We start from the raw sequence: 72,089 nt of genomic DNA, 5'->3' as shown, positions 1-72,089 counted from the left end.
GATCCTTCAACCCACTGCTTCAGGTCTAGGGTGGAATGTTGCCTAAGCAGGTCTCCCATACTCAGCGTCACAGGGGTGGTCACTAGCGTGGTAAGGAGGTCATTAACTGCTCGTCTTTCTCCTATTCTGGATTGTCCTGGCCAATGGCTGTGACTGATTTGCTGGCCTGTAGCGTCAAGGCTTTGCCTAAGCGATACCGCTTGCGGCACAGTTGCATCTCTTGCTTTTGATCGAGGGGGTGAGACTGGCATGCTTATGCTGGAGAGATCTTTGATCTCTACCTCTAGAATGGGCTCAACATCTTTTAGGTGCTCTTGGGCCTCTTTTACCCATTCCTTCACTTTCTCGATAGCCTCTAGTTGGCGCTTTGGATGCGGGTACTCCCCTACCCTAGCACTTCCCTTTTCAGCCGTCTTAGGAGCTGAGGTTTTTGCCTTCGCATCAATGATCTTCTTTCCAGCAGGCAGAGTAGTGGCACTCTCGGTTTTTAGCATGATCTTAGCTTCAGGTTTCTTCTTTCTCTGTCTACGGCTCTTCTTCCCAATCAAGGCTGCATCGAGGTTACTCGGACGTGACAACGATATGCCGACTTGCTTCGTCTATGCTCGGGTCATGACACACAATGGGATAGATGTGGCCTCCCCATCAAGGTTCTCGATGTCGAACAGTCCCAATGGGACAGATGGCATGTTGGCTAAACTTAATGATGGTTTTTGCTTGGGATAATCAATGAAGAGGTGAGTGATTCCACACTCTGGGCACCTTAGGTCTGCCTTGTTTCTATTTGGTTGCTCCCTTTCAAGACAACGTGATGAGGCGTGCCCTGGATGACTGCAAGTCCAACATATGATTGGATCATGCGTCTGCCCTCCTAGGCCTCTTCCTAACACCATCACTAGTACTGGTCGATAGTCCATAAGGACTGCATTGGCCTCTTCGTCATACGAGACGTATGGATATACATAAGTCTCTTTCTCATTTGGCTCCTCCACGTAGTGGACTGGAGTATCACTTGGTGGATGAGTCATATAGGGACCACGCGGTCTAGGTATGCATGTAGGGTTTATGTCCATTCTAGGAACAACTGGTTTGATGTTGTTAGGCGTAGGAAGGGCCAATGGGGCCCCCCTTCTGAAGAATTGTTGGGGTCTACTCACTAGACATGACTGGCCGTAGGGTTGTGAGTACGGGAGTCTTCTCGGGTGGTAATCTGCAATGCGCAACGTCATGACCAAATCTACTGTAATTAGCACACAGTCGTGACCTAGGGTCTTGATAGTCGGCCGGCAAGTGGTTTTCGCAACAGTACACGCATTGGATGTGTGGGCGCATTGGTCGTCTCAACATATTCTGCAGTTTGGCTATCTCCATTTTTACCTCAATCAAGTCTTGGTTTGTCTCAGTGGCTTTCCCTTTGTCCTGGGCTGTTGGGCTTGATCATTCACTAGAGGAGGCTGACACTCTCTTTGAACTCTGCAAGTTGGTCTCTTCTGAATTTGAGCTCCTGGAGCTCCGCTCTTTCAGCTGCTCGTCTACTCGAATGGTCTCTTAAAATACCCTAGCTATCGAGTCTCCTGCAAGCTCGAGTTGCCTACTAAGGCCTTATACAGCTCCTCACTCCGTATTCCATTGATAAATATGGTGGACACCGCTCTTTCGGTAGGTCGTTTGCCCATGGGGATTCTCTTGAAGAGGCTCCTCACGTGGGTGACATAGTCGCGGATATCCTCTTTCTCTTTCTGCTTCACATTCATCAATCTCACTAGCATATTGTCAAAGTATCCATGCTCGGAGAATCTCTTGATGAAGAGATTTTTGAGGCCATTAAAGTCTGCTCATTCTTCGGTGAGGCCATTGGCCTCGCAGACTTGCTCAAATTGCTCTACAAAGCTGTATGGCTCATCATGATGTTGGTACTTGTCGAGTTGCTTTGCAACAATTGGGATTTTAGACTGGCCCTTAGAGCCTTGGTTTGCTTCTAATCCTGCTAGTAATGATGTCGCTAGTGCTGCAGCACTCTGCTCCGCTGCTATATTGTCAAGTAGTCGCTTCATGAGAAGCTCACTCAATGTCAAGTCTCCTTCTAGGGCTCTCTCATGATCGGTCTAATTCCCACCTGCCAGGTTCAGTACCGACTATACCTCGTGCAATTCTGTGTTCTGCTTTAGGCTATTAGCCCACTGGTCTTGGTTGTATTTCACTATGCCTTGCAGTGCCTTGTGGGCTAGCTTTCGTTCCTCTTTCAAGTTTGTTATGATAGCTTTTGCCATTTTGCCGTGGTGCTCATACCAAGTGTGCGCATCGTAGCTGCTTACCAGCTGAATTGCCTCTGGAAAAACTCCTAAGTCGAGTTCCTCGTTCGGCCTACGGTCTGAGCTTTCCTTTGACATGATCACGTTCTCGTGCTCCACCAAGCTGTCAATTAGGTTGAGCAAGTTGGTTAGTCCATTTCTCTAGTGTCGCTTGCTTGGTCCTACTCTGTGCTTTGGTTGTCTGTCTATGTCTTGAGATCTTCTCCTACTGGTGGGTTCCTTGAGGTGTTTATTTGAGCGAGTTCCTTGAATTATTGCATCCAATCTTCAATTTACCTCTACTCAATATGTGTGTGTTCTTTCCTGTGTACTTGTGCTCAATCAAGCTTTAAGCTGTCCTTAAGTATGCTTCAAGTGTGGAAATTCAAGGTGAGTGTGGAAAACAAGTATCTAAGCGGCTTACGCACTCTCTCGCTTTCTTTTAGGCCTAATAGGCTTGTGGACCCGCATCTAGCTGTCTTGTCAGTTTTTAGGGTTTCTCACTGCGTTGTCTTGCCCGTTTTAGGGTTGTTCAAGGTCTTTGGCTCAACTGGCTATCGTTAGAACTCTGCGTCTAGCAATAGCCTACTCGGGCTGCTAAGTGATAGTGTCCTACGAATTTTCCTATTCCCTGCGCCAGAATTGAGTTCCACGCCTCCGGGGTATTGATGAAGGTTTACGCTACCGGAGAATTCGAAAAAATCTTGAATTGGCCCAACTCGTCCAAGTTGCAGAGGCTAAGTGTGTCACTCAGACGGGCCGAGGACCGAATGGAATTGTGAGCCAAGGAGATTCACTCAAACAGGACAAGGGCGCCGAATGGTAACTAGTCTGAGTGGGGTTGGGCTGAGTGACTGAATAGTAACTAGTCTAAATGGGCCGAGGGCCGAGTGGCTGAGTCAAGTGGGCCGAGTGTCAAGTGGTTTGAGAGATTCACTTGGACGGGTTGAGTGAAAGGCGTTCGGGTGTAGTTGGGCCAAGTGGGGCGAATGGGAAAGGGCCAAGTGGGTCAAATTGCAAGTTGTGGGCCGAGGGCCGATTCTAGGACTCAATGCAAAATCGCCATTACTCGGACGGGCCGAGCCGTGTGCGATGACGGCCGCGTCGGGGATGATTTCATTGAATCTAACGATCCGCACAACCACCAAGCATGCCGCCTTTCAGATTACAACAAATATATAGCATGGAGGTCCTAATGTACCTGAATCATGCGAAGAACTCCCGAATGGCAAGATAGAATCGAATCAATGCTGGAAAGACACTCTCGCTCTCTCTCACTCTCTCTCAATGTCAGGGTATGAAATGAGCTATTCCTTGACATCTTGGCTCTTAAATCCCTTCCGGGTAAGGTTTTGATGTCCCCAATCACTCACTTGCCGATATTAACATCCCAAGCATTCTTTTTTTTCATTTTTGCATGACTTATGCCCTGTTTTTCCCTGTTTTACAACAGCAAATCCTATGCTTTTCCTATCCAGTTTTCTAATCCTAACTTACTCTAAATGCAACAACAGTCAAAGGAAAAAATCTGAAATGAATTCTCCATCTTTTCCAATCATCAAACCAGCAATATAACCCAAAATACTTACTTTTTTTAAAGATAAAAAAACCCAACTTCCTACTTACCTTAAGCTTCAGTTCGGGGATGAATCCCTTACTTCGATGCTCGATATGAGGTGCGCAAGTGCTTAAGCTTGAATTCATTGGTCCTGGCAATTGAACCAAAATGTGGGAGATTTTGCTCAACTGCCAAGACCCTTGGACCACTTATTGCTTTAAGCGTTCCAAGCGAGCTCTCATGGCTATCTCTCACCTAGCCAATGCACCATCGATCCTCTCGGGGTGTAGTGAGATTACCTTGATGTCGAAATGAGTTGCCTCCTCCCTCACACAAGCCGGTAGCTCCACAATCCTAGATGCTAGCTCAAGCATCCTCAAGCCTCCTCCATCTCCAAGCTACATCCACCATAGCCGTGTGCAAGAGAAGAGAAGAGAAGAGAAGAGAAGAGAAGAGAGAAGAGGAGATGGTGAAGAGCTTCACCCTCTTAATCACTCACTCCCTCATACTCTCACACTCCCTCCCTCAAGAGCACACACAAGCAAGATGAAAAGAAGAAAAGAAGAAGAGAGGACTCTTGTTAGCCACACACCAAAGAATGAGCTTCCATTCACTTTTTGAACTTTATATATACAAACCCTAAAACCCCATGGGTGCCCATCCCTTTTTACATGACCGGCCATTGTGGCAAGGTCCCTTTTTCTAATTCCCTCTTCTTGCTTCATGCCCTAAGCCTATACCCATCTATTCTTTTACAAGTGGCACAGGAGGGAGCTTGGTGCTCTTTTACAAGAGTTTTTAGAGTTTTTGAGGTGCATTTCCTTTAAAATTGCTCTTTTTGCCTCAGTTTAGCTTTAGAGCCCGCCTCTATGCCTTTGCTCTTTTTCCATTCTTTTTTCACTTTTTCCTTCTTTTTTTCGCCATTTTGATTTGAGGTTAACAATATATAAGCATTCATTGTGTATGGTTGTTGCTCACATAATATTATAGCAAATAGCTCTCCAAATTCCAAGCTAAACAAGATCTAATTGATCCAAAAGACTTCCTCATCAATACATCATTTGAGCATCACAAGCTTGTCCCATAAGCATAAGAAGATTATTAAAAAAATCAAATACTTGCTATCCCAAATAGTGAACAATAATCTACCCTATACTACAAAGCAATGGTGGGTGATTCAAAACTCCTCAAATGATGCTCAAGATAGAGGCAAAGGAAGCTAGAAAGACCTCCAAATATTGAGAAGTGGGTAGTAGGAGTTGAATGGAACAATGGATAAGGTAGGATAGGTAGAAAACATCCCTACTGCCATGGAAGCTAAGAATAAAGCTCTCTTCCTAGGCTAAAATGAAGGTTGATGAAGCTCCTCAAATGCCCACTCTGATACTAGTTGAAAGATGAAAGGGTTGAGAAAGAGTGAGAGCACATGGAAGTAATCAAGAGCTATGGAGGAGAGAGAGAGAGAGAGAGAGAGAGAGAGAGAGAGAGAGAGAGAGAGAATATGTGGGAATTCCAATAGTCATAATGTATAACCTACTTTCCCTTACTCTATTGTCATAGAAAGAATAAAGAATAAGTTGACATTGAGACAGGTGGCCACCACCTACAGTGTACATGTGTGTGGGCAATAAGTACAAGATAAATGCATATATCTCAACATAGCATTCCCATAGGAATGAGAACCATATTGGTAATTTCAATGGGGTAAATCTTTATCTTTCAAGGCCACCCATCCTCTAGTAAGCTCAGTCCTCTTATGTAGAAATTACTCAAGTAACAATGGCATTATAGGTACTCACAATAATCAGCTCTATAACGGATATCCTACCTATAATGAACATGAGCTATGCCAAGGATTGTCATTAAACAATGATACTTTTTAGGGACTTATAATGGAAGTAATGTGTCAAATAGTAGCCTTAGAGTACCCATTTACCCATCATTTAATGCATTAGGGTAACAAGGTAATTTTAGAATAGCAAACAACTCTAATGTGAAAAACAAGCGAGCTAAAAACATATTAAAGAATCTTCTAGCCCAAGGTGCACAAAAGGTTATCCCCATAGAACTTTTTAAAGAGTGCAAGAAGAAAGGGTTGTGCTTTAAATGTAGGGAAAAATATTCAACTAATCATATTTCAAAATGTATCTACAAGAATACAAAGGCAAATAATTATAACATGATTGTTTTTTATGATTTGGAGAAAGATGTTGAAGATCCAAATGTGATGCAGGTTGAAAATGAGGATTATGATCAAGAATAGTTCTTTGAGCCTTTGGATGGCTCTACTTTTGACCTAGCTGGGCATGTAACTTGATTATTTTGAAAATTGTAGCCATCGATCAGGCATTGGGTTGTGATTGGCTTATGCATTTGGGAAAGATTACTATGCATATTTCACATCTTTATATGGAGTTTGTCAATCAAGCATAGCTCCTTCATCTCCAAGGAATTCAAAATAAATTATATTTTTAGCTTATCACAACTAAGTAGTTTAAAAAAGAGTTTAAAAAGCACTCTCAAATATTTTTTTCACGCCTAAATAAAGAGATATCATATTAGTCCAAATAATCGATAAAATAATTCAATATTAAATGCTCTTCTTAAGAAGTACAAAAACCTATTTATTCCAAGTGCATGTAGTCTTACCTCTTAATAGAGAAATTGATCACTCTATAGACTTGGATCCTCACTCAAAATTGGTGAATAAGCCACTCTACAGGCTATCCAAATGTGGATATGCGAGAAAGATGCCAAGAAGATTAAAGAATGATTAGAGATGGGATTTATTGAGACTGGTTCTTCACCTTATGCATCCCTGGTCTTGTTGGTCATCAACAAAAAGGATGGTTCCTTTAGGATATGCATTGATTATAGTAGGGACCTCAACAAGATCATAGTAAAGAACATGTATCCCATCCCTAGACTAGATGATTTGTTGGATGAGCTTAAGAGGGAAAAGTATTTTATAAAGATAGATTTCATATCAAGCGACCACCAGATTTGCATGACAAAGGATAATAAAGTAATAATAACATTCATAACACTAATCAAGGGTTCTACCATTTTCTGGTTAGGCCATATGGGTTAGCTAATATCCCAACCACTTTTTAGAGCCTCATGAATAAGATATTGCAACCATTTCTCTAAATTTTATATCGGTATTCTTTGATGATATCCTAATTTATAGAAAATCATTGGAGAATCATCTACTACACATGAGGAAGTTATTTGATGTATTGAGATACCACAAGCTCTTTCTGAGGAGACAAATGTTCCTAAAAATGCCACTTCTGTTGGTGGATTTCTTGGTATATTTTTATTTTATCGTAGATTCATTAAACATTAAAGTATTGCACCTCCTTTAAGTGATTGACTCAAGAAAGAACTTTCTTTTGGGATGCCATTTCTGATCTAAGCTTCAATTAGTTGAAGGATTTGCTTACGTCTACTCATATTTTGGTTTGTCAAACTTCTTTAAGGATTTTAATATCTAGTGTGATGGTAGTGGAAGGGGCATATGTGTGGAATTATTACAGATCATGGAGTTATTACATTTGAAAGTTGCAAACTTATAGAAAAAAAGATGGTAATGAATGTTTATAACCAAGAAATGTTGGCTTGATGTTGGTGCTACTGGCCTGGTGAAGAACACATAAATGAAGTTGAGGGAATGGTGTACAATTTCCCAATTGAACTTTGAAGGGATGAGAATGAGCTGCTAGGAAGGAAGAGCAAAAGATTGAGTGGCAATAGTGGAGCTGCCATCCGGACTAGTGAGTGTTAGGAGGATTCTTCCTCCCACTATCACTTTTCTCCTTGAGATTTGAGGAGGGCGAGTTTGGCAAAGAGGCTACTAGTGGAAGTGGACTTCTTGTAGGTGAGTTGGGGGAGGGATTTCCTGGGGTTGGCAACTATGTTGTGGTATTGACTTGGCAACGTCTTGATCGGGGTCTGATTCACTTTTTTGAGGACTTGGTCTTTTAATCTCTTCACTGTCACATCCTAGTGAGGGTTAGGATTGGATCTTGTGAGGCACCAACCTCATGTTGAGATTGAGCAACATCCATAACACAAGAGGAGTTTGCAAGGCAAGTGGTGGAAGTTTTTGGGTTGGGTCAATGAATAACAAGCATGGGAAGAGCAAAGAAAAATGATGGCCGCACATTACCTTCATTGTTTTAGTTCTGGCCTCCTCCAGTCATTTTCCCTCTACAAAGAGGTGGTCATGGAACATGCACCCATGCAATAGAAAGAGTAGAAGAAGAGAAGAATAGAGAAGCTGCATTTTTAGATACACTAAACCCCTTGGCTTGCAAATATAGGGCCTCCACAAAACTTTAAGGCATCATGCTTGGACTTGTGGGGGTCGAGGAGATTGGTTAGGTGATATTCTTTATGAAGAAGTGGTTTGAATAGACCTTCGATGTTTGAGGTGGAAAGTATTGGGGGGTCAGGGTTGCCATTACTAGAGAGGCACAACTTCTCTTGGACCTACTTGATTGACAATGTACTTGTGACCTTGGATGTAGATGTTGGAGCTTGAGATGAGTTGCTCCAAAATAGGCTATGTTTTGGGATGAACTGAAGTGCTCGCCCATGGGCGGTTGATGAAGTGGCTAAGCTCTAGGGAGTCTATCTAGGGCTATAAAGTAGTGATAGTCTCTGGGTTGGTTGAGAGGGAAGACTTTCTCAATTGTGAGTTGAAAGTTAGCCATGGTAGTGAGGACAAAGAAGGTGAATACACAGTGAAAATAGAAGAGGTGAAAGATGATTGACCAAGCAAAGTGGTGAATACAAGTATAAGATGACAAATAAGGGTGATGAGAGAAAGAAACTTCCTTAAAAGGCCATTGAGTTAGTGAAAATGTATTGTGGCCAATGCATGCTCGCTAAGTCAATAGAAGAGGCCATAAAACCACATGATTAAGAAGATATTTTCGAGATACCATGCCACCATTGGGGGGTAGGGTGACATCACATGAGTGAGTTTCATAAATCAACACCACATCACTTTGATTCATGATTTTTGGATCCAACTCAATCTGAAGGCGGCCAACTAGTGGTGTGAAATCTTCAGAATTTGATAGTGAAGGAGTAGTGAAGATAGTAAGAGAATCTAGGTCAATGGGGAATGGAAACTCGAAGCCGTGAGCATGATAATGGCATAGTCAAGACCCATTGATAGGCTTTGGTAAGTCAATCAAGTGGAAAGAGTTAGTACCCAAATCATGAAACACCCAAAAGGGACCGCTCCATTAGAATTTCAACTTGCCCAAAAGCTTGCCCATCCAAGTCTTGAAGACTAGGATCAGTTGGTCCTTCTATAAGAGTTTTTTCTTGAAAACCCATTCCATTTGATGCTTTTTCTGGACTTGGACTTGGACTTCAGATAAGATGTAAGCATTGCAATTGTTCTAGCTCTGCTAGGTCCTCCATACAAAAGGGAAGAGATTCCTCTAGGATGAGGTGAACTTATATTGTGATCTGTAGACTAGGGACTATATACTCTAGAGGTGTGGTGTCCGCACCTAGAAACGATAAGAGATTCATTATGATAACCTTTTCGGGGTTCGAGCTTAAGAGCACACTTATCCATATGGGCATTCAATAGTATAGATTTGGAAAAGAATATAAGGTTAATTACTTGGGATATCTCTTCAATCCTAGATAGCTCATTAAACGGGTTCGCGCTTCATGGTTGTGCTTACACACTAGGCTATTTCCTTTTGAAAGCTTTGTGGAATCTATTTGTGTTCAAACCGTCGCCCAAAAGGGTTTACTGCATAAGGCCCTTTCTTGAGAAGACGCTGGCTTTTGCAAAAAACGAAAGCCTAACAAATGTCAAATGCAAAGCTCTGCACCTCATTAAAATCATATTAGCATATTCTCCTAAAGAAAATAAAACAAACCCCATTAAAGAATATTCCATGTTGTAGCCAGCTACTGGTTCAACCTCTGCTTTTGACGAATCAAATGGGGCTCGATTGATTTCTACTAGACAGGGAATAAAAAACATAATCGATACAGGAAACAAGAGAATACGAAACCATATCTGCTCTTACGCCGTAACAATCTTACTTAAATTACAAAAATGTACACAAATTAGTACAATAATGATAATAGGACCAATAAATACTTCATAAGAATCCATTTAAGCAGCAGATCATAATGCTCCACAAATTAGTACAATAATAATAATAGGACCAATAGATACTTCACAAATTAGTACAATAATGATAATAGGACCAATAGATACTTCATAAGAATCCATTTAAGCAGTAGATCATAATACTCCTAGAGAAGCATATTTGGGATAAAGACTTAAACTATTCCACCAATCCGTCGGTGTACATTGAGTTCTCTCTGAACCATACAAGCACGTCATTGTGCATACCACTCTTTACCCCAACAACTTGCTTTAGATTGGTAACAAGGTTTCTTGAAAGGATGGACTAAGCTTTATAGATGCAAGTGCCACTATCTAGCCATAACTTTCGCGAAGCAGATCAATTGCTTCGCGGCTATTTGTTTTTTGTGGAAATCTTGTGATATGTCCTACCTCAAATAATAAATTCACTAGACAATAATCCACTCCATTTTGCATCAAATGAAATGTGAGAGACCTATAGGCTTAGAACTTGCGCATCGCATTGGGTATAATTCGTTGAAATTAAGCAAACATCTGGACTCTTTTTTTGCTGCTATAAAAAAACAAAATAGGCTTTTGTTGGTTGTTACTTTTTTTAAAAAATATTGTTAAATATAAAAGATACCATGAGTCTTTCAATTTTTAGCAAGAAAAATTTCTAAGTCGAATGCCAATTTGTAAGGTGCCATTCCAGTTGCCACCTTGAAGGAAGTGTGGTAGGCCCACAGTGCTACCAAAAGTTTGGTGTCCCAATCTTTTCAATTTTGATCTTCCAATTTGGTTAAAATTTTACAAAATACTTTTTTATGGATTCTGCTAAACCATTGGCTTGTGGATAATATGGTGACAACTTCTTGTGCACAATGAGGAAAAATGAAAATTTCTTGATTACCTTATTAATAAAATGCATACCTCAATCATTGGCCAATTCTATGGGGGTACCATATCGGGTGAAGATATCTCTAAATAAGCATTTGGCAATAGATTTGGCAATGTCCGAGGGAGTCCATGCTTCCACCCATTTCATAAAGTAGTCAATTTGACATCAAGGTATACTTGTTTTTTGTGTATGTTGCCACACCAATGAGAATGAATCAACAAAGTCTAGAACCCATTTTTGAAAGGGCTCCAAGGGTAAGATTAGTTGAAGTGGCAAGTGGTCTCTGGTGTTGAGTTGACCTAACATTTGGCAAGAATCACATTGCTGGACCCACCTATGCGTATCACCATGTATGGTTAGCCACCATAATCCAGCTTGCTAGATTTTTCATTAGTAGCAAAATGGCTACCTTTGTGGGGTTAATGACAATGCTATATGTGGAAACAATATGACCAAGAAAAACCCCTCCTTGAGTAGTAAATACACACTTGAAAGAATTCAAACTCAAACTTATCTCTTGGCATCTTGTTAGACATAATTGGATGTGCATTAGGTGGAGCATTACTTTCCCAAACACACTGATGCCATCTAAAAAAACTCTCATGAAATCAGTCATATAGGGGCCAAATATCTCCTACATGTCCCTTCAAAAAGAAGTTAGAGTATTCTTTAGAACAAATCACATCACTATACACACAAAGATACCCCATGCTATAATGAAAGAAGTTTTGGATTGATCCTCTAGAGAGCAAGTCAAATGTAGTTGTAACCACAAAATCTGTCCAGAAAATAATACATCTCATGACCAGCCAGTAAATCTAGAATATTGTCTAGGTAAGGAATAGGGAATGGATCCAAAATGGAGGTGGCATTAAGCTTCATATAGTCAACACAAATCCTCAACTTGTTCTTCTTCGTGGTGTGAAAATGACAATTGGTGAGATCTAGTCGGCTTGATCTATTAGGGCTGTGAAGCCAACTCACAATAGTCAGTACAATTCTTCTTTGACTTGTTTGGCTTTATGCATATTCATTTGATATCTCTGCATTTTAATTGGAATAGTGTTCGGCTTCAAGGGAATCAAGTGTTGGTAGAATCACGGATCCAATCCTTTCATTTTTTAATAATTCCAAGTGAACACATCCTTAATCCTTTTAGTAATCTGATCAGTTGCTCCCAAAATCCTAGCTCAAGGTGACCACTGATTTCCACCGGTTTGGTCCCCTCCCGGACCAATAAATATTGTAGCTAATTCATCCTCTTTAACTCTCATGACTTACTGCATCTAAGCTTCAAAATCAATTTCTTGTATCAATATCTCTATTATTTTATCTTCTACAATATCTTCATCTTCTATTTTGGATTTTGGGTTCTACATTTTGAAAATCTTCAGAGTCCGGTTCTCCTTCTCCTTCTCCAGGGGTTTATATGGCAAACTATGTGGCTGCACATATTGTTCAGTGATCTGTAAAACATCAAGTAGGCACCATGGCTATAAATCCACATTGGCCTTTGGAAACTCCTCTTCCTCATCATCACTCAATCCTTCCACCATGTTGACAGTTTATGCCACGACCAGTCTATATTGCGTGAGGGAGGGGAAACATTTTGCAAGAAAACAATAACTTCATGTTTCTTCAATTTGTCTTGATCCCAATTGTGAGACACTCATGACAGGGCCTTCCCAACAACAAGCCGTAATCCTCACCTACATGCTCCATATTGAAAAAAATCAAAGAAACCAATAAGAGAATGGTAGCAATTTCCAAAAGCACAAAGCGCATAATGCCAAGCGGTCTCATCCTCTATTGATTTGCCATTCTTACCAAAAATGGGGTTGGTTCCCAATCCATCAATTTGAAGGTGATAATGTTGGCACTGGATCCGCTCTATCGAGCAAGATGTTTTGGATGATTCTATCATTATACCAAACAGGGAGTACCGAAATTGTCAGTTCAGATGATAGACCCTGGTGATACTGACTCTTGCTAGACCCTCAAGATTGTCTCCTTCAAAGCAGTCACACAGTCATAATAGCCTCTACTTGGGGCTCTAGTAACACTGGTCAATCTGGTTGGATAAGCTTCAATAGGTGGTCCTTGAAAGCTAGTACAAGATTTAAAAGATCTCCTAATTAAATAGTGATATTGATTGGTTCCCATTCATTTGATTTTGTAAATAACTCCAAAATAGCCACAACTTTGGGCTTGTCCCCTTCCATTTTTGTAAGATCAAAATCAAAATTATATCTCTTACTACCTCCAGGATTAGCTTTTGGAGTCTTACCATGCTTCTTTCTAGGATGATCTTCTAGATTTTTGCCTACTCCTTATTAGGATGAACTTTCAGTGTATTACTCTTGTGTTGACCAAGGTAAACCTCTAGATGCTTATCTTTCTCGATTCCAGGATGAATATCTAGATGCTTGTTCAATGCTATTCTAGGAGGGACTTCTCGATTTTCAAACTACGGATTAATCCTTGCAGTGTGTGGGGTTCGTGCCTTTGGGGATAAGACTTTAGTAACATGATGTCAAGATTGTGGGAGAGAAGGAAGGAGTCTCACTTGTAGCTTTCTCACTTACACAATGGGGGAATACACACAAAGGTGGAGGCTGAAAACAGTTTTCCTCTTCTTAGTTGTGTAAGCCAAAAATAACTCTCGTACATAGAAATAGAAGAACCCTATATATGGGTCTCAAACCAAACTCAACTAACTAAGATGGCATACTAACTGAGCCACGAACTACAGTAAATAAGGATAGCTGTCATCTAGCTATTATTCATGGGCGGTGTACCAATCGCATCTACAGCTAACAAGTCGGTGACATAAATGCACAACAGTCACCCTGGCATATCACGAGTGGAGCTCGATATCTCAACACTCCCCCTCAAGCTCAATCCCAATTCCTGCACATCAAGCAGGTCTCTGAACTTGCGTAGCTTCTCTGCGCCCAATGCCTTCGTAAATAAGTCAGCTACCTGATCCTCTGTGCTGACATAAACTAGATCAATAAGACCTAGTAAAACCCTCTCTCGCACATAGTGATAATGCACCTCAATGTGCTTTGTTCTAGCATGATAGACTGGGTTATTTGCCAACTGTATACTACTCATGTTGTCACAATAAATGACAACTGGCCCATCTATAGGCTGATGCATATCATAAAGTAGCTTATGCAACCAAGCTACCTCACATGCAGCCATTGCTGCACCCCTGTACTCAGCCTCTGTGCTCGACAAGGCAACTGTAGGCTGTTTCTTGCTGCTCCAAGTGACTGCAGCACTTCCAAAAGAGAACACATATCCACTGGTAGATCATCTATCAGAAATACTACCATCCCAATCAGCATCAGTGTATCCATGCAACTGTATCTGAACCCCAGTCTCATAAAATAGTCCATACTGCAATGTGGACTTCACATACCTGAGTATGCATCTAGCCGCATCCAAATGCGGTTTCCTTGGAGCCTGCATAAACTGACTTACCAATCCAACAGCATAGCTCAAATCTGGCCTGGTAATAGTCATATAAATCAAAATTCCTACTATGCATCTGTACATAGTAGGATCTTCGAGAAGCTCACCTCCATCTACGCTCAACTTCACATTCTGCTCCAAAGGAACTAAAATAGGCTTACAGCATGTCATCCCATATTTGGACAGCATGTCCAATCCATACTGCCTCTGCAAGAGCCATATCCCACTTGGTGATCTAATCACCTCAATGCCCAAGAAATAACGCAGCTCTCCCAAATCCTTCACCTCAAACTTCTGCTTCAATAGCATTTTCACATTAAGGATATCTTCATCACTAACACCTGTGATAATCAAATCATCAACATAAATGACAAGCAACATAATACCTTTCTATGTTTTTCTCACATAAAGTGAGAAATCTGCCTTGGAAATCTGAAAGCCAATAGTGACAAGATATTGTCATATCTTGTCAAACCATGCTCTAGGTGCTTGCTTCAAGCCATACAAGGCTTTCTTCAACCTACAAACAAACTCAGAATGAACATCATACACATAACCTGGTGGCTGCTCCATATAAACCTCTTCTTGCAAATCACCATGCAAGAAGGCATTCTTTACATCCATCTGATGTAAAGACCATCCCTTTGATGCAACCATAGCAATGACTGCTCTTACGGTTGCCATCCTTGCAACCGAACTGAATGTTTCTTCATAATCAATGCCATATGTTTGTGCATACCCCTTGACTCCTAATCTTGCCTTGTATCTGTTCACAGAACCATCTGCATTATGCTTCACCTTATAAACCCACTTATAACCAATTGCATTCTTATCTCTAGGCAAAGGTACCAATTTCCATGTAGCATTTGCTTCCAAAGTATCCATTTCTTCATCCATGGCTTTCTCCCATTTTTTGTTTCCCATGGCTTGCTCAAAAGAAGTGGGTTCTGGTTCCTGTATCACTTTGACTTTATAGGCATAGTGAATGGCTGTAAATCCATCATATTTTAGCCTATCCACAGGATACCTAGCTATGGTAGACCTGTGCAAAGTAGGCTCACTTCCAGATGTTCTCAAAACATCCCTGGTCTTCCTTACTCCAGGTGTAACAATAAAAGGAATACCCAACTCATCATCAATGCTCTGTTCTGAGCCACTGGATTCACCATCCACATAAGAGTGACCTGCATTCACATCAAACATGGGCTGATCTACCTTCTCTTTTCCTTTTCATGATACCTACATACCACTATCTGCATTGCTTTGAGAAGATTCTCCTGATCTCAATCTGCCTGTCCATGGCGAAGAATGTGAACCACTACTAGAGGACACTCTAGGTCCACTAATATCTTGTGACTGCTGCTGTGAATTCTGTGCAGCATTACCATTTTGTGCATCTACATTATCAATCACATTTACCGGTTTATACCAGTTACTCATCTCATCAAAAACAACATCTCTACTCACTGTAAACTTACGAGTAGAAGGGTTATAGCATCTATACCCTTTCTGCCTGCAGAGAGTAACCAATAAAGATGCACTTCTCAGCTTTTGGATCCAACTTGGATCTCAACTCATCTAGCACATGAACATAGGCAATGCAACAAAAAATTTTCAAATGAGAAATATGTGGTTTCCTACCAATATACCTCTTCTCTGGAGTCATGCCATGTATTGATGCAGTGGGAGTCCTGTTCATTATGTAGACTGTTATAGCAATGCCTCAGCCCAGTAAAAATCTGGCAAGTCTTTTTCATTGAGCATGGCACGAGATACCTCTCCAATATGTCTGTTTTTTCTTTCTGCAATTCCATTTTGCTGTGGGGTATGACTACATGAATATTGATGCTTTATGCCATGCTCCTGCAAGAACCTTGCAAACTCATTTGAGAGGTACTCTCCCCCTCCATCTGACCTTAGGTATTTTATTTGCAGTCATGTTTCTTTTTCAACCATAGCTTTAAGAGTTTTGAAATGCCCAAACACTTCACTTTTCTTTTTCATAAAATACACCCAAACTTTTCTGCTATAGTCATCAATAAAAGTGACAAAATAATGACAGCCTCCAATAGATGCAGCTTTAGTAGTCCACACATTAGAGTGGATTAATTCCAATGGCTTCTTACTCTCTTGAACATGTCTAGGAAATGGTTTCCTTGCCTGTTTTCCAAATTGACAGGCTTCACATACCTTATGCATTTCTGCAACCTTGAATTTAGGCAATCCTGCAATAATATTTTGGGTCTGCATTGATTTAAGTCGCTGTACATTAACATGACCAATGCGTTTATGCCAGATATCAATATCTACAACTACCCCGATCCCATGTGCAAACATTGATGCACTCAATTCAGGCATGTCTGCATCCAACGTAAACATTCTGTCCTTCTTCTTTCCTTTTGCTATCAAGTGACCTTTATTTTTCATATCCTCAACAAAGCATCCATGAGGATTAAATCTGGCCTGCAAGCCCTGCTCAACCCTTTGATTATTAACAGAAACCAGATTCTTGGTGATATTCGGGACATGAAAAACATCTGACATGTATTTCTTTTTCCCATTTTGCATAGATAAAGAAATTTTTCCAATCCGCATAGTAGGATGTGCAGTATCATCACCAGTCTCCACAAATCCTAGTTTTTCCATTTTCCTTGCATCCTGCATCCATTCTGCATGACCTATCATGTGGTTTGACGTACCTGAGTCAACATACCACACTTCGTTGCTTTCTTCTACACTTGTCACAGAATTGTTCATGTGTTGCACCATAAACAAATGCTCATTTCTGTCATCACCCTGTCTACTAGAAGATGCATAATTCCCTTGTTGCAATTTTCCATTCATGATGTCATTCTGCTTTTTATAGCAGTCTTTAGCCATATGACCCATTTTACCACAGTAGTAGCATTCAACATTGTTGTTTGCATTTTGGCCTCTTTGCCATCCACCACGACCTCTTTGGCTCCCCCTGCCTCTAGAGTTACCACGTTCTCCTCCATAGGACTGGTTTTCTTGAGTTTGCTGCATATTCTGATTTCTACCACGGCCTCCAGATCGGCCTCCTCTACCTCTGCCTCTACCTCTTCCAGCATTTGAGTAGAAGACAATTTCTTTTGAAGTTCCTCCTGAAGAAGATGCACCACCATTTCTCTGCTCCTCAGAAATTAGAAGAGCAATCAACTCCTCAAAATCAGGAAATCTTTCACGGACGAAAATGGATGTTCGAAATTGTGCATAATCCTTTCCTAGACCATTCAAGGTCACGGAAACTAAATCATCATCTTCCACTGGCGACCCAATGGAAGCAAGTGCATCTACAATCTTCTTCACCTTCATGTGGTAGTCATTGATGCTCATACTTTCTCTTTGCACATTGTGCAACTCTTGCTTGAGCTGCATTTTCCTGGCTTGCGTATTTGTGCTATACATTTTTGAAAAAGTATCCCATGCCTCCTTTGGCGTACTTGTATCCTGAATATGCACAATCATAGAGTCTGAAATACTGATAGACAGCCAGTACATAACTTTTCTGGCACTCTCATGCCATCCTTTAAATGCTTGCATTTGCTGTTGATTGGGAACATCAGGAAGAATTGGTTCTTCTTCATTTCCTGCAACAAATTCCCAATATCCTTTTCCCATAAGGAAATTTGTCATTCTAAACTTCCATGCTTGGAAGTTGTTCTTCTCAAGCTTTTCAGTGACAATCTGTGAAAGAGAATCAGACGTCATTACAGAACACTACAAAAAATTCTGTCACTGTAAAAAACACAGCTTTAGCCTAACAAGGGAAAATCTGCAAAACTGACGAAAGTGGTATTTGACCATACAGTCACTTCCTAGTGACGATTTTGCATCAACAGGCAACAAGGATGATTCTGTAACTCCCAATGTCTCTGCGCACAGGCATATGATGCAATTTCTACAGTAACTTTTCACCGACCTGTAGAACAGTGGTCGCACAGCATAAAATAGGGCCTTTTCTTGAGTGCATGCAGAAAACTTCTGCCTCCAAAACAGGCCCCGAAATGGCCTCAAATCTGAGACAATGCACTCTTGCACTTTCCGGCTGTGCTACCTGCAGAGACTTGCTCCCAAAACAGAAAAATGAAAGCAACACTGGCCCTCTTACCAGAACACTGGAAACTTGGTTTGCTTTCTTGAGCTCCTTACCACGAACAAGGCTCTGATACCATGTCAAGATTGTGGGAGAGAAGGAAGGAGCCTCACTTATAGCTTTCTCACTTACGCAATGGGGAAATACACACAAAGGTGGAGGCTGAAAGCAGTTTTCCTCTTCTTAGTTGTGTAAGCCAAAAAGAACTCTCGTACATAGAAATAGAAGAACCCTATATATGGGTCTCAAACCAAACTCAACTAACTAAGGTGGCATACTAACTGAGCCACGAACTAGAGTAGATAAGGATAGCTATCATCTAGCTATTATTCATGGGCGGTGTACCAACCGCATCTGCAGCTAACAAGTCGGTGGCGATATCTCAACACATGATTGGGTTGCGAATCCTTCTTTCCAACTTGCTTGGTGTTATCTTGCTTCAAGGTTAGTACTTCCTAGACATTCTCTTGCTGCAACTAAGAATTCACTGTCTTCTAGCCCATGGCCATTCTTTAAGTTTGTTGATTCCATCCTAAACTTGGGTGTGGACTTATCTTCACATCTAGTTTCATTCCTTGAATTGGTGAGTTTTGTGCATCCTGCTACCAACTAAATTGTAGATAGTTTATCACAATGCAACTTCCATTCACTCCTCTCAAGGTTTTATCATCTCGACCATCATTTTGCTACACAGGATTCTTCACCACCATGAATTTCCAGACCATCTTTCGGGTTGAAAGTCTGGGACCAAAACTTGGTGATAGATATTTCATTGCGATTGATTCATCGCTTGTTGTCCATCTAGCCACTTGATGGTAGACTCTCTCTTGCTTTGCCCACAAAGTGCCTGTGGGTTTCAATGTTACTTCCTTGTAAGTTTTTTTGAACTAGGTTACCATGTTGATATCCAGCTCCATTAGCTCCTTGGTTTCCACTGTGTTGGCTCCAGGTATTGATGCCAAACATTGCCCTTTCCTTCTCTGGGCATCATATGCTTGGGGTTCGGGACACTCCAATCTTTCGTGCCCTTCCTACATATAGAAGAAACAATGTTTAGAAAATGGCTGAAAATTTCCTTGGATTCTTCCTCCCGTACCATGTCTGTCACACAGCCATCATCAGGTTGTTGATACTCCGGATTAATGTAAGCTATTGTGGGTGTCTGAGCCTAATTGGCTAGCATGGTATTTCATTGGCCTAATTGGGATGCTCTAGCACCTTGCCATCCTCCATGGCAAGCCATGTGATATCTACCATTGTATGGCAGTAGTCCATGTCGTGAGTGGCCATATTACAAATGCTACACCACCACTGATTCAAACTGCATTCAACTTGTACATGGACCGGATTATTACATTTTGTACACCATAGATTCTTGACCTCGTTTTTACGAGTGCCCTCTGAGGGTTTCTTGCCCTTTTCCTTCTTCTTGGACTTGATTTGCTTTTTTCCCTCCTCATCCTCAAAGTCATCTTCCTCACTGCTAGTTTTGACCTCCAAATCCGAATTATAGTCTGAATCATTGGTGTCGTCATCTTAGTTCTTTTGGGTTGACTTTGAGGATGTTTTTCCTTTTTCAAATTTTTCTTTTTATAGGAATTGTTTCAATCTAAGAGCTTTCCTATAAAAAAAGGATCTATACTATTGCCAAACAAGTCATCACATGCAAAAGCTTTTTGGATTAGCTTATTGAAGCCTTAGAAACAAAGGGTTTTTAACATTTCATCCTAGGGTTGGGTACTTTAGTCAATTCTACCTTTTAGGACTATGAACTTGGAGGCTTAGAGGGTTAGTATAAAAGAGGCACAATGTGCCACCATGGATTCCTTGATGTTTGGATTAATACTAGCTGATCATTTTCCTGTCACATTTCTTGTTTTTAGGCATTAGAGGCTAGTTTAGTTTAGCTAGATCAAGCCTTTCATTACACTACAAAATGGGACATTCACACTAGAATAAGATCATGCAATAGAGGAGATAGTCACTCGATAAAAAATGTAGCATATAATGGTCTATCTAACATGAAGCATAGCTATGAAAGGGGAGAAAAAAGTCACCCTACTCAAAATTTTCAAAAACATAAGGGTTTGTAGCACCAATTGATGAAGTCCAACAGGTAGAAAGGTGGACAAATGCTCCTATTTGTAGATTATAGCTCCCACCAAGGTGAATGATACCATATGAGAGTGTGTAGTGGAAAGAAAAGAAAATATGGAGTGAGAGAGAGAAGAGAGAGAGAAGGAATATGCAAAGAATGAAGGAATAATTGGCTTACAACAGAATGATACCAAGAAAGATCTTTGTCAATCCCAGTAGGCAAATCTAAGCATTAGTTTGGATGCCATATAGAGGCAAGAGACAGAGATGTTGATGTTGATAGAGGCCAGCTAAGATGATGATCACAATGGAATGAGCTGCAGGGGAGTTATGGGATGGCTATTTATAAGCATAAGAGACAAAATCTACCCAATGTGATCTACAAACATTGTGTAGGATATAAAATGAGCCTTTAGTGCGCAATTTGCATAGGACTTTTACAATTACATTATGGATTCAAATGTGTAGTACTCTGCCAATGATGCCACTAAGCACCTTATTTTGCAACATAGTTTGTTAGCTTCGCTTCTTCAGTTTACCCCTAATGATAATGCTATCACATGTGCCAATAAGTTCTCTTACTCTATTGCATTGATTGTTACTAATGGTAGGACATTAACACTTTCAAACGCTTTGTATGTGCCAAAGAGTAAAAAGGATTTGCTCTTAATTTGTACACTTCCCAAGATTGGCTTGATTGTTACTAATGGTAGGACTTTCACACTTTCAAACACTTTGTATGTGCCAAAGAGTAAAAAGAATTTGCTCTTAATTTGTACACTTCCCAAGATTGGCTTGATTGTCATGTTTCTGGATGACAAATGTACTATTCATGATCTTTCACATGGTAATATAAATGTTGCATCTCATTCACTATGGGTTGTAGACCTCTCAACAATTATGAAAATTGTGTGGAAGATATAGTATGTGTAATTGCAAATATGCAGGTTCTCTTTTAAAAGATGGTTCAAGGAGAGTTTCTTGCAAGCTTCAATTTGTACATATTGATGTTTGTGGTCTAATACAAACATTATCTATTAACAATTTATCTTTACTTATGACTTCTATTGATGATTACTCTAAGCATGCATATGTGTATCCTGTAGAAGCTAAGTCCAAATTGTTCTTGTGCTCAAAGAGTTCGTACATATGGCTAAAAATCTGTCATGATCCAGAGTGGATACTCTCATTCTCAAGGGGAGTATGTGCCTAAATTTTAATGCATTTTGATTTATCATAGCATAGAACACCAATGTACACCTTAACAAAATAGTCTAAACAAGACAAAGACGTTTCACAGAGATGGCATGATGTATGATTAGCATTCAAGCATTGCTAGATGGTGTCTAGCTTGATGTTATTATATACAAATCTTATGCATTAAACAAGTGTCCTACCAAAGCAATGGAGCTTGCCACTCCATATGAGGCTTGGAATGATTGTTGCTCAATTGTGTGCTTTTGCTTGCAATTTATGCATTAATACATCTGCAACATTGCAAAAAGTTGGATAACAAAGTTGTAAGTTCTTTTTTTTTGTTACAAATATAAAAGTAAAGCTTACTTATATCATCCATAAACTAAGTGTATTCAATCAATTATGATGTCATCTTTGTGGAAGATGTTTTGCATCCCTTACTTTGGAGTGTCAAGGAGATTGATGAATGATGACATTATATATACATCTTTTGTTATGTCTTTTCAATGGAGGGCAGTAAAACATATCACCAAATGAGATAGGGTTTTTGTTTATGTAGGTTTAATGAGTACCAAATCAACCCATTCCTAATGCAAATGTGAATGCTATGCTTATTTATGAGTAGAGATTGAGAATTCCAAGGCTATGCCAAAATGGCTAGTGCAAACATTACATGACAATAAATGGAATACACCTTTGTCTAGTTGTACTCATTTTGTCTCTCATGGCATATGTTATACATTAAAATGTTACACATTGGTTGTTTCTAGGATGTGTGAGGAGAATCAATTTGTTTCTTTTGAAGAAGCATAAAATTCAAAAAGTAGGATGGTTACTATGCAATCTAAGTATGCCACTATTGTCAAGAATGGGATTTTTCTTGGTGTGAGTTTCCTCCTAGAGAAAGGCCATGAATACTAAGGGGTTTACAAGTTAAAACATAAGTCAAATGATAGCGTTGATTGCTATGACAAGGGGTTAACAAAAGAGCATTGACTATGATGAGACCTTCGCTCCCACTTGTCTCATTGTGACAATTTGGATCAATTTTGCATTAAAAGATCATAATGGTTAGAATGTACATTAGTTGGATATTAAAACTACATTTTTGAATGGTTATTTTCATGTGAAGTTAAATATCCTACATTCTCATGTTTTTTTCAAAAAGAGAAGAAAAACAAAGCGCGTGCAATTCAGCTACGAGTGAGTACATTTGGCTAAGATGCCTTTGGCTGACTCGAGTGTTGCATAGTCATTTGCCACTACCATCTCCACTAATAGCCAGAATGCATTAGCAATTGCACAAAACCAAAGATCCATGCTTGTACAAAGCACATTGAGGTGCATTATCATTATGTTAGGGAAGGACTCTTGAGGCAAACTTAGTCTTGTAAATTTCTTCTACTTTGATACTTCTCGATACAATTTGTATTGTGTACTCTCAAATTCCTCCAAGTTGTGTGTATGCATTCTTATGACTCTAAATCCAACAACACATGTATGCTATGCGTGCATACATGCACAATCTATTTTAAGTGGAAACATTTTAATCATCATATACTTGATAAAAATCATCTCTTTTTGTAAGAATTAATCTAGTTTGTGGCACCCTCCTATGTGCTACATATTGTCGACACATCTCTACTCCCCTTGCCACCTAATACCCTTCAACCCTTGCCTACCACCTTCTCACTGCTCCCTTCTCCCTATGCTACCTTATTGTTACTTGCACACTACTCCTCACCAACCCAATTATCCACAACTCATCTGCTTCCACATACCCAATAGCCACATGTTGTTGCATGTCTACGTTCCATGCCACTTAATGTTGTTTGCTAAGCCACACTTTTTTCTAGTGCTAGAAATTAATAACTAACAATCCTACCTCTAATTCCTCTTAATTTTTTACATCCAATCCTTACTCTACTCCCTCCCTCCATAGCCGCATTCTACTAGACTCTACTACACCCCCAACGTGTCTAAGATTGAGAAGATGCAACTTGGGGAGCAGACGCACATCCACTATGCTAGCTAGAAGACTAACCATGCCGACTCCACATCTTTGTAGATTCCTCATGAGTGAGCCCCTCCCTCCCCCCTACAATGTGAGCCTTTGTAGCATCTGGGCCAACGTTGGGTAGCGCTTTTTCTCATCAATGATATTCAACTGCATGTTGCAAGTAGAGTCAAAGATGCTCCTCAAACATATTCTCCATCACGCAAAGAGTAGCTAATTAGCACTAGACAACATCTAGAAATGGCAACTCTTGATATGGGAGGACAAGGCCTTTGATGAGAGTGACTAGATCTAGGAAAGTTGAACTAGCATGCCTCATGGGTTCCCCAAAAGCCACTGAGCTTTGCCTCCACAACATAGAATGGCAAACGGATATTGATGCAAGATAACATGGGCTTTGCACCATCACACACTAACGATTGGGCAAAACATAGCATCACAAACCCCTTTAGGACCTTGTGATACCCATGGAATAACTAGTGGCCAAGGGTCTCCTAGTTTTTATGGCTAATCATATGGGATTCTTACCTTTACAAGGCAATCAAGAATGCCGCCTAGTTTATGAGGAAATTAGGAACATCACCTCCTTCACAAGGTGTTTCCCATAGTAGATCAAGATGCCATGCATGCAATGTGGGTTTGGAGGCTCCACCCAATTGGCAGGTTCTAGAGCCTACTACTTCGGAATCAAAGATGTGGGATATTATTAACAAACTCACAAGGTAACATACCAAGGCCAAGTGTCTATGGCCAAGCCATCATCCACTCCCTCATAAGTCGCTAGGAGCAACTTCAAAGCGACTCCATGACCATAAAAGCTACAGTAATAGTCTTAGGTGTAATGAAGGAGACCTAGGAGAGAGAAGGAGAGAAGGGAGAGACTACAGAGAGGAGAGAGAAAGAGGAAGAAGATGAGAGAAGAAGAGAGAGAAAGACTAGTAGAGGAGAGAGAAGGAGAAGGGAAGCCATGAAAGCTGGAAGAAAGGGTAAAAGAGACTTGATTATTGATAAACAGATGCCCTAATTGGGTCTCTCAACACCTTATATAACCCGTCAGTATAACTAGGTATTCCCATGCTAACCCGTGTCGCCCTACCTGTCTATCCCCACTCTTTTACATTCCATCCCGACCCCGAAGGCTTTTTCCCCCAAAAACAAAAAAGAGGACTTATTGATGTGGCTCACAAGGGAAGGGGGGTCGCAGAGTACTACTCTGTTCAGCATTACAAAGGAGATTATCGATATAGGGAAGTACAACCTCATGTGGAATTGGAGCATACATATGTGTGTATGATGCATACAACATGTGTAAGTTGATAGCGTATGAGTTTGGCCACCAATTCTTGACAATTAGAGGTTGACAAACAGTGGACAACATGCTGTCCAGAACAAGCCTGCTGGAGAAAACTGATCATAACTTCCTATGGGTAGCCCCAATTGAGGCGTGAGACATGTCAAAACGAAGCTCATGAAGTGTAATTTCAGCTCATATAGGTGACACTTGATTGCCATTAATATAGGGTAAAAACTGTTCTAGAATAGTGTGTTGTCTACAAGTTAGTTTGCAGTGCAAACTAGGGCAAAGTTAGCTAATCTTTAGTCAAAATTGCACCCTTGAAGTAGAGGGAGGGTTGCACAAGTGAAATGATGATTGAGATAGGGTTTTTTTGAACCCATTCCTTCCCCGGGATCAAATGGATAACCTACATGATAAGCATCAAGAGCATATGGGTCATCCATACAAGCATGGGTCACTGTACTACCACCGGGGTCAAAAGGATAATTGTGATCCAATGCAACCGTTGTATTATAGAAGTAATTCATGGTGTTATCTTCAAGCACTGATGGTGGCACGAGATCCTTACTGACCCATATGTTAGCATGTATTGACTTGTCCATAAACTCATTGGGAACCACTGTGCCATGTAGAACTAGAGCAGATGAGGTAGCAATCACTACTGCATTCACTGCATCAACCCCTAGGCAATGCATGTTCATGAGCCCCACATTCGTGGCCACTACTGGGCATTCAAAGTTAAGGGCCTTGGGCTGATGGGCCACCTGCTTATGAAGCTGCAGCAGTGAGATGCTCTCATCATGGCATCGTTCATGAGAAGCATCATGTTGCTCATAAGGATGCACATGCTGCTCATAGTAATGATCAAGTGGCTGATGAACATACTCGTATACATTTGCATGATGTTGCCCATATATATAAGGTTGTCTAGATGGTTGTCCATATATGTGACTAGAATGTAGTTCATAACAACATATATAGTCATCATATGCATGTTGCTGCTCAAAAAATGCATAATCATCATATACGTGCTGACCATAAGTAGGCACATGATGCCACCTTTGCACATCCAAACCATGATGGTGGTCATGGTACCCATATGTCCATGAGAATGCCCATATTGTTGCTCATAATCATGCTGATCTATCCTTTTAATTGTAGCCATTTGAGCAACTTGAAGTAAGGGTGGCAAGTTTGTCATTGATTGCGATGGTTTGCATGGTGGTGACTGAGATGGTTGAGATCACTTGGTCCAACTTAGACATGGCTGATTGTGTTGCTCAATTAGTTGGTTGTGGCTCGCAGCTCAGAGAGCTTCTCATCATTGTAGAGTAGCATGCAATGCATTCATTTGGGGATGCCAAGAGTGAGAAAGGGAATTGGAACTAGGAGCCATGACTAACTTTATCTCACTACTGATCACCACCTCATGGACCTCTCAGATACTCATAACAATGTGCTGCAATGCATGTGTGTTCTTGCTTCTTATTCGTACCTTTGATGCATGAAAGCCTGCTGAATTAATCCCTCAAGTACTCCATGACAGCTTGCTGCAATGTATGCAAATTCTTTTTCCACAATTCTTACTAGGTGTAGAGAATGAAAATACTAGCACAGCAAGTCCAACACTCGTAGTTCAACATTCAAGTGCTCCAATAGGAGTGGTTCACCCTAGGTTTTCAGCCTGGGTGTAGTATCTCCAGTACACTATGCAAACAATAACCCAATTCCGCAAGATTCACTTGCTAATAAAACAACTCCTCCAGCTGTCACAGCCATAGTTGGTGCCATAAATGTAGATTCTACTACTCACTGTTGTCCTATCAACACTGCACATGCTTTTTATAGTCCTGCACAGCCCAGTTGCAATAGAGTAGGACATGAGATCAGATCTTTGTCTGTTGTTGCTTCAGAACCAAGAGACAAGGCATAAGTAGAAAATCTCTTAGAGAGAGAAGAGATCAAAGATCAAATCTCACATCGCGCGCAATAATCCCCCAAACATGACTTTAGAACTTAGATACTAGGGATACCCTCAAGATGAACTCCAATCAGAGCTTGCCTTCCAATTTAGCACCCGTCTATTCCTCCACAAATCGAGATAAAAGGTCCCTAAAGACTTCAATGCACATACAAGCCCATAAGCTACCAGCATACTTTGTTCAACTAGGAGCAATTGGAAAGAAGCAAGTTGTTGTGAGAGGTTTGATTCCTCTTGAAAAGCATGTTTTTGTAGATTATTCAAAGCTGAGACCTATTTGTCTAACGATGAATTTGCACCAAAAGAACTTCAATACATTTCTTCACTTTCCGTCCTCCTACAAGATCAAGCCCCATTGTTGTAAATGCAAGAACAACAGCTGATGTTGGTCTCCACCTGCCCATCCATGTGAATCAAATGGCCCGTCCCTCACTGCCCTAGCAGAAGAGAGTGATGGAGGCTCTGGCAGTAAGGGAAAAATTCACGATGATGGACAATCAGGCTCCTTTTCCTAGGCAAGAGCTTCTCAGCTTCCCATTCCCACTAGTAGCAAGCTAGTAAACACGTCTGTTTGTACCGTTCATATCTTTGCTAATTGGAGCTCGTGCCTTCACATTTCTCCCTACTGATGGGAAGCAAAACATGCTGGATGGTAATCTGCTAATGACAATTGCTAGAAGGGTGCCCATGTGCTTCATAGGGGGCTCATCCTCTTGATCCAAGCCTGTTGTTGGTTCTTGATTCCAAGATTATGACAATGCCAACGCCAATGAACAGAGCTTGCACCTTGATCATGTTCATAGTTTTGTATGGGCATGCATGGCTTGGCAGAGCCTTGGTGTTGGATCAATATTTAGACTCAATCCACCAGCCTGGGACGTCTTCATTGGCGCTTCCTCGGTGGCAGGGCCCCAAACTCAAAACATTCCTCCTACACCACGTTTACACTCGAGCAGTGGCGTACAAGGTGTGCAATCGGCTGCACTTGTGCTTCCACCTCTTGCCTCACCCTGTGCAAGAACTACATGGGGCTAAATATGTTGGGTAGCTTTTCAATTAGCCCATCTGTAAATGCCAGAAACGCTCAACTCAACAGTATGAACCAAGGGCGAACCAAGGGCTAACTGTCGAATGAAATATAAGCGTGCATGCACAAGGGTCTCATGCAATAGACTCAAATTCAGGCCACACAGGATCTCCCTCTTTGCATTAGAACTTGAGTGTTGGTGTCGAGCCACTTGCATTTACTGGGACAGGTTCAATGGTGTTACCTGCATCGCCACTTTCCTATTCATCCAGTAGTTTATCTGGCACAACAAGCATGGTCTCATAATCATTAACGCATCAAGGGTCTGCCAACAAACCGGATCGACAAGACCCTTAGCAATTACAGCAACAAGCAAAAGTATGCCTCCTTCAAAGAGCCGAGTCGTAGAATGGCCTCTAGTGGCTACCTATAGAAAACAACAAACCCTTGCCAAACCTGCCTCTCTTTTCACCATGGGACACTCACAAAAAGTCGTTATATTTGCTTGGAACAAGCACGAATCTCCCTGAAGATGTCTCCCACATAATAGAACTAATCCACCTCAAGAGGGTGCTTGAATGATAGAGCAAAGCAAAAGGGAGCTTTCCCTCAAGATGTTGAAGATGGTTTGGAGCAAGGAATGAGAGATATAATCAAAAGAGAGACCATGGTAGCCTGAAGCAAGCTTGAGGGAAGAAGAGGAAGAAGGCCTTTCTTGAAAAATAACAGTAGTTTTACTCTTCTCTAACTCCACCAAGAATCCCTAAAATTTTACCTCAAAATTTATGATGAGCTACTAAATTTGACTTGTGCCTCCAACTTGACCATAGCTCTATGAGATCCCCAAGAAAGGCTGCCAGCACCATGTGATACTCCATCACTACTTATTACAGCTCTTGTCTCTGCTGTTGTACCTATGTGACTAGTTTTTTTTTTTTTTTTTTTGTAAAATATAACTGCATGAGGAAAGAGAAAGAAGGGACCAAATACCTAAGCTTTGATACCAACTATAATGAAGGAGCCCAAGGAGAGAGGAGAAAAGGAAGAGACTGCAAAGAGAGCGAGAGGAAAAAGATGAGAGAAGAGAAAGAGAAACTAGCAGAGGAGAGAGAAAGATGGGAAAAGAGAGAGAAGGGAAGCCATGAAAGCTACAAAAGGTAAAAGAGACTTAATCATTGATAAGCTGATGCCCTAATTGGGTCTCTCAACACCTTATATATACCATCAATATAATTGGGTATTCCCATACTAACCTATGTCCTACCCGTCTATCCCCACTCTTTTACATTAGGGTTGCCATAACACGTTCTTCTCCTTACAAGATCATAATCCCCAATGGTGTTACACTCCATGGCTTCTTTTTCCCATTCTTCACAGACCCCTTAAAGAGGGCTTGTACATGCATACAGCTCCTGCTAGAATGATGAGCCTTTGTACTTGTCTCTTCTTGTGAGTAATATAACTAGCCACACCTTTTCTAGGCATAAACAAAAGCTTGTGGCAAGGCAAACAAATTGCATTACAATCATGTGTTTTGAGATTTTGAATTTAATCTCATATATGGAAAGAAAGGGCATGCAAGGAAAAGGATTTGCAAAGCAACATAGAAAAGGAGCTACAATTGAGATTTCTGCCACTCAAGGGCTCACCTACTCATGTCCATCCATTAAAATCTTGGACAACGTGTGCAAGCCTAGATGACCAAGGCAATCTGAAATATGCTACCAAGGTTGTTCAACAAGAATTGAATGACTCAGAATCTAGCCGTACTGAAAATCACACCAAACAGTTGCCATCTTCCAAAGAAAGAAAGCTACACAAAAGAGACCATATTAGTGGCATTGAAATTGTGGTGCTCTGGTCCCATGCATGAAAGATGAAAATATTCAAGATGCAATATTGTGTGGCATGTTAATGTGCTGCTCTGAAACAAGTCTGGTGCAGATTCGAACGCATTGATGCCCTTTTAAGATGCAAGGGACGTGATATTATAGTTAGTATTTGAGCCAGTGATGTAAGAGGAGAGGAGCAGAAAGATCATCAAAATGGATTATATTTGCTTATGTACACATTGCACAACATCCATGGACTCCTGGATTCAATGGAGTGGACAAATTAGATTTGTAGCATCTTGCTGATGATCTCCTGTGCTTCTTGGATGGAGTTTTCATCTAGGACTTCTGTTCCATCACTTTCAGAATCAACAGGATCATTTAGGTGGTCCTCATCTGACATCAATTCAGTCGCATCATCATCATCCTCGTCTTCATTTACTTCAGTTCTATGTCCTTCTATGCCCTTTAACTTATTCAATTCATCTGCATATATCCATTTTAACCTTTCAGCTTCATGCACCAGTTCCTTAGGTGTCATCTTATGCTCGCCCCTTTGTAGTTCCTGCACTGCCCGAGGGATGAAATCCCAAGTCTCTAAAATATTCTTCGTGCTCTGATAAGAAACAGAACTAATTATTCAGGTAATTAAAGAACACAGAAATCCAGTCAGTTATAATCATGAAGCAGAGAAACAGAAGAAAACCTCTGAAAAGAAACACAAAAGATGGCACAAAAAAGTTTTATTTTCAATCACTAATTATAATTCACACATAGTTCCATGTTGAGACTCTTTTGCAATAAAGTGTCCCAGTAAAAACCCTCCAGCAGACAATGCTTTGCAAGCAGTAAGAATAATCACTATAGGACACAAAATGCACACCAGAAAACCAGCAATTTAACATCCCAAGCATGCCCCAAAATGCAAAAACTCAATTCCTCTGCACCAGGAGTGAAATCGATACAGCATTTTAGTTACAGGCAGCAAATGAGGATTGTCAAATTGTAGATTGAAAAGAAAAAAGATGAACCTTCACGTATCTTTCTACCTGGTGCTTTTGCAGACACTCCAGTGCATCATCTAAACACAGTTGAATGCCTTGAATGGCAACCATTTTTAGCTCCCCTGCTTCAGGCTGCACATGCCCACCTAGAATTCGTGAGAAGCAACTTTTCTGAAAAAACTAGGGCAGCATTAACTTGTGAAACATATGGAACAGACTCTCCAGGGTAAGTACTTGCCTGGTTTTCTTGTTGCTGAAGCCAGTCAATGCAGGCAGTTACATCTCTATGAACCCATTCTTTTATCTGTGAGAAACTTCCTAGTGTCATCTGATATGTCTTATCTGTACCCTGCACTGAATATGCCCAAATGTTACAAAGTAGACAACAAAAAAACTGTGTATAGCAGTGCTATCAATCATTTTAAAGCAATAAGGATTGGGAGGCTGAGATTCATCAAAAAGGGCTACCGGCCATGGAGATATTTTTCAAAGCTTCTGGTGCCTTAATTAATTGGCACAAATCCTACAGATTTCGAGTCTGTTACACTAGGCAGCCAGAATGGCAACCACATGAGGCCTTGATCTGGGTTTCCCATGGCTCAGTGGTGAGATATCTTGGATGCCATATGCAGATTGACATTACTTTAGAGCAGCCATTGGCACCTCCTCTTTTAAGCATCAAACAGAAACTCTGATATTGGATCTCTGTGAGGCTCTCATTACAGGGAGAGTGGTGACTATCAACCAAGTTCTTGTCGCTGGCTGTCTCTAGTTTGCTTGACTGACAAAATGTAAAATGTAAAATTTCACTTGCACCACCAATCTCATATTAGCTGCCTATGTGGACCCTGCATGCTTGCTGTGGAAGTTTCTCCACCAGAAACACTGCAGCCAGGAGGGCATGAATTGTACCAGCTGGCTTCATCATCAAGATGTCTCAGTTGTTCTCAATCTGCATGCTAGTGTCAGTCTTATGCCTTGACTTTCCTAAATATGGTGGATCTTTTTCGTGAACATGGTTGATTCAGTACCTACAGCATGGATACTACATGCTCTGTTTGTATTGCTCATCTCAGGCAAGGTTGATGACAAAAAGAGCATGAAAATATTGGAGATCCTGATGGAGATCCCAATCAAAAGTATAGACTGATTTTAGAAATCATGATGGATATCTACTCAACCCTGCAGGCCAATGAGCTAATGAGGGTGACATAAAATTTGGTGGCTCTTCCGCTCAACATGCAAGGCAGTGTCAGGTTTATGAAGTTTAATGCACATCCGTGTATGGGTTGATAATGGGGGTTTTCTCATGACCTTGATGGAGATCCAGATGGACAGGATGGACTGATTTAATAGGTAGGAGATCATAGCTGGAGATCCACTCCAGAAACCTGATGAACTTGATGAGGATATAAAGACCAATTAGTGAGTTTCGCTCTCAACATGCATGTCAGTGCCAGGTTTATAACCTCTACAGAGAAGACTAATAGCCACAATTGTAGCTTAGCAGGCACCCATGTGTTGAGCCGTCAAGTTTATAGGGCTAGTCTTTGGTGCACACTTGACAAAATGACATTGTGAACTTATGCACAATCTTTCCATCTCTACAAACAAGCTTAAATCCAGCAATCCTAGATTTCTACCACAAATTTTACTTTCAAGGAGCATACTAAGCACTTCTTCAGATTTTTATGGACTTTCAAATTAATAAAGGCAGTATGAGAACTAACGAAAAGACCCAAGCTTAGATATCTCACCATTACTGACAGAAACCCCCGACTGTCTCCAAGGTTTTCCAGGATGCATTAGGTACTTATCAATTTCAATCAGCTTCCTTTGTCGGTGGCAATCAAGGATCCAGTCCTACAATTGACTTATCATTATCATTCAAATCTGGACAAAATAAACCGTTGTCCTAATGCTGAATGCATGTTTTAAATACAAATACCATGTTAACATTGCTTAATCCTGCTATGCATAGACATTTCCTTTCTGAGAACTGCATGCAAAATCAAGGGTCAAACACAATTTTTATATGTGAACTAACCTTCGCAACAATTGTGCCATTCTCACCCTTGACCTGATAGAATTTTGGAGTATTTGCAAAGGCACACACCAGAAGTGTACAGTCGGCGTTCCAATCTGGCCGATACTGAGCACCCATCTCTAGTGCCTTATCCCGAACATCAGCTCGCTCAGGATTGACTAGGCCAGAGATTGCAAAACAAACCCCATCCTGCATACAAAGATGAACTATTGAAAGATCATACAACAGATTTCATTAAGATGTGAAACCATCTGTAAACATGTATCAAATATATGGCATAATTATGTCATTACAATAAAAAAACAAGTACAAAGCATTTAAAAAGAAGTGTTTTAATTGATAAGCAATGTTAAAATGTAAAGCAGAAGTATGCAAACACAAAATGAATGGTGACTAACTTGATTAACATACCAGGAACTTTGAAAAGTTGTCAGGACTGATCACCTCACTTGCCTCCACAAAATCTTGCTGCACTTTTTTGCCTCTACTTGTCTTTGATTTCTGTTTGTTTTTTATATCCTCTTCAGTTGATACTAGCACCGGACTATTTGCCAGATTATCACTATTAGCTGCAACACATGCTTGTGCACTTGGCCTAACAGGTAAACTTGAAGACCATTGATTTCTGTTGCTTTCTTTGCCCTTTGAATTTTCAGAAGTACTGCAACTTTCTAAGTTCTTGGATCCCCTTTGGCCTTTACATGGTGGTTTTTCCTTTTGCTGGCTACAAACAGGAATACTTGGACTCCAGAGAGTTGTGGACTTCGAACTATTTTTCTGTTTCCTTGTGCTGTTTTGAGTAGTCGATGTATATGCTTCTGCATTACCAGCTTGATGCAAAGGTGCAAGTCCATTGTCTCTATCCTTCACCACTGTATTTGCCCCTTTATGTGCACTTCCTGTTGCAGCATTGACGACAGAATCTGTGTGATAATCTCTTGAGTTGTTGACCTCTTTGCTACCAGTTAAACTATAACCATGAGAATCATCTGGTTGGCCTGACTGCTTAGACTTATGAACTACATCTTTATCATGTTCTTCTCCATGTTTCCTTCTAAATCCATTCCCCCCTCTTCTTTGAATACTCTGATCAGTCATTGAACTTACCGATCTGATTTCTCCAGATGTTTCATTATCACTTTTGTCTCCTACAGTATTGACAATTGTCTTCAACTGCTTATTATCCTTGCTGGGAGAGGACCAGCTTGGAAGTTGTCTCTTTCCTCGGTTTACAGAATTGTCCTTAATATCATGATCATCAAAACCTGTCATGGAACTCATCGCTTTTGTTACCTGAGAAAATGCTTGAGGTTCAAAATCTGCTGAAACTTTGGGGAACATCATTGTCAGTTCACTTTTCATATTTTCCTGTAACCGAGCTTCTGCAACCTCTGCAGCAACTTCTTTTTCTGTTTTACAAGGCTTGAACTTGATCCTTGAAATGCCTATGCATGTTTTCTGTTCATCAAGTCCAAATGGCTGACGGCAAGATACACGAATTCGTTTCCACCTAAAATCCAAAGTTCAGTTTCCACCCAGCATAAAGTCAAATTCCCTCCCTACCTATGATCCTCTCTCTCTCTCTCTCTCTCTCTCTCTCTCTCTCTCTCTCTCGTAAAGGTTGTTGAAACTAAAGGATGAGTAGATGTACAAGAGGCCATCTGGCCAGCATGCAAATGCCATGTTCATCACTAGATAAAACAAAACCAAAAAAAGTAAAAAGTGTGACAGCAAGAGTGAGAAAACGGGTTGAAGCCGTTGAACAATAAGAACATATTGCACCATCATGCACAAGGAGTGAACCATCATGCATGAGCGAAGATCGAAGTCAATCAAATAATCTCTAACCATGGGGCAGCCACATCATAGATGACAAACCCTGCTGATATCATAGAAGCTACCTGCCACAACAATAAGCTATTGAGCTTTAAAATGCATTATAAAGTGATTAGCTCTTTAAAACAGCCCTAAAACATGTAAATTACCTAAAGTTTCATTAAACGGTGTGTGGTCCTAGAGAGTGTCTCTGTCCAATAAGTCAAAATGTAATTTGCAAGGATCCACTTACCTATAAATAGACAAGCTGCCCACCACTCAGCCACAACCCTTGTCTGGCAGGTTTCAACCATCAGCTCTCCCTCCAATGGCTGTCGAACCCATCACGACTGCTGGCACGTCATCAATAGTCCCCAACACCTTGTCCATTGCTGCCGCCTACAAATGCCAGTTGTTGATGAACAGTTTCTGCCCCTCCTAACAGCTGTGTTTACAATTTGAGAAGGCCACCCTGCTGTCCAGCCACTTCCAATGCATGTTGCAGCTTGCATTTACTGCAGTGTAGGCCCAGTCAGCATCATCTTCACCTTTCTCTGTTGTCACCGAGCTTCCTACAACCTCCAATGATCATCTTCAAGTGGTTACATTGCTGTGTTTACCAGTTCCGAACCTAGAGACTACTACATTTTAGTTTCCATCTTGTTGCCCTTCCACTTTCAGCTCCGACTGGTGGTTATAGCACACGAGATCCATCAACGGTGGATGTCACACTCTGACAACTCCCTCAGCTTGCTTCCACGAGAGCCATCAACTGTTGAACAATTCTGCCCTTGAACATCTTATACGCTCTTTTCTTCATTTATAGCATTCATTTGTTCACTCCAGAGTTCTCATTCTTTTTGTTTTGCATTTTGCATTTTTACGTTTATGTTTGAGTTCTTGGTGCTTCAGTCATGATCATACACTCAATGTTTTTCTTTTGCAAACCCTAGCATATCTTCACATGGTGTCAAAGCCGATGCTCTTCTAAAGAGTTACCTGAGACTATTGTGGATTGTTTGGTTTGTCCTTGATTACACAATACATCACTTGCTGATTCACAATGGCCTAGACTACTCCATCTTTAGATCCTCTAATGTATTCTCAAACTACTCCTTCAATGGCGGCTTTGTTGAGGCATTATTGATTTGGAGGACAACGCTCATTTGCTAACCTTTCTTTTATGGTCATTCGTTGAGGCCCAACTCTTCTTCATCGAGTATACCTTCGCAAGGTGCATCTCAATTGAAGCACTCCATTGGCAAGTCTAATTGTAACTAGCCTTCCTTCCGTGGATGGGTGGTAAATCCCCCATTACAACTTAATTACAGCAGCAAACAATTAATGCAAATCTAAAAATACAAACTTACCTACTGATCTTGGACAATGCACACCCGATTGGCCCCAAAATTGACGCCCCTTTAGGTATTTCTTTAGCTTTATTGAAGAAAAAGTTGATTTACAATGGGATTCTCCCGATCCCCTTCGCAATCCAAACTCCCCTTGCTGTCCAAAGTGACCAACAAGTCTTCAATCTGATTTGCCCCTTGTTTCGGGCACTTAATTGGCCTTCACCCAATTCATAGACGATGGAAATGCCCCAAATTCAATGGCTGGCTAGTCCTCCATTTGAATTTGGAGGAGATTCACCTTCAGCCCTGTTGAATCCAAGTCTTGGAGCTTCCAATTTCTAGCACGCTTCCCAAGGCTGCTGCTAAACCCTAATTTCTGCTATAAATTAGGGTTTACAGCAGAGAAATTTGCAATTTCTCAGCCTTCAAGGGTCCAAATGCTGAGATCTTCAAAGCAAGGCTGTGAAATGGTTGGGAGATGAGATGGAAAGCTGTAGAGAGAGAAAATTTAGAGTTTCATTGCGAACAATGACTGAAAATCAGTCAAATGCAGCTGTTGCCCTGCCACAACAGCTTGTAGATGCAAAGAACTAAAGAAAATCAGTCATTTACTGTTGCCCTGTCTAAACAGCCTGTAGATGTTGTCTCTTGTTGTTGATTGGTCTTCTCCTGCCCTTGACAACCTCAGAAGGTCCTCCAATGGCTGCAAATCAAACCAACAACCTCCCCTCCCTCTCTCTTGCAGCCTGAATACACTAGAAATGCCTCTCTCCAGCCTCTAAAGACGTTTTTCAATCTTGCATGGGCATTTTTGACAAGTGACAGCCTTTCAAAATGGTTTTTCCAGCATTAGCCATAATTAAATATTAATTTTCAATCTTTAAATACTGAAAATTAATCTAATAATTATTTTGATGCCCTGAAAAATGATCTAACTGGCCAATAATTAAATTGGCTAGGCAACTTCCATTCTCGAGTATCTCTGCGCCATCTTTGACCATCAAATTGGTATTAGGTACCATTAAACGTCACTTCTCTAATGTCATGACCTAGGCCAACAACTGGTACCAAATACCACCAAGTACCTGTGCGGCATAACTTATAGCAACTTTTGCCTTTGACATCCCGTGATTTCTTTGGGTCCCGGGCTTGTAAATTTACTTTAACCCCAGTTGCACCTCACATGTTCAACATTTACTTAATCATGTGATTAAAAATTAATCCACATGTTAAGTGAGGTTTCAAAAATATATGTCCTCATGACACTAATCACCTCTCAGTTGAGGAAAGACTATCCACTCGAGAGACAGCCAAAAGTTCAAACTCTTCAAAATCAAGCACAGTGGTAAGTTCATACAATCCATTTTTGTGTAAGCTTGATTATGTCTGCACTGCTCCTTTAGTTATGCAAGAACCAACTATAACTAGGAGACCCAATTTGATATTAGTATGGGTTAGAAGAAAACTCTATGTTCAAAGATGTTCCACAAGGTAATCCTTCATCCTCAGCTTCATTTTAGCAGTGCGAGCTTGATGCTTCTCATTCACCTTCACATTTCCCACCTTTCCCTCCCACTAGACTAGTCTCTCATAGCATCCTTAGGAACCTTCACCTAGTTTCCTTTAGGCTTGGCCATACTTTTCCAAGTCTTCCACTGCACATTTACTTCTGTTGCATCTAATACTTACTTAGCTCTCTTTTCATTTAACACAATATCCAAAGCATCTCAATATGGAATATCTAGTATTCACGTTTCTTTCTTGATCCTTTCATGTTGGGTTTTGTATTTCAGTTAGGACTAACATTGCATGTATGCTACTGGATCCTACCTATTTGAAGGTTTGATTTTTTTATTCCTACCTTGGTGAGTATTGCCTCCATCAACATAGAGATGAAAATAGTCCTTTGCTATCGCCCAACTTCCTACAACCTCCAGTCATCGGCTATCATCATCTTCATGCAATTACATTTTACCAGTTTTAACTATATTTTGGTTTCCAGCTTATTGCCCTTCCTTTCAACATCATCTCAACTCCAACTGGTGGTTATAGCACTCAGGATCTATCTTCGGTGAACATCACACTCTACTCCCTCAATCCGCTTTCATGAGAGCCATCAACTGTTGGACAGTTTTAACCTTGATCATCTTATATATTCTTTCCTTCATTTATAACATTCATTCATTCACTTCAAAGCTCTCTTCCTTCTCTGTTTGCGTTTTTGCGTTTTGTGCTTCGTATACTTAGTGTTTTTTTTGCAAACCCTAGCATATCTCCACATAAGCCTCTCCCTCCCTCCCTGTTGAGCTAGAAATGCATTAGCTTCACTTAAACAATCCCAAAACATACTTAATTAAAAAAGAAACCTTGTTTATTTAAAAAGAAATACCTTCCTAGAGAGTATCTATATCCCATAAACACAAACCCACTTGGGAGGGCCCAAACTTTCTATAAATAAGTATGCTACCTTCCATTCTGTCTTAATCTCGTTTTTGCAAATTTCAGGTATTTCAGCTTGCTTCCCACATCCCAAACGCAGAGGACATCGCAATCCAAGATGGTCATTGCTGTCTACAATAGTCTGGTGCTTGTTTCCAGACTACCACACTGTTCGGAGCTGATTTCAGCATGTTGGTTCTACTGCTACTTTTGCCTGCGTTTTCAGTCTCTCTCTCCTACAGCCTATATTTGTTTTCTCTCTTGTAGCCAGTGTCTCTCTCTCCTCACCTGCGTTTTTAGTCTTTCTCTCTCTTGCACTGCCGTCTGCATCAGATCCAGCCTTCCTTGGCTGCGTTTGCTAGTGTTTGACATTTGGAGGCTTCCTTGCTACGATTCGGCATCCGTTCGAAGTACCACACTCTCTCTAGCTCATTACCCCTGCCCTGATCCTTAAGATATAGAAGTGCGAGATACAATATTCATTCACTACATAGTGTGTCTGTTGCATAAGCATTGTATATTCAATAGTCATATCACTTCATTCATTCTCTGTATTCATTGTCTTTGAGTTACCCTAACCCTAACTATGTTCTTCTATCAGTCTGTGCTTTGTCGAATGGTGTTATTTGTGTTTCTATGTTAGGGTATTTCTTCACATGGCATTAGAGCCAAATTCTCTAAGAGAAAGCTAGGCCTTGATCTGAAAGCTCTACACAAGAAGCAGCAACAACAAAAGGGTAGATGACTTCGAACACTACTTTCACACTTTTCACATCCGAGCTGAATCCATGAAGGAGAAAGTCGAAGTAGGCCTCACATCTTGCTTCACAAGCTCTCGACATGGCCGGACAAACATTGGACTACTATGGAGTTTCACGACCTTACGAGATCACTACAACTAAGTACAATCTCATTTTGATGCATAGAGCCCAGCAACAGATAGAAGATAAGTCTGAATTTCACCCTTTAGATTCGGTACACCAATCTACTAACCATGCAAGAAGGGCAAAATCTCCACTTAGAACTTGCCATCTACAAGTGAAAATTGACATAGAGTACACTCCATTGCCTTCATACTTATTCTCTCCGGTGCCAAGTATGTCTACCATTTCAGATTCTGTTAATAATGATTCCCCTTCTCCTATTGGTATTGATGATTTTCATGATGAAGACGTATGCAAAACAATTTCTGGTTTATGAGTAATGAGAAAGACAGATATTTCTTTATGAACTCAAGACTACATAAGCAACTGAAACAAGAAACTGTGAGTACTCCTTTCACTTCTTTTCCTTCAAACAATTTTGTTTTCAAAGGTCAAAATAAAGTAGGTGTATCTTTATTATCATTATTTCAATTTAATGCATTTAATGGACAAAAGGAACCCATATTATTTCTCCTATCTACATCTATCACAAATCCATTTAATCTTCCTTCCATCCCACCCTCTTATTCCGCTACCACATCCTTTCAGCCTCCATTGAGTGCATTGCGTGTTGCCTCTCATATAGAATCGCATGTGTTTTCATTCACCACACCAGGGGGTTCTTCAAACTTAGGCACAACCATTAGGATCTCATCTCTTCCTCAACCGAGTAGTGTTCCATCTTTTTCTCACACACTTTTCAGATCATTGCACCCTAGGTATCCCCTATAGTCTCTCCAAAGTGTAAATCACTTGGTGCCACAGTTTGCCTCCATGGCATTACCTAGTGGATCCTCTAGTCATTATACTGTGTCCCAACTAATATTTGGATAAGGCTTACATGTCCCAGTGCCTCCACCTCCATCAACACCTTATGGAAACATTCATGTTCCCGTGCCTCCGTATCAATCGGCACTCCTTGGATACTCACAATCTATTTCTACCTACCCATCTCTTCTCCCTCTTCCTTCTTATCAAACACCTCCACCACCACCACCATCTTATCCTCCATATCCATCTTACCCCACATTCTCGATAGCTCATGGTTCTATCTCATTTTCCACCAAGCATGCATTCAATGACAAGACTCGTTTTAACAGGTCAAACTTTACAACTTGGTCAAACTTGATGAGACATGTCATTGACTCACAGAACCTATAGAATCTTGTGCAGAGATTGGAACCCCAACTCAATTCTGCACTTATTCCATATAAAGTCGTCCACTCATGGAAGGCTAGAAATGCCTCCGCTATTGTCGAGCTGATGCAAGGCTTATTGCTTGAGTTTCATTCTTAGCTTTAGCATTTTGACCTAGCATCAAAGCGATGGGTACACTTGACTAACGGCTACGCGGCTCGGGATAGAACCCGTCGAATAAATCTTGACCATTAGCTTCAAAACTTCAAAATCTCTCACAGAGATGACTTAAAAGTCAAGTTGGTTGAGTATCGCCATCTCCTTGCCGAATACTCCACTACAAAGACTCCTAAGTCCTCTCACGATCAGGTCACATTGTTTCTTAACAAGTTGCCGTGTAAATATTTCAATTTTGTATAGCAAGTGGTTTCTCTACCAAATTTATCCACATTCTATGAATTTGAATATCAACTATTACATTATGCACAACTATTTGATCAGTTTCATATAAATAATCCCTTAGAGGGCGCTCTTGTTGCTCATTCTTAGAAGGGGTAGCAAGGGAAGGGTAAACTAAATCAAACTTCAAATCAAAATCAAGCAAGGAAATCACAAGGAAACTCCCAGTCTCAACTCAAACCTGGGTGGCAAAATGAACTTAAGAAGAATAGATATTGTCAAAAGGCTGGCCATTTTGACGACAAGTGTCGATCAAAGGCAAGAGACATAGCACCAAAATCCAAGTCACAAACCTCCGCCCCCTCAGTCAAGCAACCCCCCTCGGGGAAGACAAGGTGATAGCAAGAAGCAGTGAAAATGTCAAACCTGTTAGGTATGCTCAATGACCCACACTCATAAGGTACCACCAATGATCCATGGTGCTCAAAGTTATAAGGCCCCCATTATAAGGAGAAGAGACACATGTACATATGAAAGCTCAACAGACACATGGAAGGTCAATATACACAGGTGCATATGGAAGGTCATCCATCATGACCCCCTTCACAAGCTATAAAAGCTAAACCTCTTCACACCCATCTATCATCTATCTTTCACCCATCTTTCACCCAGTCAGTTTTTTCACCTAGCCTTAAGCTCTTCACCTATCTTTTATCTAGATCGCCATCTAAGCTTCACAGTTGAAGCACACGAGTGGATAGAGCCATCTTTGTAACAATTGTGTACTAAAGAATTTTTTTATTCTCCTCTTATCTGTTGTATACTCTCTATCTCTTTCTCAGATTTTGTTCTCTGCGCTGTGTAATTTTTACATGGTATCAGAGCCTAGGGGGCTCTAAGGATCGAAGAGTGCGCAAGAGGCAAAGGCTTCAACAGCAAAGAGGAACGATGTCATCTTCCGAAAGCGGTTCTGGTGCATCAGGAAGCGGTGCAAGAGGTGGTACTGCTGTACCGGCTATCAAACACTAAGGATTTGTCCACCAACCTTCAGCGAAGGCAAGTTAGATGGTATAAACTACACCTTGTGAAAGTTCAAAATTACAACTATCCTTGATTCTTATGAGCTTTAGAGATTGTGCTGGGAACTGACGCAGAACCACACCCTACTCCCGACCCATCAAATTCTAGTGTGATGATTCCTCCGAATGCAGATCTTCTACGAGCTTGGAAACAAAGGAATGCAAATACATTGTGTGCCTTAGTTAAAGCTGTTTTGACAGTATTCTAACTTTGATTTAGCATACAATCAAAGCATCAGAGACTTAGAATGTACTGAGGAGTCAGTATGAAATGCGAAACCAAACAAGAATTCAAAACTTGGAGAATCGACTAACAGCAGAGAAGTTCGTTGAAGGAGAGACAGCTGAACCATTCATTACTCGGATTAAGAATCTACGCAACCAGATGGCTGGCAGTGGGATACAAAAGACTAGCGAGGAGCTAGCGAGGAGGTATCTTCGGATTTGTCCACAAAAGTTTGATGGACTAGTAACTGCCCTTAATACCCAGGTGAGACCTCAAGCTTTGACTTTTGAGGAGTTTTGTGCAATATTGATGGAGGAGGAGTTGAGGCTAAAAGCCTGAGAAGGAAGCAACAATGGAGATGTTGCATTCTTTGCCAATGCAAAAGGCAAAGGTGGTTCCTCCACCAAAAATGATGGTGACAAAAAAAAAGAAGAGCGGTAAGAAGAAGTTTCAAGAAGAGTGCTTCTACTGCAAGAAGAAAGGACATGCAATCGCTGATTGTCGTGTCAAGAAGGCAAACGAAAAGAATGGTATCCTTAAAAGTAAAAGCAAAGAGACAATCAATACGGCTGAAGCAAAGTTGGAGTTATTCATAGCGACCATTAAGGAAGTATGCTCCTCAACGCAAGAAGAATCTACCACTGGCTCATGGGTGTTGGATAGTGGAGCCTCCCATCACATGACCAACAAGAAAGGTCTATACAGTTCTATGCAGCCTCTATAAGAATCCATCACTGTGACAGTTGAAACTGATACAAAATGCCCTACTGCGAGTACAAGTACTATTTCTTTTGTTGTTGCAAATGGTGAAGTCAAAAAGCTTTCAAATGTGTTATATGTTCCCAAAATTAGGAGAAATCTGTTATCAGTTGCTGCCATAACTGATCTTGGTCATGAAGTGAGGTTCAAGAAGACAAGTGCAGAAATTCTCGATAGTGTTGGCAAAGTTGTTGGCAAAGGAGAAAGAAGGAACAACCTGTATGAGCTAACTGCTCTTACAACCACCGCTAGAGTGGGCACAAGTAAGCTTTGGCATGAAAGGTTTGGACACATCGGATTTGCAGTGTTGAAGGAGATGCACAAGCAAGGTATGGTTGCTCACCTACCTGTAGTGACTGAATTGAATGAACTATGTGAAGCTTGTATGATGGGCAAGCAACAGAGAAAGGCATTTCCACAAGAAAGTAAGAATAGAGCACAAGCTCCTCTAGAGTTGGTTCATACTGACTAGTGCGGTAAGATGCCTACACAAGCCTTGGGGGGATCTTATTTTATGTTGAGTGTCGACAACTACAGTAGAAAGATATAGGTGCACTTCCTTCGTGATAAGGCTCAAGCTTTTGATAAGTTTAAAGAATGGCTAAAATTTGTTGAGAATGAAACAGGGAAAAATGTGAAGAAATTTAGAACAATTAGTGGTGGTGAGTTCAACTCAAAGGAGTTTGAAGACTTTAGCAAGAGCAAAGAGATCAAGCGTCAATTGACAACGCCTCACACACCTCAGTAGAATAGTGTTGTGAAACACAAGAATCACACCATTGTGGAGATAGCACGATGCATGCTAAAGGGCAAGGGATTGCCTAACCATTTTTGGGCTAAAGTTGTTAATATTGCAGTCTACATTCTAAATCGGAGCTACACAAAGGCTCTCAAGGGAAAAACACCTCATGAGGCTTACACTGGAAAGAAACCATTTGTCTCACATTTCAAATTTTTGGATATGAATATTATGTACGTGTTCCAGATGAGAAGAGAAACAAGTTAAAACCAAAAAGCAAAAAATGCATCTTCTTGGGTTATAGTGATGAGCAGAAGGCTTATAAATTATATGATCAAGAGGCAAAGAAGATCATCGCAAGCCATGATGTGGTGTTCAAGGAGCAGCTGCATATAGTGAAGGAGAAGAATGCAAGTTCTTCCACTTTATCATCAAGCGAAGAAGTAGTCCACTATGAACTTGTCCCGAGAACTGTCCCTATCCTTAAGGAGGAGGAAGCATCATCTTCAAATGATGAGAAAAAAGTTCACCAACCTGGCATCACCCCATCGGAAAAGTCATTGCCGCATTGGGTGAAGCAACTCTATGACCACAATAATCCTATGCTTACATCTGTTGAGGAGAAGGCAGACGGACCAAGAAGGTCTCAAAGAATAGAGGAGAGGGCTTATCCTCACATAGTCAATATGGCCTTGATGGCTGAGATTATGAGAGAAGTAAAGAAGTCAACTGACTTAGAAGAAGCACTTGCAGATCCAGCATGGAAGGCAGCTATGCAAGCCGAGTATGACAGCATAATGAAGAATGACACTTGGGAGCTAGTGGATTGGCCAGCAAAGCGGAAGGTTATTGGCACCGAGTGGATCTGGATGGTAAAGTACAAGGCTGATGATACCTTACAAAAGTACAAAGCTAGACTGGTTGCACAAGGATTTTCACAGGTTGAAGGGTTTAATTTTCAAGAGTCATTTGCCCCAACTGCTAGAATGACCACTATTCGCACAGTACTTGCAGTGGCCGCCCACAAGCAATGGCCAGTTTACCAAATGGATGTTAAGTCAATGTTCTTAAATGGTGACCTCAAGGAGGAGGTGTACGTGGCTCAGCCACCAGGGTTTGAGGCCCCCCATTCTGAGAACAAAGTGTATAAGCTGAAGAAGGCATTGTATGGGCTGAAACAAGCCCCCAGAGCATGGTACCAGCGGATAGATAAGTTCTTTTTATATTTAAACTTCAAAAGATGCGCCTCAGATGCTAACGTGTATGTTTACAGGGATGGTGAAAAGTCTGTAGTGATTGTCCTATGTATAGACGACCTTCTTATTACAGGTAACTATGAATATATGATCAACCAAACTCAAAAGGCTTTGAGTTCTGAGTTTGAAATGACAAACTTGGGCTTGCTGCACTATTGTTTGGGGATTGACGTCTGGCAAGAGCTAGGAAAGATCTTCATCTCTCAGAAGAAGTATACAAGGGAGATCCTGAAGGCATTTGGCATGGCCAAGTATAAGGAGATAGCTACACCTATGGAAGGGGAAGTGAATGCAAAGTTATCCATTAAGGATACATCAACACTAGCAGACATTGGGAGGTACAGGAGGTGGGTCAACAGTCTGATCTACTTGTGTAACACCAGACCAGATATCAGTTTTCTTGTTGGTGTTTTGAGCAGATTCTCAAACAAACCTCGTGAGAGTCATTGGAAAGCTGGGATACGGGTGCTAAGATACTTGAAGGAAACTCTTGACTATGGTATCACATACAATTCCGAAACTTCTCGTGGGAAACTGTGACTCAGATTGGGCAAGAGACAGTGATTCCAAGAAGTCAGTTTCTGGTTATTGTTTCTCTTTGGGTTCAGGAATTTTCTCTTGGATTAGTAAGAAGCAGCCAACAATGGCATTGTCTTCTACTAACACAGAGTACAAGGCAGCTTGTTTTGCTGCATGTAAAGCAGTATGGTTGAGAAGGATCCTATGGCATATGGGAGTGCAAGATGAAGAACCAACTGTGCTGAGATGTGACAATCAGAGTTGCATCGCCATTGCCAAAAATCCAGTGTTTCATACGCGCACCAAACACATAGAGATCTAGTATCACTATGTGCATGATTTGATCGAGGATGGAATAGTGGAACTGATCTACTGTCCAACAAAGGAGAATGGAGCGGATATCTTCATCAAAGCACTTACAAAGGATCTGCTTCACGTTTATCTTCAAAGACTCGGCATTGGGCCGAGGAGATAGTTCACCTACGAGTGGACATTGAGGAGGGGTGTTAGATATGCTCAATGCCCCGCCCTCATAAGGTGCCACCAATGATCCATGGTGCTCAAAGTTGTAAGGCCCCCATTATGAGAAGAAGCCATATGTGATCCCGAATATTGATTGAGTCCTGACTTGTATGTCACATGAGGTCTACGTGACCAGATGGCAAAAAGGTGACCGTTGTGGGTCTAATCTTTGGGTTAGACGGAGTAGTTAAGCTGGTAGCAACTCAAGGCACATTGCATCGAGTTGCGGGGTAAGGGAGTTATCAGGGGCCCCAGCCAACGGTAAAGAGAATATTCCTTGAAATATTCCCTAGCCAACTAGTGGAGGTGCACATGGAAGGTCAGCAGACATGTACATATGGAAGGTCAACAAACACATGTGCACATGGAAGGTCAACAAACATAGGTGCATATGGAAGGTCATCCATCATGACCTCCTTTACAGGCTATAAAAGCTAAACCCCTTCTCAGCCAATCTGTCATCTATCTTTCACCCAGTCAGAGTTGTTCCACCTGGCCTTAAGCTCTTCGCCTATCTTCTGTCTAGATCGCCATCTAAACTTCACAGTGGAAGCGCACGGGTGGACAAAGCCATCTTTGTATTAGTTGTTTGGAGCTAAAGAATTTTTTTATTCCCCTCTTATCTGTTGTGTACTCTCTATCTCTTTCTCAGATTCTGTTCACTGCGCCATGTAATTTTTACAAGACCCACACTACCACCGGTCAATCATCTTAGTCGACGTCGTCCTAAACTCCACAGGGCTTGTTTGACTGGTCTACAAAGACCCACATTGTCTCCGTAGAGACATCCGATGCAATTCTCGTCCACATCTGTGAGTTGCCTCTCGACAAGGTTACCGCAAAGGCCCACTCGTCACAACCGAGCACATCAATGCCTGTTTGGATTGTGGACAATGGAGCTACACTTCACATGACTCCTACAGCAGACATCTTCCATACCGGAGCCCTTGCAGCTAGGTGGGTCCACATATGAAACAACTCCTCGGTCAAGATCCAGGCTCAAGGTTGCATCAATTTTGCCACTGACAAGGGTCCAGATCTAGCATCACTAGACAATGTATACCATGTCCCTCAGCTTGGGGTGAAATTGTTGGTCGTTCAACATCTTTGTCGATTGGGACAAACAATTTTCTTTACAGCAACCATAGTCGAGGTCCTTGACTCTCAGATTGGTTTAGTGATTGCTTGCGGTGAGGCACAACCTAATGGCCTATACCACATGGCCCATTTTCTTACCAAGCCAATAACCGAGGGTTCCATATTCCACAGCTTCTAGACATTAGCCACATCTCGAGAGCCTACGAACAATGAGCGTCTTTGGCATTTCCGCCTAGGGCATCTTGGCTATGACTCTCTTTGTGAGTTGTCTCGTTGTGAGATGGTTGAGGGCCTTCCTCGCCTGAAGCTAGCTCAAGATGTCTATAAAGCATATCAGCTCGAGAAGCAACACCATACCCCATTTCCTTAGTAATCTATACATAGAGCTGAGGCGTGTGGGCCCATATCCACTGTTGCCTTGAACGGTGAGCTATACTTCTTTTTAATAGTGGATGATCATTCAAGATACATGTGGAAGTACTTCCTCAAGTATAAGTCCGATGCTTTCACACATTTCTCTGCTTGGGTGCTACTCATTTATAACCAGACAAGTCATCATGTTGATTACATGAGGACTGATAGCAGTGGTGAGTTTATCTACCACGAGTTTTTCAAGTTTCTATAGCAATATGGCATCTCTTGCCAGCTCACCTCTACCAACTCCCCTCTTAGAATGGAGTCGTAAAGTATCGAAATCGAACAGTCATGGAAATGGCATGCTCTATGCTATTCGCAACAGAGCTCCCTGAGTGCCTTTGGGTTGAGGTTGCTAACACTGCAGTATACATCCTCAGCCAGTGCCCGACTATGGCTCTTCCTCAGAAGACCCTGTGCGAGGCATTCTTTGGTTCTCGACCTGTCATATCCCACTTCAAAGTCTTTGGATATCATACATACACACACACACTTGATGATAAAATAGGGAAACTTCTTTGGTTAATTCATACTAGTCCGACTTAGTTTACTCAGTCAGCATTCTCAATTAGTATTTCACAGTACCTAGGATGTCACATTGGATTGCATGTCTTCGTGTATTGCGTTATTTACGGTGTACTTATTCTTATGGCCTCACTTAGGGTTCTGGTTTATGTTTGCAAAGGTACAATGATTCTGATTGGGCAAGAGATCCTGACACCCAACATTCCCACGGCAACTACCTCTTCACCTTAGGAATGGTTCCCATTTCTTGGTCCAGACATAAGCAAGAGACGGAGGCAGCTTCCACGGGCTGAGGCCGAGTATAGGACTCTCTTCGATGGCACCACCAAGATCTAAGGAGCTTACTGGCGGCGCTTCACTTCCCTTGTGACTCTCCGATCGTTATCTACTGCGACAACCAGAGTGCCATTGCCTTTGGGAGCAATCCGATCATCATACCACAGACGCGACATGTGGGAGTCCACTTCCACTTTTCCAAAGAGCAGGTTGAGCTAGGTACTATCCACCTAGAGTTTGTGCCTTCATTAAACAATTTTACAGACAGTTTGCCCAAAATGGTCAACCGACCGGTTCTTCAATACCTTCTCCCCAAGATCGGCTTGGGTGCACCTTCTCCTACTTCTTCAGATTAACGGGGAGAGGGTGTTTCCCTCTTGCTTTCCCTTCCAGTTTGAGAGGGGACGGCTACTTCTCTTGATAGCGAGAGAGATGATGCTTACAATTTTTAGACATTTATTCTTTTGTATTGTACTTATGGACATTTGTAGCTTCATCTGCCCTATCAGGATGACATAATTGTAAAAGGGCACTTGGACAAGTGAACAATTTTCCTGCGAGGGTATTATCCAAGTGGCACCATTGCATTGCATTTTAGGTGAGCATGACATATTGCATCTCCCTTTGCATTACCCCATGCATTGGCATTTTGCCCATGTAAACATGCATCTGTGTGCATTTATCCCTTTTTCGTCTTTTGGAGTGGTCAACTTTGGATCCACTATATTTGTGGCATTGCACACGGCAGTCTCCAAGGTAGTGAAGGGGAGAGAGTGCGCAATGGAGTGCAAGATAGAGACGCGAGCAGCAAAGTTGAGAGTTAGAGAGAGTGAATGCAAAGATAGGTGTACTGGATTGTGATGGTGCACAAAGAATGAAAGAATATATTTATATGTTAGGGTACAATAAGGGTGTGTTCACAAAGATTGTGATGGTACACAAAAAATGAAAGAATAAAAGAATGTATTTATATGTCAGGGTACAATAAGGGTATGTTCACACCCGTATGACTACATACACGGAGACGAAGAGACTTTATACCCAACAACCTCCACTTAAAGGCCTGAAGTGGTCCCTTTAAGCTACCAACTCCCACTAAACAAATGCAATGCTCATGTTGAGCCTTTGCAAGACACTTAGTGAGAACATCTACAGGGTTATCTTGGGTTTTGACCTTAGTCAATGTGACAAGATCATCATCCAAGACTTGTCAAATGAAGTGGTACTAAACATCTATGTGTTTGGTACGTGCATGAAACATGGCATTCTTAGCCAGACATACTGCACTCTGGCTATCACAACCAAGCACTGGAGTACATGAAGAAAAACCAAAATCCTTGACCAGATGGCCAAGCCAAATAGCTTCCTTAGAAGTTTCTGTGGCTGAAATATATTCAGTTTCTGTAGTACTCAGTGCCACAATTTTCTACAATCTTAAACACCAAGAGATATAGCCCCACCAGCCAAAGTAAAAGTATACCCACTGGTAGATTTCCTAGTGTCAAGATCTCCTGGCATGTCCGAATCACAAAATCCCTACAACTCTAGTGTACCCTTTCCATAGCATATACACTTTTCTTATGTACCTTTCAAGTATCTGAAGATCAATTTCACTGCTTCCCAGTGTGGCTTGCCAAGGTTAGACATGAATCTACTAACAACTCCCACTGTATGAGCAATGTCAAGGCGAATCGCAACTATGGTATACATCAAAGATCCACGAGCTGATGCATAAGGTATACCCTTCATGGCACTAGCAACTGCATCATCCTTAGGGCAATCAGCTTTGCTAAGCTTTGTACATGGCGGTAAAGACACACCAAAAGGCTTAGCATCAACCATATTAAACCTGTCAAGTACTTTGCTGATGTACTTGTCCTATGAGAGAAACAACAAACACTGCCCTCTATCTCTTTCAATGCGCATGCCCAAAATGTGTTCAGTAGTCCCCAAATCTTTCATGGAGAAGACTGAACTCAGCTTTAAGAGCATTCAAAGCTCTCTTATGCTGTCCTGCAATCAACATGTCATCCACATATAAAACCAGCACAATAAGACTTCCATCATCAGCCTTTTTAGTGTATAAGCAGTGATTTGCATGATTGCGTTTAAATCCATGGTTGAGCATAAAGGTATCAAATTTTTTGTACCATTGTCTAGGGACTTGTTTCAGCCCATATAAGCTGCGTTTCAGCTTACAAACCAAATGCTCTTTTCCTGGAATAGCAAATCCTTCTAGCTGCTTCATGTATAGCTCTTCATCCAAGTCACCATGAAAAAAAGCAGTCTTCACATCCATTTGATCCAACTCTAAATCCAAGGATGCAATGAGAGCAAACAAAACACGGAGCGTAGTCATTTTCACCACTGGTGAAAAGACCTCCTAGAAGTCTATGCCTTCCTTCTGTGTATAGCCGTTAGCAACCAGCCGTGCCTTGTACTTGGGCTTCCCATCAATACATTTCACTTTGTAAACCCATTCATTAGGAATAGCTTTCCTATCCTTGGGCAAAGGTACAAGCTCCCATGTGTTATTTGCATATAGAGACTTCATCTCTTCCTACATAGCAAGCTCCCACTTTCTCTTGTTTTCACATGACTGTGTCTCTTTAAATGTCTGAACCTTTGTGGCTGCCTTCTGACACGTGTAGACCTTCTTACCCAATGATATGTATTATCAAGCAGTGAGCCTACATCCTGAGGAATGTGCACACCATCACCAGGTGGCTGATTTTCATCATTTTCTTGCTGCTATAATCTATTTTCAGCATGTTCTTCTTGCTGTCCTATTTCATCATGTGCATCTACATGTTGTCCATGATCTTCTGGCTCTAGCACAATAGGTTGCTGCTCATTTTCAGTATCAAAAAGGATAGAACTTTCAGCTAATGGCTACTGAATGGCTGGCTGTTCATGCTGAAATTTGACCTTCTTTTTGTCGAGATCACCATGTGTAGCATTTTTCAGTAACTTTGCCTCATTAAATACTATGTCTCGGCTGCGTACTATCTTCCTACCCTAAGGAAGCCAAACTCTATAACCCATCTCTCCCTCATCTTCATATCCCATGAAGATGCTCTTGATGGATTTCATGTCTAGTTTGGTCCTCTGTTCTACAGGTACATGCATAAAGGCATCACAACCAAAGCCACGCAAATGGTCATATGAAGCAAGTTTGCCAAACCAAACCTCTTCAAGAATGCCACTTTCTAATGCACGATTGGAAGAGCCATTGCATACATGAACTGCAATTTTAAGAGCCTCTCTCCAAAACTGCTACAGGAGATTAGTTGTGGACAGCATGCATCTGACTCACTCACAAAGTGTGCGATTATATCTTTCAACCACGCCATTTGATGCAAGATTATAAGGGGCTGTCAACTCCCTCTTAATGCCATGCATCTCACAAAACTTGTTAAATTCATTTGAGACATACTCACCCCCATTATCTGTTCTTATGGCTTTCAACTTAAGCCCTTTCTGTGTGGTAACAAAAGCATGAAACTTTTTAAAAGCATCTAACACTTCCTTTTTGCTCTTAAGTACATACACCCATGACTTTCTACTAAAATCATCAATGAAAGTAACAAAGTACCATGCACCCCCATACGAATTGACAGGCATAGTGCACACATCAGAGTGTACTAAGTCAAGAGCATTAGACTTCTTAGCGACACCAGAGTGATAAGGAGACTTCACATGTTTTCCATATAAGCAATCATTACAAAATTCAAGACCAGAGCCTTTTACATCAAATCTCCCTAAAGAGGAGAGAACCTGAAGGCCTTTCTAGCTCATATGACCAAGTCTTTTGTGCCAAAGCTTCATCTGTGAATGGACTTCAGCTATAGCCAAGAACTTGCCAGGTAATGCTTTACAATGCAAGTAATATAAAGTCCCCTTTTTGCTTAGCAATCAGCATAGAGCCCTTGTGGACCTTCCAAGATCCACCACCAAAGGTAGGAAAATACCCTCTAGCATCAAGCTGCCCAACTGATAGTAAACTTTTCTTTATGCCAGGTACAAATTTGACATCCTGCAAAATCAGCTCTTGGCCATTTTCAAGGGCCAAGTGAATGATGCCAACACCCTCTATCTCACATGCATAGTTACTTCCCAAGTAAACCTTACCTAGGCAACTTACAGTGTATTCAGAAAATGACTCCAAAGAGAGGATAACATGAAAAGAAGCACCGCTGTCCACTATCCATGATTGTGACAGCCCATCATGAGCTAAAAGTAAGGCATCGATTACATCCTTTTTGGTGATGTGCATATCACCTACTGCTGCCATAACGTTTACATCAGTGCATGAGGCTGCAACAAGTACCTCTTCAGTATCAGGAAGCTCTTCAATAACCACACTAGATGCAACATTTGCCTTTGCAACTTCTTTTGAGGAAGAGTTGTCATCATCCTTCTTTTTTTTACCTTGATGTTTCTTTCTTTCTTGCTCTTTCTTGAAGTACCAGCAATCGGGCTTTTTACGCCCTTTACGCCCACACTGATAGCATGTGACATCATGTTGTTTCCCCTTGCTTTTGCCTTTACTAATTGTATTGCCCCTCTTTTTAGACCTTCCTCTTACATGGTAAGCTGAGCCACTGCTTTCACCACTAGAATTTTTTCTAATTTCTTCATTAAGAATTGAACCTCTAACACCATCAAAAGTCAAAGTGAGGTTGTTGCTAAGTGACACAACCAAAGATTCCCAGCTGTAAGCCAAAGTCATCAATAAGAAAATAGCTTTCAATTTATCATCGAAAGCCGCCAAACCAGAGTCCTGCAACACACTCAAAACCCCTGTGAAAGCACTCAAATGCTTAGATGTTGGCTTAGACTCATCCAGCTTCACAAGTTTACACATAAGATGCACTTGATTCACAAGAGTTGTATTTTCATAAGTGTCCTTAAGCGTTTTCCATATAGCATAACCTATAGCAAGACGCTTGATGTATGTAAGTACATCATCAAACACTGTCATCTTAATGTATGCAATGGACTTCTCCTTAAGTCTAGCCTAATCCACATCTGCCATAGCTATAGGCTTAGTCTCCAACAAAGCATCTTCACAATCCTTGAGAAACAAAATGCCTTACATCCTATCCTTCCACAAGTCAAAGCCAATGCCATCATACCTCTTGATTTCAAAGAGGGATTTAGTGTCACTGCTGCTAGAAGCATTTGCAGCCATTTTTCAGCAATACACCAAAAATTCAATGCTGCAATTTATGACAGCAAAAATGAGATGAATATTCAGCTGATTTCAGCCCAAATTTTCAGCAAATAATAGCAAGATTCAGTCCAAGTACATCTACAGCAGTAGAACGAATGACTTTCAACAATACGACTGCAATTTCAGCATACATTAAATGCATACATCACAGCCAGATAACTCCCACTTTAGCAATATCACCAAAAATACATCTGCAACAATCCCAAATCTACAAATGATCACTAAGACTGCTGCAACATGAATAATCAGCAATACATCAAATCAATGGGAGCTGCCCAATATGTGTACTGCATACATATGTGCTCGTATCAACTTCTAATACACAAAACACCAAGAAATCTCTGCAATTTCTCCAGAATCGCACAAGTGGGAGATAAAAATGCTCAAATCACTCTGCTTATGGCAATAAGATTGCTTCAGCAATATTCCCAAAGTGCATTTCACGCATCAACTTTGCCAAAATCCACAGATTTCAGCAAAAGCCCCAAAAATTTCACTATCAAATCTGCCCCAATTGCATTAATACATGTTCCCAAGAGCATAAAACGGGCAAATTTAGTAAAATTTCACAAAATTTTGCAAAAGCCCCAAAATTTCCGGGTCCAAGTGTACACGAATGTCAGCCAATCTAACTCAGCTGAACAAAAATTCACCAATACAACAAAAGCCCTAAATTTTATGGGTCCAATGTTGAGAAACTTTACTCAAATGAGCAAAATTTCACTAAATTTGACGAAATCCCCAATTTAAACGTGCATAATGTCTGCAATTTCTGACACAAATGCCTCAATTATGCATGAACAACAGTAAAACTAGAAAAGCCCCAACTTTCTGGGCATAAATCTGCACAAATCTGAGCATTGTGCTTGCGCGCGCGAACCCTTGTCAATGAGCAAGGGGCCTACTTGCAAAAATTAATGAAGAATTGACGAAAATTGCTGATAACGTGGTGAAACACCAACCGCCTGTCCCGCCTACTTGTTGCCTAACGATTTTGCATGTGTGTGTCCTCGTGAGCTATCGCCTACTATTCGTGATTGCGCCTGCTGTCGCTGACCTGCTAGAAGTGGCAAAACTGTTGCGCTGACCAGAATCAGCTGTCGCCTGCAAAAATGAGAATGCACATGCTGCCGCCTAGCTGGGAACTGTCGATAGTCTATCCTGGCAACACACGTGTCAAAACAGTGACGACCTAACCTATATTGGCCTGCAAAGGCTGTGCGTGACCTGTCTGGTAACAATCTGAGCAAAAATAAGCATGAAACATTGTCGCCTGCTTGTTGATTTCTCGCAAGCGAAGAGCTGGCGATGTCTCACACCCTTTGTAGACTTAGTAAGCCACTGGGCAGCTAATGCACACCCTTTGTCCAATGCCCTGACCGCTTTGGAATGGATTCCTTGGGGTAAAAGATAAAGAAAAAAAAAGGGGACTTGGCTGGCCTACTTCTCGTGGCACCATTGTTGGATCTAAGGGGGGTGTTGAGCTAAAAATGCATTAGCTTCAATTAAACAGTCCCAAAACATGCTTAATTAAGAAAGAAACCTTGTTTATTTAAAAAGAAATGCGCTTCTAGAGAGTGTTTATATCCCATAAGCACAAACCCACTTGGAAGGGCCCAAACTTTCTATAAATAGGTATGCTACCCTCCATTCAGCCTTAATCTCGTTTTTTCAAATTTCAGGTATTTCAGCTTGCTGTCCACACCCCAGATGCGGAGGACATCAAGGTCCAAACTGGCCATTGCTGTCCACAACAGTCTGGCACTTGTTTCCAGCCTACCACACACTATTTGGAGCTGATTTCAGCATGCTGACTGCTGTTGCTGGTTTTTCCTGCGTTTTTAGTCTCTCTCTCCTGCAGCCTGCATTTGATGTTTTCTCTCTCCTGCAGCCAACGTTTTTAGTCTTTCTCTCGTGCATTGTCGTCTGCATCAGATCCAGCCTTCCTTGGTTACATTTGTTGGTGTTCGATATCTGGAGACTACCTTGCTACAATTCAGGATCCGTTCAAAGTATGACACACTCTCTAGCTCATTACCCCTACCCTGATCCTTGAGATACAAGAGTTCAAGGTACAATATTCATTCACTGCATAGTGTGTTTGTTGCATGAGCGTTGTATATTCAATAGTTATATCAATTCATTCATTCTCTGTGTTCATTGTCTCTAAGTTACCCTAACCCTAACTATATTCTTCTATCAGTCTGTACTTTGTCGTACGGCATTGTGTTTCTGTGTTAAGGTATTCTCTCTCTCTCTCTCTCTCTCTCTCTCTCTCTCTCTCTCTCTCTTACACACAAAAAATACGTATGTGTATGTGTAGTACATACATACATACATACATACCTGCCCCCGGCCCCCTCTCCACACACAAAGTACATGTGTATATATGTGTAGTACACAAACACACACACACTCACTCACTTAAAGCTCACTATCCTATCCACACTCTTGCCACCAACTCCCACCTATCTCTACATATCGATACTTATATTTGTTTTGCATTTTTCCATATACTAAGGACAAACCACTTATGGACAGCACATAACTTTGAAACTATTACCCCAAACTTTGGGACAGTTAAACCTTTGAATCAAGGTTTTGCTTCAATATACAATATGAAAAGAGTGAAAATTGAACAATTGATTACAAGTTGCATGAACAAGGCAAAAAAAACAATATATAGCACCCTTAATATGGTGAATAGGTAGCTTATAGAGTGAATTTAACAGCCTGAGATAAACGAGTCTCAATCATAATAAAAGTTGCAACCCAAGATTAGCAAATAGCAATCTTGAAGAACGTGTTGAAGAAGGTGCAGACCAATCCCACATTGGAAGAGGGAGGAAAAGGGAGAATATAGCCAGACGGTGTCAATAAAGAACTCACAAGGATCAAGGAAGAATCTAGTCTTTACTTCGTCTTACATAGCTTTGACACATGCAATCCGCCCTTCTAGAGGCTCATCTCGTGGGGATTGCTCTATATAAGCTCCCTCTAGAGTTTGATGCAATTGCCAATGCTTTATGGGCCCAGACATCATTGACGCTAGTGAGCTTTGCTCATATGTCCTCTATGCTTCTTGAGCATGAGGTATCCTTGAGGCTACAAGGGAGACTTCCTTGACATGGTAACCATGATGAGGCATTTGCAGCTTCAAAGAGAGGTAGTGAGAAGAAGACCAAGGCTCAGTGCTGCTATTATGGGAAAAAGGGATACTTATATAAGGATTGCAAGGAGTTAGCGGCCTTGAGGAAGAAGAAAAAGAAGCCAAAGAATCGCAATATGAGCTTGTCCAATGAGTTGTCCTCCAACTCCAACTACTCCCACTACGGTTCACATTCTTTGGCCAAGGTGAATACTAAGGCTCGAAAGGGATCTTTTTCTACCAAGAAGGATGTTAACCTACCATATTTTATCAATCCGACATCTCCTAGTTGCAAGCTCTGTTAACATCTTATGGAGACATTGGAGCTCCGACTATTCTAGAGCATTCTGTTAATCTACAATGATAGCATTTTCTAGGATCAAGACAGAGTACTATGCAGACCAAGTGCAAAAAGAAGAGTGAGTTGAAGGAGTGAGTGCACAACACAATCAATATTTGGTATAATGACGGGCGTACCACTTTAGGTTTAGATAATGTAAGTACAAGAGTGTAAGGGTGCTGATAGATGGTGGAGCGTCAGAAAACTCCCAACGATGGAAAGCACGAGTGTGTTTATCCTCCCAGCCACGCCTAGATAAGTGCTGGCCCTCAAAGCTAATCTCTTTGCCAGCCGTCAACTTCCTGGAGTCCTACTATTCCTGGACTCCCTTACTCTCTAGGCTCCCCTTAACTCCGTTCGGGCACCCAAGAGCCCGGACAGTCATTCTCGTGCATGTTCCCCTAAATTTACCTTAATGTGACATTAAATATCCCTTTTAATGTCACATTCCATACTTATGACCTTAATGTGACATTAAATATCACTTTTAATGTCACATTTCCTTCCCCTTAAGAATCGGTTTCGTCCTCGAAAACGATATTTGGAAGGTCTAACTGTAAATCGGGAAACCTTTTCTTTAAAGTACTTACTCGCTCCCATGTTGAGCTTTCTTCTGAACAATCTTTCCACTTAACCAAACATTCTTGATAAATAGTATTCCTCGTTCGTCTATTACGAACATTTAATATTTTTTCTGGTTCATGTGGATTAGATTGGTCATAGAATAACTCCTCAATATCATCATTTAAGATTAGATTGTCCAAATCACCCAGCTTCTTCCTTAGTTTGCTTACATGAAAAACTGGATGTATTTTACTACCAATAGGTAGTTGGAGCTTGTAAGCCAATTCTCCCACCCTTTTAAGTATTATGAAAGGACCACAATACCTTGGTGAAAGTTTTGGACAATGTCCCTTTTTCATAGTTTTAGTTTGTTCAGGCACCTTAAGATAGACCAATTCTCCTTCTTCAAAGGAGATGTCTCTTCGGTGAGGATCTGCATATGCTCTAGCTCGATTTTGAGCTTTTTAAATATTTTCTTGAGCAAATTTTAACATACTATTCATATCCTCCAAAAAGTCTTTAGCTGCCTGAACCTTTTCCTTATGCAGTCCTACTGCAAAAGGAGCTCTGGGCTGAAACCCATACATCAACATAAATGGACTATATCCAGTGGAAGAGTGTTTGACACTGTTATATGCAAACTCTGCTATCGGTAAATACTCTTCCCAATTAGTTTGCCTTTTACTTACATATGCTCTAAGCATATCTTCAAGAATTTGGTTAACCCTTTCAGTTTGCCCATCTGTTTGCGGGTGATCCGCCGTACTCATGCTAAGTTTAGTATCCAATTTCCTAAATACCGCACGCCAAAAATGGCTATCAAATTTTCTATCCCGATCAGAAACTATATTTGCCGGAAGGCCATACAATCGGTATATGTTCTCTACGAACAATCTAGCCAATTCTGGTGTTTTAACATCAGTTGAAGTTGGAATAAACCTAGCCATTTTGGTTAACCTATCCATAATTACCCACACAGAGTCGTGCCCCCTCTGTGTTCTAGGTAGAGCAACAATAAAGTCCATGGAGATACTCTCCCATTTTCCCGAAGGAATTTCTAATGGATGGAGAAGTCCTCCTATTTTTAATTTTTCAGCTTTATTAACCTGGCATTTATTACATTTGACCACATAGTCAAGGACGTCCTTATTCATTCCAGGCCAATAGAACTGCCTTTTAATAAGACTATAAGTCTTATTAACTCCTGGATGTCCCACATTAGGGGTATCATGACACTCAAAGAGTATCTGGCGCCTTATTTCTATATCTTTTGGGACACATACCCTACCCTTGTAGAGTAAATAACCATTATCAATGGTAAAATTCTTCCACTTGAATCCAGTTTGAGCAACCCCTGATGCTCCATTTCCTAGTTGAACATCCTCAGATATTCCTTCCTCAGTAGAAGCACTTTCATTTGGATCCCCATTTTTTATTGCTTCCCATATGTTGGAATATGCCGGATCAACCTAGCATTTCCCTTTTAAAGATTCAAGCAAGTTGGAAGTGAACTGAGTAAAACTCAATTCATTAATGATGGGCATTCTGCTGAGTGCATCAGCTACTATATTATACTTTCCTTTTCTATATCTTATCTCATAGTCGAACTCTTGGAGGAGTTCGGCCCATCTGGCTTTACGCCCATGTAAATCTGGTTGATCATTAAGCCACTTAATGCTTTCATGATCCGATAAAATCAAAAGTTCGGCACCATACAAATTGTGCCTCCATTTCTTCATTGCATGTACTATTGCATACAGCTCCCTCTCATAAACAGAATAATTCTGTTTTGCACGATCTAATTTCTTGCTTTCAAAAGCAACTGGTCGACCTTCTTGTAATAAGACCGCGCCTATTGCCTTATCACTGGCATCAGCTTCAATCACAAATGGTTTATTGGGATCCACTATTAATAATACTGGAGCTGTAGCAATAGCTACCTTAAGTTTTTGAAAACTTTCATTTTGGTCTGTTCCCCAATTAAAACTTTTCCCTTTCCCTTTAAGTTGGTCTGTCATTGGAACAGCTATTTTGGCATAATCTCGAATGAATCTACGATAAAATCCAAATAAACCTAGGAAGATCTACAGCTCTTCCAGGTTCCGTCGAGGTGGCCATTCAATAATTGCCCTTACTTTTTCTGGATCCATGTTGATTCCCTCTTTCGAGATTATATGCCCTAAATATTTGACCTCTTGTGCAAAGAATTCACATTTAGTTTTCTTTGCATAAAGGGAATGTGTTCTTAACAGTTGGAATACTAATTGTAAGTGTTCCAAATGTGCTTCTCTTGATTTACTAAAGATCAAGATATCATCCAAGAAGACTACTACAAATTGTCCTAGATAGAGCCGTAAAACACTATTCATCAGCTTCATAAAGGTAGCTGGTGCATTAGTGAGGCCAAAAGGCATCACCAAAAAATCATAATGCCCGTATCTAGTACGAAATGCGGTCTTGGAAACATCTTGTGCCTTAATTCTTATTTGGTGATAACCTGATCTTAAGTCTATCTTTGTGAAGAATTTTGCCCCTTGCAATTGATCAAAAAGATCTTCCATTCTGGGCATAGGAAATTTATTCTTCACCGTTATTTTATTAAGTGCTCTATAGTCAACACAAAGTCGCATAGAACCATCTTTTTTCTTTACCAATAAATTTGGTGAAGCCCAAGGTGAATTACTGGGTTGAATAAAACCTTTATCCAGGTAATCCTTAATTTGTCTTTCAACTTCTTGATGCTGTGTTTCACTTAACCTATACGGTGGTTTTGAAATTGGGTGTGTATCCTTATTTATATCAATTGGGTGATTTATTTCACCCCTATCAGGTGGAAGGCCACTTGGTAAATCAGAAGGAAACACATCTTTAAAATCATCTAACAAACTGTTCAATTCATTATTAACATTCAATTCGCAAACATAAGAAAATTGTTGCTTTATATTACAGAAAGTAAAAGTATTCTGTACAGGAAGAGACCATAGCATATATACCTCACAAACTTCCTTCTTTATCAGCTTCTGAACTTCAGTAGAACACAGCAAAGGATTATCAGATACTTCATGTTCACCTTGAATGACAAAAATCTTACCATCCCTTTCAAATTCCAGTGTATTATGGTGATAGCTACGTTTTAAGGATGGTTCCAATCCCCATAGCCACTCCCTCCCTAGAGCAATATCAGCTCTTTCCATGTTCATTATTTGGAAATCAAGCGTATCTTTATATCCTTGAATCTCGATTTCCAAATTGGATACCATTGTATCCCATATTTTATTGTCTTGGCCTTGCATCATACGAACAACATATTGATGCTCACTGTTTTGTTGGGGAAGTTTCAATTTTTTGACAAGTGCATAATTTATAAAATTATGTGTGGCAGAGTCATCAATCATGACTCTAACCCGTTTCCCAGCTATCAATCCATGTACTCTAAGTAAATCATGTGGCCCAAAAGTAGGCTGCCACATAGAAGTTGACATACAATACTTATGTTGTATATCCATGTGCAAGACCTCTAAAGATTTATACTTTTCATGGCCCTTTAATTCTAAGGTCTGCACTACATGGATTTGTTTTTCTTTTTCCTTGCCCTTGTCCTTTCCCTTGTCTTTATCTTCCCCCTTTTTCTTTTGAGGGCAATTCCAAGCAGCATGGTTAGGGGATAGGCAATTAAAACACAATTTTTCTTTTTTGGCCTTATCAAAGTCATCAGGACTTAACTTTGGCCTCATATATGGTTTCTTTTCAAAAGGTTGTTTTCTACCCTTGAAAAATGGCATTTTTCTTTTAAATTTGCCCACAAATTTTGAGGTTTCCAATTCTTTAGACTTGGGCTCCATGTCAGTGAGACTGGTGAGTATACCTGAACGCGTACTATCTTCATAAATTAATGCAAATTTAATTGCCTCTTCAAGCGTCTTAGGTAAACTCCGTTTTACTTCCTTTTTACAGGCTTTATCCAGTCCCCTAATGAATCCTCTTGTTTTTTGGAATTCATCAATTCCTTCCAGTTTGAGGATTACCTCACGATATTCCTCCAGATATGTCAGTAGGGGCCGTCCCTTTTGTCTGACATAATCCCAATCTTCCCAATTTCTTTCCATTTCATTTTCAGGAAGAAATTCTTTTAAAAAGACGGATTCAAATTGAGCCCAAGTTTCAGGTATTTTATTCGCCTCCTTTAAAGTTCGCCACCACTTATATGCTTTGGGCCCCAAAGTTAAACTGGCCTCCAATGCTTGGAGATGTGGTGGGATATTTTTCAATTTATGTAAATCTTCCCATTTTTGGAGGAAATTAAAGATTGTATCTTTATTTCTATCTTTTTCCTCCCCGTAAAATTGAGGTGGTTTCATATCCTTTAAAACCGGATTATCCCTCAATTTATGATAAGTTTGGGGTTCTTTAGGATCTCGCATAGTCACATCTAAATCTTTCGATGAAGATGGAACATCTGAGATTTCTATCTTATTTTTATATTTTTCCAACAATAAAGTTAACTGAGATTTTATTTCAATAAGTGTTTGAGTTAAAAATTCCATTTGAACCCCCTGAGTTTGCACACGAGCAGAAAGATTATCAAATTGCTCTCGCGTGGCAAAAAATTCTTCCCATTGTTCTTCTTGTATGTCTGGTTCATGGGGATCTACCATAGGTTGATCCCCGGAACTAGAACTTTCCATTACCCTTTCTTTCCCTTTTTCTGCCATTAATACACTGGAATTGGAAAGCAAAAATAAGAAGTTTGCATACAAGTAAAGTACTTCCCTGATTTTTAATGGCAGGCTGTGACTTCAGTTGTGTATGATATTTTCTGCTTGTCTCACAGCAATCGCAGTCGTCTGATGCTGGCGGCTTCACGCCTGGTCCTCGCGGATGCTGGCGGCTCCACGCCTGGTCCTCGCGACTGCTGGCGACTCCACGCCTGGTCCTCGTGACCCACGTTTTTTTTTAAATACTTTTTTTTAATACTTTTTCCCTGCCCGTAACGAGACGAGTCACATTAATGTGACGTGACGTGGCGCTGCGCTTCCCTTCTCCCTTTTATTTTCCTTCACGGCCCGTTTTCTCACGTGACGGGACGAGGCGCTTCTGACTTTCGTTTTTTCTTCACGACACGTTTTCTTCGCCCTTACTCTCTAGGCTCCCCTTAACCCCGTTCGGGCGCCCAAGAGCCCGGACGGTCATTCTCGTGCATGTTCCCCTAAATTTACCTTAATGTGACATTAAATATCCCTTTTAATGTCACATTCCACACTTATGACCTTAATGTGACATTAAATATCACTTTTAATGTCACATTAATGTCACAGGTGCATTCATACCCGAACACTGTAGAGACATGGTGAGCCTTTATTCCCAACAACCTCCCACCTACAAGCCACGTGCCTGAAGGTAGAGAAAAGAATCAGCCAAGTCTATGTATATACAAACCTGAAATACACATATACAATCTAACCCCCATCATCTGGTAACAATGAGCAAACCGCTTTACTGGAAGACCCTTCATGAGAAGGTCTGCAAGGTTATCATCTGTATGTACCTTGACAAGCTCAATGCTCTTGCTGTCAAAAACATCACTCATAAAATGATACTTCACCTATATATGCTTTGGCTTTGCATGAAAGACAAGATTCTGTACAAGCATGATAGCACTCTAATTGTCACAATGGAGGATAGGAACCTCTGTAATACCAAGCTCTCTCACCAAACATGAAAGCCATAAAGTCTCTTTGCATGCCTCATTGATGGCAACCACATACTATGCCTTTGTAGTAGACAATGCAACACACCTTTGTAGCCTAGATATCCAAGAGACTACTCCACCTGTGAACGTGAACACATATCCTCAAGTAGACTTCCTGCAGTCAAGATGGCCAACATAGTCTGCATCCGTGAACCCAACAACAAATGACTTCTGCCTACCAAAGCAGATATACAAATCCTTTGTGCCCTTAAGGTATCTCATGGTACGCTTCACTGCTTCCCAATGCTTTTTCCAAGATATGCCATGTTAGTTTGCATTTCAATTCTAGATTGAGTTTGCAAGGATTTACAAATTTAGACTAGGCTCAAGACTAGGATACGCGAGAGTCCCACAATGGTCATATGTTCTCTCTTGGATTAGCTCCTATTTCTTTGTCCAGCCATAGGCAATCCATTGTTGCAACTTCTTCCATGAAAGTAAAGTATCGAGGTCTCTATGATGCCATGTGTGAAGCCATTTACCTTCAGCACACTTTACTCCCAAGTCCCCATCTCCCATCTTCATCAATCAAAGTGTCATTGCCATTGCAACAAACCCAATTGTATCCCCCAAGATGAGGTGTGTGAATCAACCAATTGATGTTCAAAGCACTTGCATGACAACATTACTACATGTCCTCCACCCTCAATATCGAGTATCTATTGCTGATATTTTTAATTGCCTAGTTCACCATCTATATGCATATACTCTTCTAGTGTTGATAGAACTATTTCTCTCTCTCTGTCTTTCCCTCTCTCAGCTCACTCGGATCACCTATATGATGACATGTCACCAAGATGAGAAGTCTACTTTCTATATAAGTGTTTGGAAAGTTCAATTGTGCCACAGAAGATCAAATTGTAGACTCTAGACTAGCAAAAGCTACTGGAAAGTTTAGTTGTGCCATAGAAGTTCAAAGCAAAAGCTAAAAGAGTTTCTTTTGATGATCACATCTTCCCTTTTTCTTGTTTCTGATTTTGTCTTTTCTTGAAAGGGATCTTTAAAATGTTAGCCTAAGTTAACCCTCAACTGCAAGATGACAACACATTTCTGCATCAGCATGCACGTGCGAGTTTAACATATTAAGCAGTATCAAATAACTATCGCATATCTCTCATGGAACGTCCCGAAAGAGGGGAAAGCCTACCGATGCTGGGCAGCAATCCGAGCAAGTTTGGAGTTGGACAAACTGTACAAGAAGGCACGGTTGCAATTGGATTTGCTGATCACGTCTTTGGCGCTCATCAGCTGCTGAGCGGAGAGAAGCATCTCGTAGTGGTCACCTGCGGCACCTTGCGGGGCGTCTTCCCGCAAGCCGAACACCTCCACGAGGGCAGCGCCAGCGTTGACGATCTCCATCTCGCAGAACCCCACAGGGGGCTGCGCTTCCAGGACCAGCCAGGCATCCTCTGCAGGCTCCCTCGTCTGCCAAACCCTAAACAGCTCATCCTTGAGCACGTCCGAGGCTTCGTGGACTTCCCCTTCCGATGAACAGGAATGTACCCGCCAAGCGCATCGCAGATCTTCTTCCATGACTTCTTCCTACCATGATCATGCTCGAGTTTTGACCACCTTCTAGCCGGTGCATTTTATACATAAACACACACACACATAAGCTTCCCGGTCGCTTCCTGCTGACGCTTCATGAGGTTTAATATTTTGTTTTATTTTATTTTATATATCAATATAGAATGTTTAATATAAAATGAATTGCAACTTTCCAGGAAGTAGGTCCTTGCTTGGGTTAGAAAAAGAAGTAGGGGAGAAATCAGAGTGCAGGAAAGATTGGTGTACTCTCCTTGTTGAATCCTTCTGTTCCATGCATTATGATCTATCTACTGCTAGTATCCAGTACTATTTTATGGGGAAGGTGTCATCAAACAACAAATTCAATAAATGGCTCCCTAACACTTCTCAAGCACACTATTCATGGGTCTATTATAAGTTGATTGGCAAAGGTATTTACCTGGTTAACTTGAGCTCGTAACTAGGTCCTTTCTTGCTTTGTTGGCTTTAGCGACAATCTAGTTTATTGCCTACCATAGTCGACAACCTTCTCTCTGGATGATGTTCTCCTTGTTGAGTGCCTCATGTGGGTGTCTCTTCCAAACCTACATGCCATTTTTGAAATAGAAGTCAAGACAACTATCTCAACTCTTAGCAAGGTGCTATATGTTCCCCCTCTTCCCTCTAACAAAGCGTGAATATTGTGGGATAGAACATCAAAGCCTTTGGAGGTGCCTGAGATACAAGATAACAAAGGCATTGAAATTATATGTGTAGTAAAACTTTTGCAACTTCCAAATGCTTGTTTTTACCACTACGAGTTGAGTCATTTGGCCCAATTGTGCCAAAAGAAGTTGCAAAAATGGAAGAGGAAACTCTTGCTAGAGAATAAGTGAATATGGAGAATATTAAAAATCAACCTGCAATGGGTGAAGTTGGAAAGACTAAGGATACTCCTATGCAAGCAAGAGAGCCATTCAAGGGTAGTTAGAGGAATCAAAAGGGTAAAGACCCAATGCATCATGTGAGGTACCCCTTGTTGGAACCTTTAAGGGTCTTGGCTCTAGTATTAATTGAAACTTCATGATTCCAAGAGCAATATTGTTCAATTGCCCTCCTAGAAATAGTGAAGTAGTTGGACATGGGAGTTCTGGCCTCTATGTCTAATAGGAAATGATGGACGATTATTCTAACAACAATCTAACACCTACCTAAGAAAAGGTCACTTCAGAACCAATCAAATATGAGGGTGGTTAACATCACATTTGGTTTACAGAGAGCGGGGCAGTCTCTTAAACTTCCACAACTTGAAGTACCATTACTTTACCATCCTCTATTCCCCTAAAATAGTGTTAGCCAGGTTCTATCTAATGAAAAACTTTGGAAAAATCAAAATTTAATCTCCTTATTTTACCATAAAAATTTTGTTAAAAGATACAAGGTTTTCAACATTCCCTTTTCATTAGCGATATAGATACATGTTCATGTGTAATACATCTTGCAACATAACATCAAAGATGGGCACATTACACATCTTGAGGCTTCAAAAGGCAAGTTGGAGAAGCAAAATGATAAGGGCCAAGAATATCAAGAGAAATTTCAAGCAAGGATAGCATTATGCAAAAGAATAAAGAGAATATCATCCCTATAAACTTTCAAAAAGTATTATACCACTATCAACCCTCTTTAGCCCCAACTCGGTTGGAAAACATGCCTCAAATCCACTTGATTAAGATGAAGCACAAGGTATGCTCTCACAATAGCATAGCTATGACATGAAAACTAGGAACTTTCAATTCATGAAATTAGATGCAAGCATCATTGCAACCTTGGTTGCAAGCAATGTGAAAGTTCCATTAGGAATATTGTTGAAAGGAAATGTAGTTGTCCCAAGAACCTTCAAAGGTTGGATCCAAGGAATTGAAGTAGAATAAACTAAAGCAAATCCATATTGTATAAAAAAGAATGATACCCAATCTAACTCTATCACCAACCTTAGAGAGCATTAATTATCATGTCGTCCTCCGAATGGAAGTCTTAGGTGACAATAAGAAGAGGAATCATTAGCAACTGGGGTATAGTTAGCATTGTTGATCAAGCATGCAATTCAATAGAATCATGGATAATGGGTTCAAAGCCCGTCATTGGGTGTATTAAAAGATCAACTCATTAAGATTGTTGGTGTCAAGCTTTATGTAAATCTTGTGATAATAAAAGGTGTTGACTAAGATGTATGACTTGGACATCCTTGGATGCAAAACACAAGATTTATAGAGAATTTGGGCAATGTATTGGCCTTCTTAGACAACAAAAAGGGTGCAATTAGAATAAAAATGGAGAGTTGGAAGAAAACTCCAATAGGTCTAGATGCCATATCTAGAATGCTTAGAGGAGATTCAAACTACCCTCCTATACCTAAGCCACTTAATAAGTACATCCCTTTCCCAGAGAGAAAATCCTCCCAACAATAAACCTATCACTCACAAAAAAGGGAGAATAATAAGAGGCTTATGGAAAGAACAAGTTGAAAGAAAATAAAAGAGCCGCTTGTACACTTGCTTGAACCACATATAGAGTCAATTTGCTTGTGCTCATGTGATTAAAGCCAAATCGTCAAAGTAGGCAATATAAAAAGAATTTCAAACCCCTTCTAACAAATAGAGCTTCAAAAGACAAGGTAGAGGAGCCAATTAAATGACACCTGAAAGCTCCATTGGATTTGATATATGATGCATTGAATGGAGAATTTTTGTGTGGCAAAGATCAAGAAAACAAGATCGCCATCAATTTGAATGTGAGATGCCATTGATTGAGCAAACAACACCAATTTTAAAATCACGTGGAAAAAAAAGTCTCTTATTGAGTGATTCAAAGATACAACTTAAAAATTCATGATGCGACTAATATTGTCACAAGTATTGAGCCCTTGTCACCCAATCAAAGAGCTCTATCTAGGTTGAGATGTTCACTAGCCCAACCCACAACATCACATTATTGGGCCACATTTATAGGAATAAAGTGTCACATTGCTAGGTCCCATTTTTTAATTGCCTCCTCTACCCTCATCACTCATAGTGACAATGGTGTCTGAAGGACTAAATCAAGCTTATTAATATTCAAACAAGTATTGGAAAACCCCAAGTGGAAATGGAAGAAGCTACATTAGGTACTATTTGACTACCATAATAGCCTAATAGTAAGACTTACGGGAATAGAAGACTCGGATGACAAATACAATAGTGAATTAAAAGAGGCAACATTAGAATATGAAAGTGCTAAGGACTCTTCAATAATGAGTCTATTGACCATGATTCAAATATTTGTATGATAGAACAAAAAGTTGCTGACCCTGAACCCTAAAAAGTTGAAGGTCCACTACTTAATGTTGGCATAGCTAGGTTAAATCAAAGATGGAATGGTTAGAACACCTCGAGGTCTTAGATCACGGACTCTCAAGGGTAGAATTAGACCTCATACATACCTACCATTAAAGACTTGTTAGCTAAGAGAGGAGAAAATAACTCCCAAGAAAGTCACAAGATTCAAGCTTAATGTTAGAGTGTAACACTAATTGTGATTCTTCAATTCTACAGCCTTCTAAATGGACAATGACAGAGAGATCTACTTATCCACTTGCAAAAAAAATCATTGAACAATGCTTAGAGGGATGCAAATTTAGATGTAAGAAGTTAGAAGAAGCTTAAAGATCTCTCAAATCATTTCATGAAGTTTAAGAAGGGATATTGTACCATCATAATGATTAGAGCAAATTGGAATCAAGTTCAAAATAGAATGATAGCTCTCTTGGGTAGTAAATTGGTAGAAGTAGCTTGGAAGTAGTATCCTAGAAGGAGCACACTAAAAGTAGCAGACTAGAAGTAGCAAACTAGTATCAAGTTGAAAACAAAATGGTAGCTTGCCAATTTGCCAATCTACTTTCATGTTGGTTTTAACAAGGTTGCTTAAAGTATTTCAACAAAAGAGAACAAAACCCACTAGACAAATGTCAACAAATATTTCCTCATTGTACAAAAATATTCATCCCAAACTCAAAACACTAAAAATTAAAAAGGAAAATAACCTTACAACTTAAGCAATCATTTTGACACGAACTTCCCAATGAACTTTTCCAATAAACAACTCATTGATGTTGAGATGGACTATTTCATTATGGAATGAGAGGGATTGAGAATGGTGTATATAGTTAAAATTGTACTAGATGATTACATGATAATTGTATAGACTAGGATATGACGGCCTCTCAAGAAATTGCACATCTGGGCATGAAATGGAGGATTACTCCAATAAGCATATGGAGGGATAGCCAGGGGTCATTTTGATGCTAGTATCATAGCTAGGAATGTGCTTCAATCACAACTATGGTGGCCTCCCTATTCAAGAACATGACACACTTTCCAAAGTATTATGGTGAGTGTCAATGCACCAAGGTATCTATCAGAAAAAGAACAAGCCAAAACTCACACCAATGATTGGCCACCATCAACCCTTCAAGAAATAGGTTATAGACTTCACAAGTCCCATTACTCTTGTAGCTCAAATACTCAAGCATGATACATTATTGTTACCATGGGCTACATGATGACTAAATGGAAAGAGGCTAGAGCCACTTAGAAGTTTAATCCTTATAGTGCACTCCATATATTTTCCAAGAAAATATTGATGTCAGGAGGTATATTCCACGGTGGATTCCGTGAGGTTTTACGGTAGATTTCGTAAAATTTTATTACCGGGGCTCATACACAAAGTGGATTCTTTGTGCGAGAAGTCGATGGGGACGCCTATCCTTTTCGGGCGTTTTTTTAATTTTATGTGTACATGGGTGATTCCATAGCGGGTGATTTCGCAAAATACATATTTAATTAATAAACGTTTATGAGTTTAGAGTGCACACTCGTGATAAATTAAGGTTAGGATTGATTTCTAACCAATTAATTTATTTATGTAGCTGAAGACTGCTAGGTATTCACTTTTGTCGATTTAATTGTATTATTTTACTAACGATTGTGAATGCTTCAGTTGATGTGTAGAGATAGCAGCGGTGGCAATGGAAAGCATTGGAGGATAGCGTGTATTCAAAGTTATCGTTAATATTTTGATGGGCGCATATCCTAGGCATGGCGCCTATATTTTGCCACGCCTATTTATCAAGGCATTTGATATTTATTTATTATTTTTGTATGTGCATGGGCGCACGATTTAGATATTTGTATTTGGACATTGTATTTGGATACGCCTGACTTCTTGGGCGCCCATTAGCTTTATTTCTATTTGGCACAAAAGCAAACTCAAAAGCTAAAGCGTGCTATTTTGTAATTTGGGCTATTATTTGAGCTTGAAGATGATTAATACATAAAATACATGCTTTGTGGAGCATTCACACAAGGCATGGGGGGAGATTGCACCCAATTGGTCTCTTGTTCATGTCATGCAAGCTTTCTACATTGATTTGTGTGCAAAAAGTAGAGTTATTTTGTTCTTGGGGACCTTCTGATTCTCACTACGCGCGCTTACGGCATTCGATCTATGCACCAGTGGTATCATAGCGAAGCTAAGATCGAGAGCTTTCAATCGCGTACCATCTTGCGCGAAGGCGGAGCTCCTGGAACGATCGAGCTCTACAGTCAGTTTCATCGTGAACAGTCGATACGGGTGTATTCCTGGCGATCAAAAACCCCTATCTACATCCTTTGATCGCGAAGGACCGGCCTGAGGAGGCGGAGGACCACTTATACATCTCCTTCTTCAAGTCATTTTTCAAATAGAGAACAGATAAGCTTCATATCTCAAAAAGTTCAATACCTTTAAGTCAAAGCTTAAGTAAGCTTAATAAAAAGCTTTAAAAAGCTTCAAACACAAAATTCGTCAACGGCGGCAAGAAGACGTTTTGGGCGGCGTCGAATCAATCAAGGACATATTCATGTTCTAAAAATCCACGACGGCTCAAGAAGCTTAAAGCTTCCTAGTCTTCTAAGTCTACTAAGCAATTCCCCAAGTTCTCTTACTTCTGCAAGTCACCTAAGTTCACAGTAGTCACAAAAGACTTACTTCAACTATTCCCATAAAGACAGTTCACATGCTGAAGCACAGAATCACGGTATTGCTCTCTGGAAGACCCTGTTCCTATTTGCAGACTTGCTGAACCAGTTTCAGCAAATGCAGAAGGTCATATGAAGATTATACGCAACTTCTACAAAGACAACGACTACCACAATTGCAAAAAGAGGAAGATCATAAAAGCCGAACAAAATATATAAGCCTTGTATACCCGCCTTTGAGCTACGCTCATCCCGATAATCAGATTTCGAGAGTGTGAGGTCTTTTGAATTTTACAGGATGACGGAACAAAACATGGACAATTTTATGACTGAAGGTGATTTACCTGAACCAACGATGGAACAAAAGTTAGATTTGATTATGATGCAGCTTGATGAAGAACGAAGAGCTCGACAAGCTTTGCAAGTTCAATTGGCTAATTTGCAATGATCTACCACCGACAAAGATGGACCGCAACCCGAAGATCTTATACGACGTACCATCGATGCGACACTCAAAGCTCAATCCATCCGCAAAGAAACAAAGATAAGTAAAAGAAACTTTACATTTCGTACTTTCAATGGATCTCGAGATGGAAAGACTGTACTTACATTTATCAGTCAGTTTGATGATTACTTTCATGAAGAGACATATGCTGAGAAATACAAAATTAAATGTGTCACTAATCATTTAGTCGATCGAGCATCTCTATGGTGGACTGTGGTTCGCAAGAGCATTGATTGTCCCACTACCTGGGAGAGTTTCAAAAAGAAGTTTTTGCAGAATTTCCTTCCTCCTCAATTCCATGAAAAAGCCATAAAGCAATGGGATCTTCTACTGCAAAGAGATCGCAAACCTATTTCCCAATACATTGAATGTTTTTGGAATGCCCTACTGCAACTATGTATGCTCAAAGATGTACCTGAAGCAACTCACAAACGCAAGTTTATGTCCGGCCTACTTGGACATTACTATGCTGAAGTCAATATGTTCAAGCCAACAACCCTTGAAGATGCAATTTCATTGGCTCATGACACT

General features: G+C 40.6%; 1 protein-coding gene across 1 annotated transcript; it reads right to left on the bottom strand.

The window, feature by feature from the left end:
- Positions 1-29,932: 29,932 nt before the first annotated feature.
- ATXRCC1 (BRCT domain-containing DNA repair protein) lies at positions 29,933-65,089 on the bottom strand. The gene is made up of 7 exons (XM_087670469.1): positions 64,639-65,089; positions 33,388-34,486; positions 32,977-33,165; positions 32,687-32,792; positions 31,168-31,283; positions 30,975-31,061; positions 29,933-30,541 (listed from the first exon to the last, which is right to left on the bottom strand). The coding sequence occupies exons 1-7, from the start codon at positions 65,022-65,024 to the stop codon at positions 30,209-30,211; spliced, it is 2,316 nt and encodes a 771-aa protein (XP_087526595.1). The 5' UTR covers positions 65,025-65,089; the 3' UTR covers positions 29,933-30,208.
- Positions 65,090-72,089: the final 7,000 nt, after the last annotated feature.

The sequence above is a fragment of the Lygodium microphyllum genome, chromosome 28 (assembly GCF_053477565.2).
Source record: "Lygodium microphyllum isolate KBCC chromosome 28, Lygodium_microphyllum_v1.1.10, whole genome shotgun sequence".
In the NCBI taxonomy this organism is placed as follows: Eukaryota; Viridiplantae; Streptophyta; class Polypodiopsida; order Schizaeales; family Lygodiaceae; genus Lygodium; species Lygodium microphyllum.
Note: the sequence above shows the minus strand (reverse complement) of the source record. Positions and strands in the feature narration are given on the sequence as shown.

Bases quoted from the DNA above. Each gene is read 5' to 3' on its own strand.
- ATXRCC1 (XM_087670469.1), bottom strand. From the start codon at position 65,024: ATGGAAGAAGATCTGCGATGCGCTTGGCGGGTACATTCCTGTTCATCG. The intron at 33,166-33,387 runs GTATGTTAATCA...CTTTGTATGCAG, and splicing joins ACAACTTTTCAAAGTTCCTG to GATGGGGTTTGTTTTGCAAT. The intron at 30,542-30,974 runs GTAGAAAGATAC...GTTTCTTATCAG, and splicing joins AGTGTCTGCAAAAGCACCAG to AGCACGAAGAATATTTTAGA.